Consider the following 68,797-nt stretch of genomic DNA (forward strand, 5'->3'; position numbering starts at 1 on the left):
CCCAAAGTCATAATGGTGGATGAGATATAGGTGGTGAATGAGGGACAGGTGGCAGATGAGAGGGGCAGGTGACACCGAGAGTGACACCTGTGGGAGGCCCTCGTGAGGGCTGGGTCTGCTGGGCTCCCCGAGGGAAGCTGACCACCTCTGTGGACAGGCCATCCTTGGGCCTGTGTCCTTCCTGTGGAGCAGGCCCTGGGCTGTGGGCTTATGGTCTCCAAACCAGTGCAGGAGTAAATGTCTGTTCGTACTTCCCTCCTGTACCTGTACTGCTTTTTTATAGGACACCAGCCCAGTCTGTGGCACACACACTGCCCAGCCACGAGGGTCTCCGAGGCAGGCCCTACACACCTGCATAGCCCCTTTCCCAGCAGTGCCCCAAGCACCCCACCCCAGTAAACAGGCAGTGGGCAGAAAGTTCTCTGAGCACCAATGGGAGGAGGCGTCCTCTCAGAACACATCACAGCTAAATGCTGGCAGTGTCAGGCTCAGAGACAAGGAGCAGGCCCCTGGAGAGCGGGAAAATCAGCTGTGAAATTCGTCATCCTGAACACTTTCTTAGCCAGGGGAAGCCAGCTCCTTGTGTAGGCCCAAGGCCCTGCTGGGGGATAGGGGCCTCCAGAGGGAGTCAGGTGCTGTTATCACCCCAGTCCTGGGGTCTCTGGGAAGCACCCATCAGGACTAGCCCACACACTGGGCAGTGTCTGCAGGAGAACTTCTATGGGGCTGGTTGCCCCACAGGGCAGTCCTCCAAGGCATCTCTGTGAGTTTGGGACCCTAACACAGCTAGAGCATCCACCCCGTCTCCTTGATCCAGGATAGTCCCGGACTTTTCCTCTGCCCCTCAGGGGGACAGTTGGGAGATGGTATCTGAAATTTTTAGCCATGGCCCTAGGCCAGGTATCCTGAGTCCAGCAGCAGCAGGCTTGGATGATGTCCATCTCCAGTTGCTGCACATGTGTCTGAAGGAGCAGACTGGTGACATCTCAGCATCCATGGAGAAGGAACAGGCCCGTGGCCTCTCAGTGTTTGTGGAAAAAAGGGGCAGGCCCGTGGCCTCTGGGCATCCATGGGGAAGGGACAGGCCTGTGGCCTCTCAGCTTCTGTGGAGAAGGGACAGGCCTGTGGCCTCTCAGCTTCTGTGGAGAAGGGGCAGGCTCATGGCCTCTCGGCATCCGTGGAGAATGGTGGTGTCCACAGGTGGCCAGGAAGGAAGTGGCTGGTGCCTGAACCTCTGACTCCAGCCTTAAAGCTTGCTTAGTGAGGATCTGGAGGAACTGGAGGCCACACTGGGTGGGGCAGGGGCACTAAGGCCACTACTGAGGCTGGCCATCTCTGCTCCTGGGCAGGCAGTGGTCCAGCCAGGCTGGGGGTCTGTCTGCTCTTTCAGTAGCATGTGGGCATGAGCTGAGGTCACTGGGAGCAACTTCATGCAGTTCGGTGGGCAACCCTGGGGCCACATTAGCATTGCCCTTGGCTCCTTTTGGATGGGCTGTGGCTCTGCCTGGCCAAACCCTCAAGGGAGTGTCTGATGCTCGAGGTGGCTGTGTCCCTGGGCTCTGTGCCCAGCCTGCCTGTCCTGTGCTCTGGGTGGGGGTGGGGCTGAGGGTGAGGAAGGCCCCTTCTGCCTTATGGCAGGGCTCAGGGTACCTGCCTGCAGCTGGTAGTGAGTGGTCCTTACCCAACTCTGCAGGATCTGGCAGGGACCCAGTATCTATGTAGTGCCTGGGAGGGAGGATATCGGTGTCTGATGCTGGTCGTATTCCTCCAGGGGCAGTGCTGTCCTCCAGGGAAGCTGGATCCCTGAGCAGCCTGCACCCAGTGTCCAAGCCTGGCTTCACAAGTCAAGGCCAGACAAACAGGAAAGGTGTCCAGATGTCCAGGCGGCTGCCTTTCAGGGCAACCCTGGAGCCACATGGCACTGTCCCTATGTCCCTTTGTCTTTGGCAGCAGACACCTGTCCAGCCACTGTCTGGTGAGTCAGCCTGCATTAGTGCCTCATTGAAATGGACCAGCTCTTCCTGGCTGACAGGGAAGCCCAGCAGCCTCCCACACCCGTATGGCCCTGGGCTGTCCCTGAGGCGGCTGGGCACCCCACTGACTGGTGGCAGCTAGGAGGGCTATCATTTCACCCCCGTCCCCGTCCTGTGCCTGCCTGCTTGCCTGCCACAAGCAGGCTCAACTATAAGCAGGTGCTAGCAAGAGCCCTGGCCCCTTCCTGCTGTGTTGTTTGCTTCAGGAACTAGATTGGACCTGTGATGATCACCAGTCAGTGCCAGGGCTTAGAACCTCTCACCCATGGTTGATGTCAGCTTTAGGACGTAAGGGACTGGCCTGCCCGCCCTCCAGGAAGCAGCCCTAGCTACTGAGGCCACCTCTGTGAGGAGGTGGTGAATGGAGGAACACGCAAACCCAGGGGCCTCCACCCCGGAGCTGACATTGCTCTGCCAATGCTCTCTGTGCCTGGGACAGATATCAAGAAACCCAGGCGCCAGGGATGTTAGAGCCGATGGGAAACATCAAAGAATGTCTCAGGTCTGGCCAGACCATGTGATAGTGGGAGCCTGTGCTGAAAATGGTGTGGATCACAGCCATCAGTTCAAAGGCACAGGTGGTAATTTTCTAGTGGGCAAGGACTGGAGGAGGACTGTCAGTCCCCCAGTGGCAGAATGGCCTTGGGACTGGGCATCTTCCTGTCTGGTGAGAGGGACCAGGGTCTAGGGGAGGTGAGTGTTGTGGAGCTTGCTCTGTGTCCCATAAAGTCGCCCATATACCCACCACCCCTGGGGCTGAGCTGTGTTTTGCTGCAGGAGGCTCCTCTCCCAGCCTCATGGTTATTCAGAGGTGATGCTTTCTGGTATACGGGAGTGTCAGGGCATCCTGTTTCCCTTATCGAGGCTCTGGCTGTGCTGCCCATGAGATGCCAAAGCTAAGCACTGGTGGTGCTGAGTGGGCCAGGGGCTCCAGCAGGGCTCCATCGCAGGCTGTGCCACTGGGGCCCAGGGCTAGGGGCTCCATGGCGGCCCAGGCTGCTACTTTTCCAAATTCCATTGTTGGGCTCTGGGTTGTGTGCCACAGAAACATGTAAAAGTTGTTACCCGTGTCTTTATCCCGTTCACATTATAGCCAGCTCCCCAGTAACCCCCATGTTCCCTCTCCAGCAAGGAGCACCATGTACAAAGCAGACATTCCCATCTGCTCCACACTGATTGCTGCTCAGATCTGCATCGCCCTGGTAGGATTTGTGTGCAGGAATCATGCACAGGCCTCTAGGTGATGGTGCCCACTGAGCTTCTGGTTTGCAGTTCGTCCATGTGTGACAAGTTGTAGTGCCCAATGCTTTTTTTTTTAACTAGGTCTTGAACTTGGGGCCTAGGTGCTGTCTCTGAGCATTTTCTGCTCAAAGCAATCACCCTACCAACTTGAGCCATGGCTCCACTTCCAACTTTTTTTGGTGATGAAGTGGAGATAAAAGTATCACAGACTTTCCTGCCTGGGCTGGCTTCAAACCATGATCCTCAGATCTCAGCCTCCTGAGTAGTTAGGACTACAGACAGGTGGAGCCACCAGTGCCTGGCTCCAATTCCTTTTCATGGGCAAGATGTGCTCTGTTGTGTGAGTGGTGGGCTGTGTTGTGTGAGTCTGTGGATGGACATGACATGCAAACTGCAGCCACCTCTGGCACTGAAGGGGCTTCTGTGGATGGCCAGGGTCCTGGGGAGCAGAATGTTCAGTTCATGGAAGAGCAGTGTTTGGCCATCTGAGGGAAAGCTGTGACCACTTAACTCCTGGGCTTCTGCCTCAGGTGCCTAGACACTGTCCTGAGATCGTGGCAGCCACACCGGTGTGTAGGTGGGCCAGCCACTACCCATTGGATCTAGAAGAGGAGTCTTAGTGTGGCCCCTGGGCTCTGGACCTTGGCTGACAGACCATCCTGGCTATCTGCCTCTCTCTGCAGAATCTTGGAACAGGTGGGGTGGGGACAGGTATTGCTGGCAGGCCGTGGTGCCTGGGCCCCGGGTGGGAGTAGCTGGCGCGTGTGTTTGCCTGGCATCCATTCCTCCATCAGTTCTCCGGAGGATTTCAACACCCACACTTGGAATAAAAAAAAAAATATTAATGAGCTTGGTGCGGTTGCCATGGGAACCTGTTGCTAATGAATCTCTGGGGTTTCCTCTTACCTTTGCCGAGCAGGCGCTACGGAAGCGCGTGGAAGGCCGAGCTGTGCTCCCGACCAGCATGTTCTCTAATCGGGTTGCTGTGGCAACGCCTGTCACTAATCCCTGGCCAGCTCCCCATTTACCGGTCTGGCCCCAGGAGCCTGCTGCCCGCTTACATAAAGCCACTTAGTGCAATTCAGGACTGCTCCCAGCCCCACCTACCTGGCCCTTGGGATGTCCCCTTCATCCAAGGCCACATGGGGTCCTCCAGACAGGGAGGACAGATCCAGTGTCCTGGGCTCTGCTAGGGAGACAACTGGGATGAGGAGCAGGCCAGAGGACCCATTCCAAATACCCTTGGAAGCCTACACTGGCATGGTAGGGTAGCATGCTCCATCAACTGGGCAGTGCATGCAGTGGGCCAGGGCTGGGGCAGTACATGCAGTGGGCAAAGCTGGGGCAGTGCACACAGTAGGCCAGAGTTGGGGGGAAGTACAGGTAGCGGGGCAGAGCTGGGGCATTGTGTGCAGTGTGACAGAGTTGGGGCAGTATGGGCAGTGGGGCAAAGCCAGGGCAGTATGTGTAGTGGTCTTGAGCTGGGGCAGTGTGTGCAGTGGGCAGAGTTGGGGCAGTGCACTTGGTGGGCAGAGCTGGGGCAGTGTGCACAGTGGACTGGAGCTGAGGCAGTGTATGCAGTGGGCTGGAGCTGGGGCAGTGTGTGTAGTGGGTAGGGCTGGGGCAGTGGACAGAGCCAGGGCCGAGCCGGGGCAGTGCGTGCAGTGGGCTGGAGCCAGGGAAGTGCGTGTGGTAGGTAGGCCTGGGGCAGTGGGCAGAGCCAGGGCAGAGCCAGGGCAGTGCGTGCAATGGGCAGAGTTGGGGCAGTGTGTACAATGGGCTTGAGCTAGGGCAGTGTGTATAATGGGCTGGAGCTAGGGCAGTGTGTGCAGTGGCTGAAGCCAGGGCAGTTTGTGCGGTAGGTAGGGCTCGGGCAGTGGGCAGAGCCAGGACAGTGGGCAGGAGCTGGAGCAGTGCAAGTGTTAGGCCAGAGCTGGGGCTGCGTGCGTGGTGGGCAGAACTGAGGGCTGGGATTCTGAGGTCCTGTCCAGAGCTAGGGCTTGGAGCAATGCTAAGGGGTCCTGAATGACACATTCCATTGTTCAGCAAGTAGCTTGTCCAGGCAGTGAAGGGGCAGAAGGGTGTGGATTGTTCTGGAGAAAAGAGCAGTTGGCATGTGCCTTCCATCATCTGGTGGTCCTCTTAGGTCAGCAGCTTGTCCTGTCACTATTCACCTATGACCTTGGGTTCTGTAGGAGTCACCCAGGAGCCTCATGGGGAAACATAGGGGTGACCTCCAGGAGACCACATGGAGGTTGCACCTCTGTTTGCTGCTTAGAAGCACTCTGGTAGGAGATCTGGGAGGATCGCAGTTTTGTGGATGCGAAGGGCCAGGCAGCTTTGTTCCAAGCAGCTCCTCACATGCTGTGCCGGGACAGGCCTGGTTCTGGGGGGTTCTAGCCTGTGTCCACACCACTACTTTGCTTGGGGACCACCTGAGCTCCTGTGGGGCTCGTGTCTTGTCACTGTGACAAAGGCTTGAGAAAAGCAATTCAAAGGAGGAAGGGTTTATTTTGGCCCATGTTTGCAAGGTTCAGTGCCTGGCGCTCTGGCCCTGCTGGCCTGGCCTGAGGTGGGGAGCAGAGCATTGTGGTAATGGGGCATGTGAGGGGGCGGCTGCTCACATGGCAGCCTGGGCCAGTGGGCTTCCTTCTTTCTCCACTTGTGTTGTCGGGCCCGAGGCAGTGGGCACTGCTGCCCACCTTCAGGCAGGTCTTCCCTCCTGAAGGGAAGATGGGCTTTAGCCTCCTTGGGGCTTCTTCATCTGGCACGTCCACAGCCACTGCAGCGCTTTGCTCCTTGGAGATAAGCATGTGCACCCTTAGCAGGGCCCAAGCCCTCTGCCCATTTGTGCCAGCTCTGTCCACTTGGACCTAGTAGGAGTGCCAGTTGTCCTCAAGACCCCCTCCTGCGGGGTAGTAACTGGGCCATTCTCAGGCCTGTGAGCCTTGGAGAGCTGGTGGACAGCACAGAGGGCTGGGCCAGCCTGGAGCTGGGTGGCGATCAGTGCCCTTCTTGAGCCAGGTGTTGAGGTTGCCAGGGCCCCCCCAAGGTAGAACGCTGGCCGGGGACCTGCAGGGCCAGCTCCTCTCTGGGCCTCCATTGCCCTGGTCTGTACTAGACAGCCCTGCAGGAGGAGCCCAGCTAGGGATGCTGTAACCCCCGCCTCCTCCGCCCTCCCAGCTGTGTGTACTTGCCCCTGGGGTTTCCTCCCCTTGGTAGCAAGGAGGCTCAGCCTGTGAGTGAGTGACTGGGAAAGTTTGAGGAGGCTGGGAGATGTCCAGGTACCCGGGCAGGCTGACCACTGTGGTTGAGGGTGCTTTGGACAGACCTGCCCAGCCTGTCCTGGTGGGGGGACCTTTATCTGCACCCCAGGCCTGGACCCAGGACAAGCTGGCCATGTCCATGTCTGGCTGCACCCACAGGCAGACGGTACACCACGTTAAACGTTTAGGGCTTATGGCCAGGGTGTTTTCCTGTTCATTTGAAATATGGTCTGCCTGACAGTGGTTGGGATGGGATCGAGGGATGTTTTAATTCCTAATTTAGACTGTTTATGTGCAGAGCTGGAATCCCAGGGGTGGGGGCTGAGCCCCCGCCTGTTCCTCCCAGTGCCTCCCTGCTGCCTGCCCTGTGCTAGCTGCCCAGTGGGTGTGGGGTCTGCCAAGTTTGTGCTGAGTGGGGCCAGGACTCTGAACCCCCCCTGCAGCCATGGCAGGACCCCTTCAGCCCCCCAGGACCACCCTAGGTCAGCTGAGTACTACCTACCTTCATTCAGCTCCCACCACAGAGCCCTCTGTGAGGGCAGCTGCCCCTCCCTGCACATTCCAGGCCTCTCTGGAATAGGGTTCAGAGGTCATGCTATGGCCAGGCGGTCCTGCCAGCCAGGCACCCCCGCAGCCAATGGGATTGGGACTTGGGGAAATCTGGCAAAACTGGATGGGCTCACCGGTCATCTGGGGAGACAAGCAGGGATGGAGGTGGGGGAGCCCCACCCCCTACCCCATGCCCTGAGCCCCTAGGGGCTCTAAGGACTGAGGATTGATGATGACTTTCTAACTGTAATGAGGAACTATTTTGCCAGTTGCCAGTGGCTCATGCCTGTCATCCTAGCTACTCAGGAGGCTGTGATCTGAGACCTGTAGTTTGAAGTCGGTCCAGGTAGACACAGCCTTGAAAATCTAATTAGCCAGAAACAAAAGCAGAAAATGAGGTGTACTTCAAGTGGTAAAGTACCAGCCATAAGAAGAAAAAGCCAATCAAGAGCGAGAGGCTGAGAGTTCAAGTCCCAGCACAGAATTTACAAAAACCCAGTTTCCTCTTCAGGGCCTGGGCTAGTTTCCTGGTTGCCACACCAGCAGAGTCAGCACTCATTCCTCTTGGTCCATCCTTTGTAGTTTGGGGCTTGGGGAGCTGGTTTCTGGTGAAGCCACCTGGGTTATAGGGGCTGTGTGGAGAGAGGGTAGGGGCCATTGTGAGGCAGGACCCTCAGCTTGACCCCCTGGCAGAGGGCTGTGTGCCACTCTTGCATGAATGTGGCGCATTGTTTCACTTGGGGATGGGTCACACCTCCAGGGGCTGGAGGAGGCTTGTAGGAGACTCCAGGATCCTTGTTGGGGGAGCTCATGCTTGCCTCATGTCAGGCACTGCAGCCCTGGTGCCAGAGAGCCTGAGGGTGGGCCCGGAGGCACTGGGAGAGGCCAGGATGGGAGGCTCTCATGTCCAGCCTGGTTCTCCACTCCCAGAGTGTCCATGCCCCCTCCCCCTGAGCTGCACCCTGACTCCCTCCTTCCAGGCCTTCCTCCCACATTTGTGCCCCTTCCCCCACCTGTAAGGCTCTTACAATTGCTCTGGGGAACTCTGCGGCCAACCACCCCCCTCCCCCGACTTGGAGGAGCTGGAGTGGCAGCGGAAGAGGTCTGAGGACTTGGCACACCTGCCAGTCATAGGCTTCAGCCACATCCTTGAAGTGTGGAAATCAAATCTCAAACCTTACTCTGGATGGGGGCTGCAGCACAGAAGTTTCTAGAAATGAAATTTGAATCTGAGGACAGAAACTGGATGGACAGGTTCACTTTTTGGTAGCCGGGGGGTACACCTGCCCCTGTTGTTAGGGAATACCTTTGCCTGCACAGGCTGCCCACCCACTACGAGGCTCGGGTGGGGGGGGGAGCCCTGAGATATAGGAACAACAGGTAACCCTGGAGCTAGAGCTGCACGCTGTGCAGTTCCTAATGGGAGCCCAGGGATTCCCTAATTCCATGACTTATTAAAGCGTCAGCTCCCTCCAAGCAGGATTCCCGTGGTCCCTCAGCCTGAGGCTGGCTCATGTCTTGTGGGGAGGCCAGTGGCTAGCTTGTGGCCTGACATCCCACTTAGAATGTGTTGGCATTCCCAAAGGGAGCACGGTGCCCTTGAGGTCACTGTAGGATCCAGTGCATGCTGGTGCTCTCCTTAGTGCCTGAGGTGAGGCAGGGTCTGGCCTGGCCTGCTCTGGGATGATTCATGGAGCCACAGGCCTGAAGCCATGCCAGGCCAGGCCTCCTGATGGGTGCCTGGGGAGTTTGAGGGCTCAGCCAGGAGCAGGGTGGGGCCCCCGGAAAGAAAGGTGTCCAGGTGGGGCCATCACTGCTCAGACTCTGAGGGCTGTATCTGCACAGGTGCAGTGGCCAGCAGGTGGGGTGGTGTGTTAGAGGCCTGGTAGGCAGCTGGGTGCACAGGAACCTTAGAACAATGCTGCACCCATGCCTGAAGGCACCCCTCCCAAGCAAGGCTGAACCTGCTTGCCAGGCCTTAATCCCAGTGGCTCTCACACGGTCTTTGGACTCTGTCATGTGAGAAGGCCCTGGAGCCAGTGGCTATGAGGAGGTCTTTGACTCCTTTGTGCTTTCAGAACTTAAAACTGGCAGATTTAAAAATCCTTACTAACTCATTCATCTAAAAATATGAGTAATGGCCATCTTAGTATTAACACATTTCTCTCATGAAAAATGTCTGCATTTATCAAATAGGAAGACTCAGCAGGAGGAGGGACACATCTGTTCCTGAGGATCCCAGGGCTGTGGAGTGTGGTGGCAGCCAGGGCAGCAGTTTGTAATATGTGATGGGGAAAATTCCTGGGCTTCTCTGTCACATGCTGCCTTGTGGATGGATGTGACACAGGAGACCACACTTTCCTGGTCATGGGGAATGTGATGTGGGACCACCCACTTTCCTGGTCATGGGGAATGTGACACGTGGGACCACACTTTCCTGGTCATAGGGAATGTGATGTGGGATCCACTTTCCTGGTCATGGGGAATGTGACGTGGGACCCCACTTTCCTAGTCGTGGGGAATGTGATGTGTGGGACCCCACTTTCCTGGCTGTGGGGGACATGATGTGTGGGACACCACTTTCCTGGTCATGGGGAATGTGACATGTAGGAACCCCACTTTCCTGGTCATGAAGAGTGTGCTGTGTAGGAACCCCACTTTCCTGGTCATGGGGAATGTGACGTGTAGGAACTCCACTTTCCTGGTCATGGGAATGTGATGTGAAGGAACCTCACTTTCCAGGTCATGGGGAATGTGATGTGTGGAACCCCACTTTCCTGGTCATGGGAATGTGATGTGAAGGAACCCCACTTTCCTGACTTGGGGATGGGGCTCCAAAGAAGGAGGGAAGCAGCTCTCCTGAGTGCTTGTCCCTACATGAGCCATTGGAATCACCCCAGACCTGGAGGCCACACTGGTCCTAGGCACTGGGCACAGCCCCTTCCCACCCTCATGGGGTGCTGAACCCTAAGACACACCCCTTCCATGAGGAGATGGAGTAACACCAGCAGCCAAGCTTGCTGGGAGGTGGGGTCCACACTGTCCTTGGGGTGGAGGAGGCAGCACTCGAATTTCCCAGTGGGGGCAGCTGGAGCCAGGGCATGGCCAACTCTGGGACCATGGACCAGAGCAGGGACATCAGCTCTGGAGAGGAAGACCTGTCTGCATTAGGCTATCCATGAGCAGAGGCAGCCAGCACCTTCTGGAACATACAGGACCTTCCAGAACACACTCACAACATGTGGAGAGCCTGCTGTATAGGGGAGGGAAGAGATGCCCCATTTTTGCTTTAAAAAAAAAGTGACTCAGACAATTCACAGAGCCTTCCTTTTCCTGCAGGTTTCCAAGAACTTCACTCTGATAAAATGGATCAAGTTGTTAGGGGATCGATTCAGACATGGGCACCTGGCCTAGAGCCAGATGGACAAATTGGTGTGGCTCTGGCTAGGAGACTCCCCTGGGCCCAGGTTTGTGGTCAGTGGGTGGGCAGGTGGCCAGCAAGAGACGCCCACTCTCCTCCTACCAGCCTCACGCTGCCAGGGGACCATGAGGCTGGCTGAGTGGTGGGTCCCTGTGCCCAGGGCCTGCTGTGCACAGCTTGTGTGTGTGTGTACTTATGAGTGTGGCAAGCTCATAATTGCCTCAGGCAAGGCCCTACTGTGTGTAACCCACCAAGACAAAAGCCTGCACTATGCATGCAGTGTGAGGGCCTCCTGAGTGCAGGGTCTGAGTGTCCACCTCCCTCTGGGAGGAAGCAGATGGGCTCTGAGTAGGCCCGTGGCAGCTCCTCACCCCCAGGAGGTCACCCCTGGTTTGTACCATGAGGCCAGTAGTGGTGTCCTCCAGTCCCCCTCTGCTGGCTCTTGTGCCTCACCCTGTGTCTGTCCTCTTCCATTGACTGTGTCGCTTGTCCGCGTCACCATCCTGCCTCAGTGTGATGAGCACCATGCCTGCCACCTGGTTCTCAGGGTCTAGGACCGGCACACACATCTATAATGATGAGGCCCTTTCTTTCTCAAGGAAAATCCCTGGTTGGGTTTGCAGCTGAGGAAGAAGGAAATGCAGAGTTGTGGGCAGCTGGTATGTCCAACTAGCCTTCAAGGTCACAGCCGGAGCCTGCCCAGTGGTCATTGCCAGTGTCAAGTCTACCATGCTCCCCCACCTTCCCACCAGCACCCTCGTGTGTCCACCCTGTGATGCTCTTCCTGACTTGCTCCCGCCTGGGACAGCCCTTTCTATCCACCTGCCTGCTCCCTCTCTAGTCACGGGGACCAGCCACGTAAAGGCTCCACGTGTGCCTCTTTCCACTTTTCTGCAAATTGGCTGGCATAATGGCTCAGCTGGGTTCTAGGCTTAAAGAATTTCAACCCATTAAACACAAATGCTGTGTGGTTTGAAATATTTGTGCTGGAGCTGCCCTGACACCCAGCGTCTCAGAGCCGCCACATGGAGCTCTAATTAGTGCCTGGGGAGCTTCCCTCATATTGGGGTGTGGGCGCTGGACACAACTGTGAAGTCTCTGCACCCCCTGCCACGCCCCACCATGGGTCCTGCTGTGCCTGGTCCAGACAGGCTGGGCTGGGCCAGTGGGGAGGACTCTGCAGAGCAGGTGGGCTGGCTGCGCCGTGTTCTGTTATCTGGCTGTGCTGTAGAGAGGGGAGGGCAGATGGGGTTTCAGACCAGCCAGGCTCAGTTCTCTTCAACATGGCCTCAGTGAGCACTCTAGGAAAAGGGCAGTGCTGGTGTGTGTGTGTGTGTGTGTGTGTGTGTGTGTGTGTCAGGGACCCCACGGCTGGGTGCTGCTGTGGTGCGATGACCTTTCAGTCTTTGTCCAAGATGTCCAGGAAAGGGGTGTGATGTGTGGGGCCTGGTACTGCAGTCCACCCATTCCCGGAAACGGTGCCACTACATTGGTAGTTCCTCCTTGTCTTGAGGTGGCATCTCTCCTGACCTTGTAAGGTCTTCCTCTCCATGTGTCCTTGTCCTGACTGCATGCTTGAGGACCCCTGTTGGACTACAGGCCTTCACTTGGACCTCATTTTACCTTTGTCTCTCCATGGAGACCCTGTGTCCACACAGTCACATTCTGAAATCCAGGGCCTGGGGCTGATTGTGAGTTTGGGGGATACAGCTTGCAGAAGGTCATCAGAGGCCTGGTCCTGGAGGGGCGTTTCACATCATCGGAGGCCTGGCCCTGGAGGGGCATTTCATGTCACAAGCCTGGCCTTGGAGGGGGCGTCTTGCGTCGCCAGAGGCCTAGCCTTGGAGGGGAGGCTTGAGTTGTCAGAGGCCTGGCCTTGGAGGGTTGTAGTCGGAGGCCTGGCCCTGGAGGGGAGGCTCATGTCATCGTCAGAGGCTTTCCTCATCAAAGGCCCAGCCTTGGAGGAGTGTCTCAGGCTGTCAGAGGCCTGGCCTTGGAGGTAGTCTTACTTTGAAATCAGGCTTTCTGAGGGTCTTGGCCATCCTTTCAAAATGTCATTGCTATTAATAACATGCTGCTAGTGAAGGGGGGACAGGGCCAAGGCTGGATGCTGCTTACGTTAAGCCTCCACATCCAGAGAGGTTTTCTGGGTCCAGAGGAAGTACAGAGTGCTGGGTTGGGGGTGCAGTTGAGAGAAGAGGGGGCTGCCCTGTTCCCAGGTGCTGGGGCTCAGGGTGGCACAGTGGGGCCTGCTTAGGAGCAAGAAGGCATCTTGGGCAGATCTCACCCAGCTTTAACTCATGGTCTTCAAGCTGGGTCTTTGTCTACCTGTGCAGTGAACAGTGGGCTGACCTGTGGGCAGCCCAGGCAGTCACTGCTTCTTCAGTGGGCAGGGGTTGTTGTGGCCTGGTCTGTACCCACAGCTGTCGGACACAGACATTGTGTGAGGTGTTCCTGGGGTCGTGTTGGTCAGAAGACCCTGAAGAGGACCTGGCAGCCCCTGGGTCCAGCCACCAGCTGGGTCTGTGGGTTCTCAGGGGGGCAAGGTACCATCATTCCCAGGGCCCCAGGACTTCTTGTGTTCAGCCTCTCCCAGCTGCCAGCTAGGCCTGTGGGTGCTCAGGGGGGTGAGGCGCCATCATTCCCAGGGCCCCAGGACTTGTTTAGACTGCCTACTTGGGCCTCTGCTGAAGCAGTCTCCTTGGGCCTCTCCCTGGGCTGGCCAGACCCTCAGTAAGTAGCTCTTTTTAGACTGGGAGTCTAGTGGTGTCCCCACTGCCACCTGGGGTCTTGTATCAGTAGTGATGGTGGGTGGTCCCTGGAGACTCGAGTCTGGGCAGGGGGAGGAAGGAAAGTGGGCAAGTAGGTGGCTGCCCTTGCTGCTCCTGACCCTACCTGGGAGACAAAATGTCTAAAACGCTTGTCTGACCCCTGGTACCCATGGGGTGCAGGGACCATTGTCCAGCTGTGTAGGAGTGAGGCTGGGCCTGCAGCTTGGTGAGGCAGGAGGGCCTGGAGCGGGCTTCCACAAGCTGGGCGAGCAGGCCTGAGGACGTGCAGAGAGGTCTCCCTCCTTTTTAATAAAATCCTGGTTGCCAAGCAACACTGGTAGGGAGATGGGACTTTGCAGGGGTGGACAGTAGGAAGTAGAGGCCAGGGACATGGACTGCTATTGGGGACCTGGCCTCCTGTGGAGAGGGGACTGTTAGGCCACCAAGCGCCTGAGTAATGGGTGAGCCCAGGCCTCCTGAAGAAGGCCACATGTCAGATGAACTGAGTGGAGAGTGTGGTGTCAGCAGTGGTGAGCAGACATGAGGGCCTGGGCAGTGGGCAAGGCTGCTCAGGCCCACCCTTGGGGGCTCAGGCCTGGGGTGAGCAGTGGAGCTGGGAACACCTCTGCCTCCCAAGGCACAAGCTCTTAGCTCTCCTCAGGGACAAGGCAGCAGTGTGTGGACCAGTGGGGAGGTGTCCCTCTCCTGGGCATGGGGCACAGCCCCTCCTGGGCAAGGATGCACTCTCGCCACTGCAGAGAGGGGAAGAGAGGAATGGGGCTGTAGGACTGAGATGGGGCCCGTGCCAGGGTGAGGTAGACAGGAAGGAGAAGCTGCAGACTAGAGATGGAGGGGAGAGGTAGACTCCTCAGCCTCCTGACCCCAAAGGCAGCCTGTAGCTCCAAAGGCCTACATATGGCCATCCCTAGAAGCCACCCAGGCCAGCCACTTCCATGTGGGGTCTAGCCAGCTGTACCTCCTTCTCTTGCAGTAGCCAGACCTGGGTAGAGCAGGCTTGGGAGGAGCATCCAGTCCCCTGGGGTCACTAATCCGGGCCATGGGCAGCTGTGCAGAGATGCCCAGGCAGTTATTTCTGGCCCAGAGAATTCCAGCAGAGCAGGCCCCAGAGGCCTGTCCCTGTGGGCCAGCCCTCATTTTCCTCCTGGCCCCTCCAGATTTGTTTACTCTGCTCCTGTTGCTCTCCCATGCCTCAGGTGGGTGTTCAAAGCCGCTTGCTGAGACCTTGCTGGGCAGGAGGGTGGCTAAGAAGATGTCACCTGCTGAGGTCAGCTCCTCCTACCTCTTCCCAGAATAAAGCCAGCTGGAGGGAGGAGGCCCCAGCTCCAAAACCAGTGGCAGGCCCCAGGCCAGAGCTGTGACATGGAGATCAGGCAGGACTGTTCCTGGGGGGTGCCCCCCTCCCCATCTGCCAGCCCTGTTGCAGGTTGCCACCATGTGGCTGGTGGGGTCTCCATGAGAACTCAGAGGGCACAGCCTGCCTTTCTGAAGGCTCAGTGACTGGAGGATGGGATCAGGTGCTTTTCTACTCAATTATGCTTTGAAATGATCCTGAATCAAGCTCTTTATTAAGAGCTAAGCAGAGACATTAGCACTCCTCCTAATTAGCATGTTTTTTTTTTAATAGTTGCATGAGTAGAGGAAGCTATTGGCATGTCCTTGATTCCAGTGTGCAAATGGACCTTCCCACTTGTTCCCAAGGAGGGGCTTTGGGGAGGTCAGGTCCAGCCCTGAGTCAAGGCCAGGAGTGTGTGTACACATGTCATGAGGCACATGGAGCAGGCAGTGTGCACATAGGTGCACATGGCTGGTATGGGCCTGGTCGTGCCCCAGCCCAGGCTGCCCGGGACCTCACTTGGCTGCCCACCCTCCTGTGCCCATGACAGATGGTCTGTGTGCCAGCCAGGCCTAGTGCTGTGCTGCTGGCCCTGCTTTATGAAGGAGTTGGGACAGCAGAGCTCCATGGGATGAAGTTTCTAGATGCCACTGGCACCATAAGGAGCTGGGCATGAGAAAGAACCTCCCTGAAGTTGGAGCCCGCCCTTTGCTCACAGGCAGCCCCTCTCCGTGTGATGGGCTGGGGCTGGGCGGGGCTCCCTGCTGGGAGGTCCTCTCCCACAGACCTCCCCGGATGACCCGAGCGGCTGGAGAGCAAACAGCTCCATGTTTGGCCTGCTCACCTCTCTCTCTCCCAGCCCAGCCCAGCAGAGCCAGGCGTGAGTCACTCAGGGCCAGGCCACCAGCTGTCTAGCCATGTTTCCTGGGCCCGTGGGGGGTGAGGTGGGGGTGGGGGTAGGGGGTGGGGGTGGCTAGGGACTCCTCAAGGGTCAGGATCACTAGGGAGCCATAGGTGCCTAAGACCTTGAATCTTGGACAGAGAGGGTGAACTGAGAGAACATCCTTGCCCTGGCTTGCCCTGGCTGCCCCTGACCCTGCTTCTCATGCTGTGAGGAGCTTGCGCCCCTGTCTGTAATAGGCACAGGTGACATTTTCACCGAGCCTAAGCTTGTCCTGTAGAGTAGGACTCAGGCAACTGAGCCTGCCCATCTCCACTTTGGACTTCTGTCCTCAGTGAGGAACCCCTATCCTGCCCTGCCCCCCATGTGACCTCAGTCAGCTGCTGGGGCTCCCAAGAACAGAGCGACTGGGTTGGAGGAACTGCTGGGTCTCATAGCATCCGGGTCTCACCCATGCCATGGTGTGGAGTGCGCCTCTTCCCGGAAGATCTGAGCAGGAAGCACTCTGTCCCTCAGGACGGGACTGACTGGGGCATTTGGCTCCACTGCCCACCCTGGCGCTTCCTGTACAGTAAGATGACCCCCACAGAGGGCCATAGAATCGTGCCTGCTCTGCCAGCCCACCCCTCCTTCCCAAGTACAAACAGGGCCCTCTGCACGTCCTCCTCTCCCTGGAGACCACGGCACGGAGGTGGTGTGGGCCAGCCCAGGGACCTGGCAGCCACGATGGCCTGGCAGGCCCTTATTGGGCCTTCATGTTCCTCCTGGCCTTCTCAGCTGCTGGTCACCATGGTAACAGCCTCAGTGGAAGGAAGAGAAACTTCCTGATCAGCACATCCTAGGAGCTAGTGCCGGACAAGTGCCCACAGGACAACTTTTGGAAACTCCCAGGCACCCTCCTGCCCCCGCAGGCTCCTGGGGCTGAAGGACACAGGCATGGGAGCCTGGATGCCAGCTTTACCCTGAGCCCTGGGTGCCCCAGGGAAGGGAGCAGCGGGTTTACCCGAGCTTGCCTACAGGCCGTCCCTAGGGGTATGGTGGACCTGGCCAAGCCCCCAGGCCCAACTTCCCCCCCCCCGCACCCCGGGTCTGAGACACCGCTCTATTCTGCCTTTCTTGAGGGTACAGGCTGAGGTATGGGTCTCCTAGTCAACCTGTGCAGGAGGAGGAGGGCCTGGGAACACGCCAGCCAGCCCCCCCCATGGCCTCAACCCTTTCCAGGGGGAGGGCCTGGGCAGACCCCAGACACCTATGCCCCCCCATACCCCCTTACTGAGCGCCCCACCTGCTTCACCCTGGCCCTTTCCAGGAGGATGCATACCCATCCCCAGGTGTGACTGTTCCTGTTGGGTGTTCCATCTACAGATACCCTGTCTAAGACTGGCCACTGGCATGTGAGAGGGCAGAAGCCCCACCGACACCAGGACTGTGGTAGTGGCAGCCACATGTCTTCCCTGGACTGGCAGGGGGCGTGGGTGCAGAGCTCTCCTGGTGCTCCAGCCAGCCAGAACCTGGTCCTCTTGTGGTCTCTGAGCCAGGAGCCTGCCCTGACCACACTTGCCTGGCTATAATCAGATATACAGGACCCACCTCCATGATGCAGAAGCCAAAAGCCACAACAGTGGGGCGAGGGAGTAGAGGTACAGCCTTAGCTTTTGGCTCTTTCCACAACCCTCTGTCATGCCCCAACCCATGCCTCACCTTCCCACATATCCTCACAGAGCAGCTTCATACATGTATGAGAACCTGATTGCTCCTCACAAACGATATTTATTGTATTAATATCTATTTTTATTAAGTAGTTGTACCAAAGGGTTATAATTCCATAAGTCAGGTTATGATCACAATGCTTCTTGGACAATGTCACCCCTCCCTTGTCCTCCATTTTACATAGTCTGCTTTTCACGTTGTGTGCATTGAATACAGTGCCTGTACTCATTTCCCTCCCTGCAGTGCCCCCTTCGCTCTTCCCCCAGGACATGCTTCACTTCCTGATGTTGATTTTGCTAAACTGTCCCTTCATTCAGAAAAGTCACATCTGGTCTCCTCTCCTAAGTATACCATCCTTTAGTCGGTGTGTATATGCGTAAACCCTGTACGTGTTACCATGCATGTTTATATTTTATATCTAACTTCCACATAAGTGAGAACATGCTGTCTGTTCCTCTGAGCCCTACTTACTTCACATAACATAATATTTCTGGGTCTATTTACCTGCAAATGACATAATCTTTCTAATAGGTGAGTAAAATTCCCTTGTATATATGTACCATGCTTGGTCCACTCATTCATTGTTGCAGGGCATCTGAGCTGTTTCACAGCTTGGCTCTTGTGGTTAGTGCAGCAGTGAACATGAGTGTGCAAGTGTCTTTATGGTAACCTGGCTTGCAGTGCTCTGGGTAGATGCCCAGGAGTGGAATGCCTGGGAAGTTCTGTGTTTAGTTTTTTGAGGAATCTCCAAATAACCATCTAGAGTGGTTGTAGCATGTTACATTCCCACCAGCAGTGAAGTAGTATTCCTTTTCCCCCACATCCTCTCCAGCATTCATTGTTGTTGAGATTCTCAGTGATAGCCAGTCTTACTGGAGTGAGATGGAGTCTTGCTGTCTTACCTGGGCTCTTTGGGGTTGGGTGCAACACCATCCCACAAAGGCAGCTGCACCCTGAGATGCACCATGCATGGGAGCCTTTGCCCCACTGGGCCATCCTGTTCTCTGTAGGATGGGCTTCCTGCATTAACAAACATGTCTTTCTCCTCTAGCAAATTGGAAGCGAAGGTTAAGTGCCCTGGAGGATGTGGTGGAAGGAGGGGGCAGGCCATGCATGGTCAGCAGGAGGAGGGGCCAGGCTGTAGGAGCATCACTATGCAGAGCAGGCTCAGGAGCAGCCCTGGGCCCCGGGCCCCCATTTGAGAGGGCTTTGCTTAGTGGCTTTCGTGAGGGGCCAGGTGAGGCAGCTGGGGCCTGCAGGGTGGACTCTCAGTCAGATCCTGGCTCCTTAGTCCCAGCATGCCCCTTCTTAATGGTGGCCTCGTCACCTCCCACCCCAGTCATCCCCCTTCCCCAGCTCCTATGAGTCAAGCTGTTCTGGATTTGTTCTTAATGGAGCTTAGCTAGCTGAGCAGATTGCACTAGAGCTGGGGTTGGGATTGGGGCATCTTATCCTTCTAATCCTCCAGCTTCATGACACTGCCCAGAAGGCACCCTGTTGAGCTGGGGGTGTCCTGACCATGGGAGGGCAGGGTAGGGGCTGGTCCTGGCCCCAGCTAGCATGGCTGTGGGTCTGAGGAGGAGCTGTAGCTGTTGTAGGACTCAGATCTTGAGGGCCCCCTGGGTGGGGATGTCAAGCCACTGCTGCCCTGTTGTGCTCCCCAGCCCTCCCCCATCCGCTCTACTCCTCCCTACCCCCCATTGTGGCATACTTAAGGGCCCAGGGACAGAGCCCCTGTCAGAAGTATGAGCCCCTATGGGAGGGACCAGCATCTGAAGGAAAGTATACAAAGGGGAAACCAAGTCTAGAGGGGTTGAGTGGCAGGTGGTGGTGGATTGGGCATACTTGAGCCCCCAGCTCTCTAGCCTGGGTGTGAGTCACTAGACAGGTGGTCTCAGCCCAGCCCCAGAGCCTGTCAGCCTGGGGGCTGGGCCAGGCAGCATGACAGCAAGGATGGAGGTCCAGTGGTCCAGGGCCATGCTTGGCTGCAGTGTGTGGCCCTTTGTAGGAACCTCTGTTGACCCCTTCCAAGGACCACAGGGCCCAGTCACTCAGGGAGCTGATGTGCTTGCATAGGAGATGAGTGGTAGATGAGTGGCAGGCCTGCCAGGCCCAAGTGACCTCAGTGCAGGGGTGACCATGGCCACCCCACCCAGCATGGGCACATGGCCTCACCTGGACCGAGGACAGGGCAAACAGCCACTGCACTCTCTCAAGAATCTCAAGAGAGCAGTGTCCAGTTCTTCCTCCAGGTCCCCTGCGTGGGGAGGGGTAAGTGGGTGGAATGGCCTCAAAGAAGGCAGTCTCACCCTGGGGGTGGGGGTGGGGGCAACAGAGTCCTTCTGCATCCTGTCTCCCAGCCCCTCCCTCCTGTGCTGGACAGGTGTTGGGGCAGGCTGCTTCAGCACCATGGACAGCGGAGGCCACTGGCACTTCCTGTCCCGAGTCACCTCCTCCTGGCTGCCAGGGACATTTATTTGGGATGCATTGGAGCCAAGCCCCTTGGGAAGCACCCCAGCTTTGTCCTAAGAGCACTGTCGTGGGCTTGGGCACTAGCAACTGTGGGCCTAGTCCAAGGGAGAAGAAGGGGACCTTTTTAGGGGTGGCCTGCGCTCTCGGCTCTCAGGGTGGCCTGTGTTCTAGGCTCCCTGGAGGAGTTACAGAAAGATCTCTTCCCAGAAGACCTAGGGGTGGTGTTCTGGAGCCCCCCACCCACCCAGGCTGTTGGGGAGAGTGTGCCAGCCTTGGAAGGGGCTGCAGGAGCTGGAAGGTGGCTTCCAAAATACACAAGCCCCAAGAACTGAAGAGGTTGCAGTTGAGCCGGCTGTGAATTTGGAGCCTGAGGCTGAGACTTATCACAGTGTTTAGAGTGACCACAGGCCTGTTGGCCTGGGCATCTTCCAGGCCTGGACTCCAGCAATGGGTCCAGGGCTCCTTCCTAAGCCCCTCTGTGTTTCTCTGGTTCCTTGCTGCCTGCTGTACCTCAGGGCCTAGTGGAACACAGTCTCTTTCCTGCCTTGGGTCCCCACTGGGTCTGATAGATGCCTGCTGTGTTTTACCCCAACAGCACTACCCCGGCACACCCCAGCCCTCACGTCCTAGGCCCCACAAAGGCGGCTCCACCAGAGGTGCTGGTGGTAGCAGTGAAGGACACAAAGGCACCAGCAGAGATTCTGGAGGCCAGGGAGCCCCAAGGGCCCTGGGGTCCCAGCCTCACATTTCCTCTGCCTGCTGTCCCCCTCCTACCTCATCTGTCCAGGGCTGAGGGCGGCACAGAACAGCCTGCATGGTGTGCCAGGTACTGCTTCGAGCCACAACCTCCCTGAGTGGGGCCCAGCAGTGCTGCCCTAGCGGGAGGCTGATTTCTGTTTTCCGCAGTCCCATTACAGCAGAGGCTCTTGTTACTGCTGAACCCATTAAGTGTAATTATGACGCTCTCGGCGGGAACAGTAATTACATCGGAGGCTCAAAGCCATGGAGCTTGGCGCCACCGTGGGCTGGGGGTCTGGCTGGGGAGGTAGAGGGGTTAGAATTGGGACCCTGGGAGGAGGTCCACAGGGCCCTCCAGCCTGGCCCTGTCCTCAGTTCCAAGCCAGGACCAATGCCAAGGGAAGGGAAGCTCTTGTACAGAGGCATTGGTCTCCCAGGCCCACCCTGCCCCGGTCCTGCTTGTGCCTCTGTGGGGTAGGATCATAGCCCCTGACAGGCCACACAATCCCCTGGCCCCAGTGCCCCTCTGCACAGACTCATCGCAATGGGCACATGCACGTGTTGGCAGGAGCTCTGTGCTGATGCTGCCCGGTTGCCTCCTTGGGCAGTGGGAGGGGAGAGTAGCCTGTTCAAGGTCACTTGTCAGCCTGACCCCATGGAGGGTGGATGCTGCTGTCCCTGTCACTTCTCGGTCTCTACGGTATGAGGAGATGAGGCCCACAGGCAGGGCCTACTCTTCCCACAGCTGACTTTCAAAGGTCAGTGTTGCTCTACAGGTGGGGCGTGTGGGGGTCTTGGCCTCTCTGAACTGCCCCCACCCGGGCCTCATGTGTTGCAGCCCTCTGCAGGGCTCTGGGTCTGAGTGATGCAGGCGAGGCTGCCTGCATCCTTTCTGTGAGACCCTTGGACTCTGGGCCAGCGCAGACCTGTGCTGCCATCTTGTGGCCTCACTCAGAAGGACATGCATTCTTGCTCCGAGGCCCCGTGGCCAGGGTGTTCTGGGGACACAGTCGAACCGCACCTCAGGCTGGGGCAAGGTGCACCCAGATGGCTGGGGTGGCAGCGTGGGGTGTCCTCTCCGAGTGGTCCTTAACCCTTCTCCTGCATGTGGTTCGAGCATATCAGCATGCTGGTCATCATGCTCAACTGTGTGACCCTTGGCATGTTCCGGCCCTGTGAGGACGTGGAGTGCCGCTCGGAGCGCTGTCACATCCTGGAGGTGGGCAACGTGGGCAGGGAGCAGAGGGGCTGGGAGGGCAGTGGGGGCGGGGAGGAGCTCAGGCCCCCCTGTCCTAACTGCCTTTTCTGCCAGGCTTTCGATGACTTCATCTTTGCCTTCTTTGCTGTGGAAATGGTCATCAAGATGGTGGCCTTGGGGCTGTTTGGGCAGAAGTGCTATCTGGGCGACACCTGGAACAGGCTGGACTTCTTCATAGTAATGGCAGGGTAGGTGTCACCCCATCGTGCTAGGACTGGCCCTAGGGTCCTGAGCTCCTAGAGAGCCAGGAGAGGGCAGGTCTGGGATCCAGCAGGGTGGTGCCAAGATGGATGTGTGGCAGGGGGACAGGAGGGACGGGGGCCAAGACAGCGTGCTAGATCCCCATGAGGTGGGAGATGGGGCCAGGATGGGCGTGCTTGGGTCCCTGTGAGGCGAGGGACAGGAGGGACAGGGGCTGTGATTCATCCTGCTTCAGATGGGTGTGGCTCTCCCTGCCGGATATCCCCTCAGCCTCCGCCTCTTCTCCCCAGCATGATGGAGTACTCACTGGATGGACACAACGTGAGCCTCTCGGCCATCCGCACAGTGCGCGTGCTGCGGCCCCTTCGTGCCATCAACCGCGTACCTAGTAAGTGCCTGGCCACCCCAGACCCTACCTGCTTGGAGCACCCACCGCCTTAGGAGATCCGAGCTGAGGCAGTGCTGGGTGACAGCACCGCTTGGAGTGTCAGCTCTTCCTCTGTGCACAGGCTGGTCAGTGGCAGCCTGGCTGTCTCAGTGGGGCTGGGAGGAGAGCTGCCCTCTGCCCAGGACAGGGCCCCAGCCTAGGGGAGAAGAGGAACCAGGCCTGGGCAGCCCAGTAAGAACACCTGTGTGTGCAGCCATCGTCAAACTCAGGGGAGGGCTGGTGCCATGGGGAGCCCTCCAGGGCCCATGACTGCAAGTGGGGCAGAAGGAAGCCCCGTGTTTCTGCCTGCCCCATGTGGCAGGGCCTGCAGGCAGCTGTGGCACATGTGGATGAGCCTCTCCAGATACTGTCCACTGTACACAGTGGATGTGGGTTTTCCTTACATGTTCAGCAGCCAAATTGAGCTGCTTAGTTTTGGGGCAAGGGCACAGTGCCCACAGCACAGTGTGTGTGCACACACATGTGCAGATGTGTCTGGGCAGGCCATGTGAGGGCAACATGCCCACAGAGCTGGGTGATGTGTACGCATGCATGTGCAGGTGTGTCTGGGCATTTGTACCACTATTCCATCTTGGAACCTTGGTCCTGGAGGCGTTGGCACTGAAGGAGCTCTGATCCTTCAGTTGTTACATCCACGGGGGTTAAGAGAGGGAGACAACGCAGGGTAGCACCATGGCACCCTAGTCCAGCCTCCTACCTGCTTCACTGACCTGGCCTCCAGGGGGAAATCTCTGGCCGCCTCTGAGCTCTGGCACCCACTCACAATGCAATACCCTGCCAGACCCAGGACAGTGGCAGGTGCGAGGTGAGGGGTGCAGGTCTGAGGTGAGGGATGCGGGTGTGAGGTGAAGGGTACAGGTGTGAGGTGAGGGGTGCAGGTGTGAGGTGAGGGGATGCAGGTGCTGGGTGAGGGGTGCAGGTGCGAGGTGAGGGGTGTGGGTGCAAAGTGAGAGGATGCTGGTGCTGGGTGAGGGATGCAGGTGTGAGGTGAGGGGAGCGGGTGTGAGGTGAGGGGTGCGGGTGTGAGGTGAAGGGTACAGGTGTGAGGTGAGGGGTGCGGGTGTGAGGTGAGGGGATGCAGGTGCTGGGTGAGGGGTGCGGGTACGAGGTGAGGGGTGTGGGTGCAAAGTGAGGGGATGCTGGTGCTGGGTGAGGGGTGCGGGTGCGAGGTGAGGAGTGTGGGTGTAAAGTGAGGGGATGCAGGTGCTGGGTGAGGGGTGCGAGTGCGAGGTGAGGGGTGCAGGTGTGAGGTGAGAGGTATGGGTGCGAGGTTAGGAGTGCAGATGTGAGGTGAGGGGTGCGGGTGTGAGGTGAGGGGCTCAAATGTGGAGTGAGGGGCCCCCAGGTATTGCTGGCCCCTGGGCTTGCTTCTGGGCTCCCATGTCTGGGTCTACCTGTTGAAGGGCCTACCTCAGCGGTCTGTAGGTGTTTGCTGCCAGGCTCCGGCAGGGTGACCCTCAGGCTACCGCCTCATCTGCCTGGAGCCCATGTGTACCCTGTAGCCTTGCTTCCCGTCTGCTGATGCAGTGTTCTCCAGAGTTCCTCCCTGGGGGCCTGCCCGGCTTCAACTCCCCTCCAGCACACCCCAGGCATTCACAGAGCCCTGGGCTCTGCATGCAGCCTCAGTGGGCCCTGCACAGGTCCTGAGGAGGAGAGCTGCGCCTGCCTGGGCTTTGGGAAGGGCAGGCCCAGGGATAAGCAAGGGATTGTTGGGCCTGTCTGGACCTTTCCTAGATCTGTTCACATTCACACAGCCTGCAACTCCAAGAAGCTTCAAAACCACCAAGTAAGTTGATGGCCCCCAGGCTGCCAGAGCCCAGAGTATGGAGCCCCCAGCACGAGTGCAGCCTCAGACCCAGCTTCCCTCTCCACCCCTCACCCCTCCAGATTGCACAGGCTGAACAGCCTGCACAACTGTGGCCTGAGTCCTCAGGGTCTGCTGTGTGTCTGCTGGCAGAGCGCCAGTCAGGTTGGGGCCTGGCGGCCCACACCAGCATACCAGTGTGCGCCTGTGGGCAGGGCAGACTCGGAGGCGCCCTCCAGGAGAGCCCAGCTGTGCCCACTGTCAGTGCCCAACTTGCCCTCCTCCCACAGGCATGCGGATCCTGGTCACCCTGCTGTTGGACACACTGCCTATGCTGGGCAATGTCCTGCTGCTCTGCTTCTTCGTCTTCTTCATCTTTGGCATCGTTGGTGTCCAGCTCTGGGCCGGCCTCCTGCGGAACCGCTGCTTCCTGGACAGCGCCTTCGTCAGGTGCGTGGGTGCCGCCCCCATGCCCACCCACTTTGCAAGCCATACCCTGGGCTCCTTGCTGAGCCACCCCTTGGCTTCCTTTCCAGTCATCATCAGGCCACACCCCAACGGGCCATCCATCCACCTCAACCCCTCTGGCCTAGGGCTTGTGGCCTGTCAGGGCTGCCCAAGGAGAAGGGCTCCAGCCTCCCCCACATGGACTGGCGGCCCTTGGGCCCAGGCACCATTCCTCTGCTCTGAGATTCTGGCACTTCCCAGGGAGGGGGGCAAGCATTGGGGCTGGGGGATAACAGGCCCCACTCAGGAGGACAGGGCAGGCTGCTGCCCTGGGGGCCCTTAGCTCTTGGCAGGCCAGGTCCAGAGGTCCCCTCAGCTGTGGTACAGGTGGCACCCCCAGCATTGAAGGGAAGGTGGGGAGCTCTGCGCTGTGCTCATCTTCTCCCATGCTCTTTATCTGTGCTGTCCCCCTCCACCTGTGCCTGGGGAGCGAGTGAAGCCTGCAGGGCAGTGACTCTGCGGGCATTGTGGCCAGTGGGGCTCAGGCCAGGCAGGTGTGCGGGCCCCCATGCTCCCCGACCGTGGCCACTGCCTCTTGTCCAGGAACAACAACCTGACATTCCTGCGGCCATACTACCAGACAGAGGAGGGAGAGGAGAACCCCTTCATCTGCTCCTCCCGCCGAGACAACGGTATGCAGAAGTGCTCGCACATCCCCAGCCGCCGCGAGCTGCGTGTGCAGTGCACACTGGGCTGGGAGGCATACGGGCAGCCGCAGGCTGAGGGCACTGGTGCCAGCCGCAATGCCTGCATCAACTGGAACCAGTACTACAACGTGTGCCGCTCGGGGGACTTCAACCCCCACAATGGTGCCATCAACTTTGACAACATTGGCTATGCCTGGATCGCCATATTTCAGGTGAGCACTATGGTGGGATATTGCTGCCACGTCCCCATCACAGTAGGCACCGAGGGTGTGAAATAGGGACCCTTGAAACAGACACTCACACGGAGGGTGTGGGGCCAGTCATTCAGGAGCGGGTAAGGGGCGCAGGCCACCCATGTCTGGGCACTTCCCTCCCCAGGTGATCACGCTGGAGGGCTGGGTGGACATCATGTACTATGTCATGGATGCCCACTCATTCTACAACTTCATCTACTTCATCCTGCTCATCATTGTGAGTGTGGTGTGGTGTGGGGAAGGGGGGACAGCCCTGCCTCTGCCTCACGCTTCCTGGGCCCTGGCTGGGGGCCTGAGGGGTCCCCAGGCCTGGCCCACAATGTATGGACTTCTCACCCAGCCCTCTAGTGGGTGGCCCCAGGACACAGTCATGAACATTGTGCGACCCAGGTGTGGCCCCTTGCTCCTCACTGTGGCCCTGTTCAGGAAGTGGCTGAGGGGAAAGTTGGCCACAGGCAGTGCAGGGTCTGTGGAGGGACGATGCAGCTGCTGTAGATGGTTGTGTCTGGGACAGACTCGAGCAACGGCTCTGTGGGTTGCCATGAGGGGGGCTCTGGTGGCCATGAGGGGGGCTCTAGTGGCCATGAGGGGGGCTCTGGTCCCCATCCTCCACAGACATGAGGCCTCTCCCAACCCCTTGTATCATGGCCATATCCCAACCCCCAGAACGGCCAGACAGGGCTTGGCATGGGCCTGGGCCTGAGGTCACACCTGTGGTCACGCCTGCCCTGCCGCAGGTGGGCTCCTTCTTCATGATCAACCTGTGCCTGGTGGTGATTGCCACGCAGTTCTCGGAGACGAAGCAGCGGGAGAACCAGCTGATGCGGGAGCAGCGTGCCCGCTACTTGTCCAATGACAGCACGCTGGCCAGCTTCTCGGAGCCAGGCAGCTGCTATGAGGAGCTGCTCAAGTACATGGGCCATGTCTTCCGCAAGGTGAAGCGCCGCAGCCTGCGCCTCTATGCCCGCTGGCGGAGCCAGGGCTGCAAGAAGGTAGACCCCAGCAGTGCCCTGCATGGCCGGGGCCCCGGGTCACGGCCGCACCGCGCTGGCAGGAACACTGCCTCGGTGCACCATCTAGTCTACCACCACCATCACCACCACCACCACCACTACCACTTCAGTCATGGCGGTCCACGCAGGCCCAGCCCTGAGCCAGGCACTAGTGAGAACAGGCTGGTCCCTGCTGGGGTGCCACCCTCCTCTCCGCCCTCAGGACACGGGCCGCAGGACTCTGAGTCTGTGCACAGCATCTACCATGCTGACTGCCACGTGGAGGGGCCCCAGGAGAGGGCAAGGGCCGCACAGGCTGCAGCCACCGCAGCTGCCAGCCTCAAGCTGGCCTCAGGGCTGGGTGCCATGAATTACCCCACCATTCTGCCCTCAGGGATGGGCAGCGGCAAAGACAGCATAGGTCCTGGGCCCAAGGGGAAGCAGCCTGCTGGAGTGCCCAGCACTGCAGGATGCAGCCCACTGAGCCCCTACGAGAAAATCCAGCATGCAGTTGGGGAACATGGTAAGGACCAGATGTGGGCACGGGTTGGGGGGTGTGGGTGGGCTGCAGGGCAGTGCAGTCTCCTGGGCCTGTGTCCTCTACTCACCCCTAAGAAGCACTGTTAGGCCGTGGCCCAGCCACGTCCCTGGAGCAGCCCCAGGGGCTGCTGGGGGTGGTGAGGCAGACTGGGGAGAGGGCTGGGGTTTCCACCCTGGCCTTGGGGCTCCTCAGGTGGCCAGGGGGTGGGGGGCACAGATCCCTGAGAGGTCAGATCTGCCAGTCTGGTTTGAGATGGTGGTGGGGACATGCTGGGCCTGCCCTGTGCACCAGGCCCCAGACACATGGGTGCAGAGATCAGGCTGTGAGGAGCAGACAGGTGAGGTACACGGGGCTCCAGTGGGAGTGGGGACCACAAGGTGGTCATGAGAAATTATAGGTCCACTCAGTTTGGGGTGGCGACACCCAGAAACACAGGGAGCCAATTCTATCAGCTTTCCATGGCTGCTGGCCCCCAGCTTCATCTGTCTTCATGGGCATAGAAGCTCTCTGTCCCTCCCAGTGGTCCCCACCTAGGGTGATAGGAGTGCCCAAGTGAGGAATGGGTATAGTGTGCCCAGGTGTGAGTACTGCAGGACATCTGTGTGGCTGCTGTGCAAACACTGGAGACCAGGCCGTGTGGGACATAGACATTCACTGTCTATCCACACTCACATCATAGCACAGTGCAGGGTTTGTCCCCTGGCACCAAGGCATCTCCCGGTGCCAGTGTCCCTGCAGCGTCTCCCCAGGTAACATAGTGTCCTCATGGGGACAGCAGCCAGGCGGCCTCAGTACAGCCCCCATGGCTGTGTGGGTGTGGGTCCCTGGGTGTGACCGCAAAAGCTGAACCCCCAAACCTTTCCCACAGGACTGGGCCAGGCCCCCAGCCATCTGTCAGGCCTGAGCGTGCCCTGCCCCCTGCCCATCCCCCAGGCGGGCACACTGGCTTGCCAGCTGAAGAGCTGCCCATACTGCACCAGTGCCCTGGAGGACCCTGAGCAGGAGCTGAGTGGCTCAGAGAGCGGGGACTCCGACACTCATGGAGTCTATGAGTTCACGCGGGACGTGCAGCACAGTGACCGGCGTGACCCCATGCGGTCCCCAGAAGACTCGGTGGCCCCGGGCAGCCCCCAGCGGCCAGCTCAGCAGCAGGGGGCCTCAGGCCAGCCCAGGGGCCTGGGCCACATGTGGGCTTCCTTCAGCGGCAAGCTGAGCCGCATCGTGGACAGCAAGTACTTCAACCGTGGCATCATGGTGGCCATCCTCATCAACACGCTGAGCATGGGTGTTGAATACCATGAGCAGGTGGGCCAGGGTGCGGGCAGAGTGCGTGTCCACCTCACTCTGCCCTCCCGGGTGCTCAGGGCCAGGGCTTACAGGGGCAGCAGGACTCTGCATCTCTCCAGATGGCTTGCGGGGGGCTGGCCTTAGCAGGGGCTGTTTGTGTGTGTGTGATAAGGGGGTTATCATTCACTCAACAAATGCTCATGGTTCTTTGCGCTGGGTCTCTGTCGAGTAGTGCACACAGCCTGTGGGGCTTCCACTCTGGGCAAGGCAATGGGAAGGCCCGACACCAGCAATGTGTGCCGAGGGGGCCAGGGACCAGCGGCCTAAGAATGTTTACCTAGCTGCCTTGGTCCCTGGAGTCAGACAGGCCCAGGCCCCTTGCTGTGCCTACTGGAGCCCTGTGGGCTGGAAGGGGACAGCAGCCACACGGTGTGGGAGAGAGTGGCCAGGTCCAGCTTGATACATACCCTCTCCTGGGGGACCAATGCACACAGCCCCACTAAGTGTGCTTTGAGTGAGGTGACGGGCTAATCTCTACCCTCCAGACTGTTCTAAGTTGCTTGTTTTTTTTCATCATATGTTCTGGAGAAATCTAACTACTGTCAGCTCCAGCTCCTGGGAGGGCAAGGCAGGGAAGGGCAGGGCAGGCAGGGAAGGGAAGGGAAGGGAAGGGCACAGGGCAGGGCAGGGAGGGCAGGGCAGGGAGGGCAGGGCAAGGAAGGCAGGCAAGGTTGCTATGTGCGTGGGTGCAGATGGGTTTACTTGGGTGGCTCATGCTGGACCCCCGATACCCCCAGCTTCCTCCCATGGCTATAGCTGCAGCTCAGTACTGGGAGGAGTTAGAGCCAGGACAGGACCCCCTGACCGCCCCTCCTGCCCACAGCCCGATGAGCTCACCAATGCCCTGGAGATCAGCAACATCGTCTTCACTAGCATGTTTGCCCTGGAGATGCTGCTGAAGCTGCTGGCCTGTGGCCCGCTGGGCTATATTCGGAACCCCTACAACATCTTCGATGGCATCATTGTGGTCATCAGGTGCGCCCACCCCCACCCAGCACTCTGCCCAGGCAGCCAGGCCTGGGAAGCCAGACCCCGGTAGAAACCCTGCCTGCTTCCTGCATGCAGGGCTGACCAGGGGTCACTCTGGCTCCGGGGCTGGTGACCCTGGTGCCCAGGCCCCACCCTCCTGACCCTCACAGCGGGAACTCTGGCCCACAGCGTCTGGGAGATTGTGGGGCAGGCAGATGGTGGACTGTCGGTGCTGCGCACCTTCCGGCTGCTGCGCGTGCTGAAGCTGGTGCGCTTCCTGCCGGCCCTGCGGCGCCAGCTCGTGGTTCTCATGAAGACCATGGACAACGTGGCCACCTTCTGCATGCTGCTCATGCTCTTCATCTTCATCTTCAGGTGAGTACCACATGCAGCAGGGTCCCGGGGGCAGGGGAGCTAGCAAATGCGGTGGGGCCACAGCCTTCAGCCCTGGCAGCCAGGAGGCAGAGGTGAAGGCGGGAGCAGATCCGGCACTGCCCTGGCCCACTCCCCAGAGCGGTCGCCCACCATGGCTCTGTTGAGCATCCACACACGCAGGTGGCACTGGCTAGACACCTGCTGGGTTCTGAGTGTGTGGCAGGCTCTGCTCCGATGGGTTCACAGAGGCATGGTAGAGATGGGGAGCCCCTCAGACTGACATAGACTGGAGACAGGGACAGGGGAGAGAACACACTGTTCTGGCTGGGCCTGGCAAGGGTGGTAGGAGGGTGTCAAGAGGATGGGCAGGCTGCAGCTTGTTTATGAGCAGAGAGATGGTCTCACAAACCCTGATTGCTGCCTGGGGCCAAGGTGGCACCTGGCTATGCCACCCCTCTGCAGGTGAGAACCTGCAGCCCTGGGATCTGTCTTCACAGAGAACACGGTTGGGTAGGGGGAGACATGTACATCTGGGGCAGGTTGGGGAGGTGCTAGCTTCCTCCCTGCTCAGTGCTGGCCCCCTGCAGCATCCTGGGCATGCACCTCTTTGGCTGCAAATTCAGCCTGAAGACAGACACAGGAGACACCGTCCCTGACAGGAAGAACTTTGACTCCTTGCTGTGGGCCATCGTCACTGTGTTCCAGGTGGGTGGCCAGGATGGCCAGGGCTAGAGCCCTGAGAAGTGGGAGGTAACGGGTCCCCGTGGGCCTGAACCGCCTCGAGCCCTGCATCTGGGGATATGCCGCCCTGGCCCCAGATCCTGACTCAGGAGGACTGGAATGTGGTGCTCTACAACGGCATGGCCTCTACCTCGTCCTGGGCTGCCCTCTACTTCGTGGCGCTCATGACCTTCGGCAACTACGTGCTCTTCAACCTGCTGGTGGCCATCCTGGTGGAGGGCTTCCAGGCAGAGGTGAGGGGCAGAGAGGCGTGGGAGCCTCCACACACCCGCCCCTGCTCTGCCCATGCCAAGCTGGGCAGGGAGGGTCCCACATGGGAGCCTCACGCTGCCTTTGCTGCATGGGTGCAGGGTGACGCCACCAGATCCGACACCGACGAGGACAAGACATCCACCCACTTTGAGGAAGACTTTGACAAGTTTAGAGACCTGTGTGCCACAGGTGTGTGTGGGGGTGATGGGTGGGTGGGGCTTGCAGGCGCACCCCCCCCACTCTCATAGTGTAGTGGCTGATGGGTGAGCAGGGCTTGCAGGTGTACCCCCCCACTCTCTTAGTGGGTGATGGGTGGGCGGGGCTTGCAGGGGAACCCCCCCACTCCCATAGTGGGTTATAGGTGGGTGGGGCTTGCAGAAGCACCCCCCCCACTCCCGTAGTAGGTGATGGGTGGGTGGGGCTTGCAGGGGAACCCCTACTCTCTTAGTGGGTGATGGGTGGGCAGAGCTTGCAGGGGAACCCCCCCCACTCCCATAGTGGGTTATAGGTGGGTGGGGCTTGCAGGAGCACCACCCCCCACTCCCATAGTAGGTGATGGGTGGGTGGGGCTTGCAGGGGAACCCCTACTCTCTTAGTGGGTGATGGGTAGGTGGGGCTTGCAGGAGAACCGCCACTCCTGGAGCCCAGCAGGCTAAGGGCTCACTCCCACCAGAGATGAAGATGTACTCACTGGCAGTGACCCCCAATGGGCACCTGGAGGGTCAAGGCAGCCTGCCCCCACCCCTCATCATGCACACGGCAGCCACACCCATGCCCACCCCCAAGAGCTCCCCACACCTGGACACAGCCCACAGCCTCCTGGACTCCCGGCGTGGCAGCAGCAGCTCCATAGACCCTCAGCTGGGGGACCAGAAGTCTCTGGTAGGCACCATCCCTGGGCCTAAGATGAGGAGGGGCCATGCCCGCTGTGCACCAGCCCTGCCTGACATGGGTCAGTGTTGCATCCTGGAGCTAGAGGCCACGCAGCTACTCGGCTAGCTTTTCCCTCTAGCTAGCCCATCCAGCTCTGGAGACAGAGGACAGGCAGTGCTGTGCCGTGGCTGTGGGCGTGGCCACCTTGGCTTGAGAAAGGCCCAGTGTGGATGGGCGGAGGCAGCAGCTGGACTGCACAGAGGGAAGGCAGGGGCAGCTGCAGGGGTGGGGGGCTGGAGGGGAAGGCCACAGACATATGGAGGAGACACAGAGCCCCCGGGGCACAGGACATCGCACCAGGTGCCAGGGTCTTTCTGGAGGTGGGCAGAGATGGGCCAGGAGTGAGTCTCAGCTACTGTTAGACTCAAGAAGTGAGGATAGAGGGTGAGCAGCAGAGCCCCGGGAGAGGCCCTGGGTCTGGGGCCAGTTTTGTGTCCTAAGATGGCAGCTCACCTCTTTCTGCTAGTCTTTGAGCTAAAAAGAAGTGTTCTTTGCCTGCCCAGGGATGGTCCTGAGCCTTGGATCTGGGCCCTGTCAGGTGCTTGCTAGGTGTGCCTCAGCCGAGTCAGGCAGTAGCTAGCCGACACAGCATTGGTAGTGCCCCTCCCATCCAGTAGGGTGACCACTGGTGACCTGTCCTGGTGGCCAGGACAGTGATGGCCATTGGCATTGAAGCCTTGGTAAAGGCTCCTTGGGCCAGGAAGCAGTGAGGGGGAGCAGGCCTGTGCCAACCCACTTACACTCCCCTGCCTCCCCCACCACCAGGCCAGCCACCGCAGCTCCCCCTGCACCCCTTGGGGCCCTGGCAGTGCCTGGAGCAGCCGGCGCTCGAGCTGGAACAGCCTGGGCCGTGCACCCAGCCTCAAGCGCCATAACCAGAGTGGGGAGCGTGAGTCCCTGCTGTCGGGTGAGGGCAAAGGCAGCACAGATGATGAGACGGAGGACAGCAAGCCTGGAGCAGGGACCCGCCCAGACTCCTCAACAGGGCCCCGCACCACCCCCCTGCGTCGGGCTGAGTCCCTGGGCCACCGAAGCACACTGGACTCCCGGCCCCCGCGGCCAGCCGCCCTCCTGTCTGCCAAAATTCATGACTGCAATGGGCAGATGGTGGCCCTCCCCAGTGAGTTCTTCCTGAGCATTGACAGCCACAAGGAGGATGCGGTGGAGTTTGATGACGACGTGGAGGATGTGAGTGGTGGGCAAGGCGGATCCACAGCCCCCGCCTGGCCTGCCTTAGCATGGCTCTACAAAGCAGAGATTGAACCGGGGTTCAGGGTAAAATTCACAGGGACCCAGGAGAAGGGGAGAGAGCAGACAGGCCAGCTAACCCCAGAGCTGCTCTTGAGGGCCCCGGCATTCGTGTTCTGATCAGTTGCAGGTCAGGAGCTTCCTGTAACTGGAGAAGGAGGGCATGCGCCCTCTGGGATGGGTGTCTCCTGTTGACCAGAGCAGTTCCACAGGGTTGGGCCCCAGTGTTCACTTGCCCCCCTGTGGACTCCCACAAGGCCTCTCCCACTGCTGGGCAGGGCAGGTGAGGCTGGCGGGCAGGGCAGGAGATGGCACGAGGAAGAGGCAGGAGGGTGTAAGACTCAGCAGGGGACATAGGACACAGGCAGAAACCATCTTCCCTTTCTCCAGAGCTGCTGCTTCCGCCTGCACAAGGTGCTGGAGCCCTATACCCCCCAGTGGTGCCGTAGCCGTGAGACCTGGGCCCTGTACCTCTTCTCGCAGCAGAACAGGTGAGGCACTGGCTCCCCAGGGCCCACTGGGAGGAGCAGACATGGCCAGCCTTGCCTGGCCACAGGCAAGAGCCTGGGACCATTCCTAGGGTGGTCCCCACACTCACCCTGCTGCTCTCCCAGGCTGCGAGTCTCCTGCCAGAAGGTCATCGCACACAAGATGTTTGACCACGTGGTCCTTGTCTTCATCTTCCTCAACTGCATCACCATCGCCCTGGAGAGACCTGATATTGACCCCAGCAGCACCGTGAGTCCCCAGCAGGGGCCGTTGGGTAGAGGGGGTGGGGGGTAGGGGGAGGGAGGGGGTGGGAAAGGCAGGAGAGGTAGACAGCCCTCCCCACCACATGACTTCCCTGCAGGAACGGGCCTTCCTCAGTGTCTCCAACTACATCTTCACAGCCATCTTTGTGACAGAGATGATGGTGAAGGTACATTTGTCCCCACAGGGGGCCCCACCACACCCTGACCCCAGGTCTCCACCATGCCTGCTCATGCTCCCCAAGACAGGTCTCCACAGGGACCCCCACCATGCCCTTACCCCAGGTCCCAGCCACACCTGCATGCGCTCCCCAAGATGCATCTCCTTAGGGGCCCCCACCACACTCTGACCCTGGGTCCCACCATGACTGCTTGTACTACCCAGGACAGGTCTCCACAGGGGCTCCTACCATGCCCTGACCTAGGGTCCCCACCATGCCTACTCGTGCCCCCCAAGATGCATCTCCACAGGGGCCCCCACCACACCCCGACCCTGGATCCCACCACACCTGCACACACTCCCTACAGGTGGTGGCCCTGGGCCTGCTATGGGGTGAGCACGCCTACCTGCAAAGCAGCTGGAATGTGCTAGATGGGCTGCTGGTCCTGGTGTCCCTGGTAGACATCATTGTGGCCATGGCCTCTGCGGGTGGCGCGAAGATCCTGGGCATCCTGCGGGTGCTGCGCCTGCTTCGGACACTGCGGCCTCTGAGGTAGGTGCAGGCATCCCTCCCGCCCACCCAGGTGGCTCTCAGGCCACCTGCCCCCTGCCCAGCAGCCACTCCATGGCGTGTACCCAGCATTTCCTCTGCCTGGGTCCAGGGTCATCAGCAGGGCTCCAGGCCTCAAGTTGGTGGTGGAAACGCTGATCTCATCGCTCAGGCCCATCGGCAACATTGTGCTTATTTGCTGCGCTTTCTTCATCATCTTTGGTATCCTGGGGGTGCAGGTGTGTGGCCCCTGCTTGCCTGGCGTCAGCCTCAGCCCTCCCACAGGGTGGTGGGAAGGTGCGTGGGGCAGTCTGCGGCCAGGCCCTAGGTGACAGCCCCACCTTTTAGCTCTTCAAGGGCAAGTTCTACTATTGTGAGGGTGCAGACACCAGAAACATCTCCACCAAGGCCGAGTGCAGGGCGGCCCACTACCGCTGGGTGCGGCGCAAGTACAACTTTGACAACCTGGGACAGGTGAGTGTGAGGGGTGCCGAGGGAGGTCGAGGGCATGTGTAGGCCCCCACCCTGTGGGTGACCAGCCTTGCCCCTACCCACAGGCACTGATGTCTCTGTTCGTGCTGTCCTCCAAGGATGGCTGGGTGAACATCATGTACGATGGGCTGGATGCCGTGGGCGTCGACCAGCAGGTGCACAGGGCTTGGGTGGCCACTCTGGGTGGCGGTGAGCAAAAGGCACGTCCCGGGAATGGATGGGGTACTTTGGGGACCTGCCTCTGGGATCCTGGCTCTGCTTGCCATGAGGACAGCACCCAGGCAGGTGGAGACAGTGCCCAGGCAGGTAGGGACAGTGCCTAGGCAGCCCACCATGAGGACAGTGCCCAGGTGGGTAGGGACAGTGCCCAGGTGAGTTGGGACAGTGCCCAGGAGGCCTGCTGTGAGGACAGTGCCCAGATGGGTGGGGACATTGCCCAGGTGGGTAGGGATAGTGCCCAGGCGGTTGGGGACAGTGCCCAGGCAGGTGGAGACAGTGCCCAAGCAGCCTGCCATGAGGACAGTGCCCAGGCAGGTGGGGACAGTGCCCAGGAGGCCTGCTGTGAGGACAGTGCCCAGGTGGGTGGGGACAGCGCCCAGGTGGGTAGGGATAGTGCCCAGGCGGTTGGGGACAGTGCCCAGGCAGGTGGAGACAGTGCCCAAGCAGCCTGCCATGAGGACAGTGCCCAGGCAGGTGGGGACAGTGACTGGGTGGGTGATGATAGCACTCGGGCAGGTCGGGACCCACTGCCTTGTCACCCAGCCTGTACAGAACCACAACCCCTGGATGCTGCTGTATTTCATCTCCTTCCTGCTCATCGTCAGCTTCTTTGTGCTCAACATGTTCGTGGGTGTAGTGGTAGAGAATTTCCACAAGTGTCGGCAGCACCAGGAGGCAGAGGAGGCACGCAGGAGGGAGGAGAAGCGGCTCCGGCGCCTGGAGCGGAGGCGCAGGAGTAAGGCGCCCAGAGGTGGTGGTGGGTCGGGACCCGCGTAGCCCTAGTGGCGGTGGTGGGCCATGCCCTAAGACACTGTGTGAGTCCAGCTCCCAGGCCTGTGGGTTCTACATGTGGGTCTGGCTCCCTGGTCTGTGGGTCCCACAAGGACACCATGTGGGCCGACTCCCTGGCCTATGAGCCCAAATGGCTCCGCACATGGCTGCCTTGCATGGGGGCCTCGGCAGAGGGGACAGTAGCAGCAGGCAGCCAGGGTGTCCACCATGGCAGGAGGCAGGGTCCCCCCCAAGTGGTCCAGGAGGTGGATTGGATCCCCAGATCTCCTCCTGCGTGTGCAGGATAGGTCCCTGCCCAACTGGGCAAGGGTTGCTGCTTGGGAGCAGGGGGGCTGCCTGCACAGGCCCCAGGGAACTTGGGCGGCCGCTCAGACGTTTCCTTGTCTTTCCAGGCACTTTCCCCAACCCAGGTACCTGCCCCATCCTGCATCGCATGCTCAGCCCGCTTCTGCTGCCACAGGGGAAGGGTGGGCACAGGTGCCAGGGTGGTGGGCATCATGGGCAGGAGGAAGGGCTGTGGCTTGCTGTGTGGTCCCAGCTGCTGCTCTTGCCTGTCCCCCATGCCGGCCTGTGTGCACGCTTTCTGCTGTGCTCAGGGACCGAGGCCGCCTTTTGCTCCTGTGGCCTGTGACTGCCCTGTGTCTGTGGTGACCTCTAGCAGCCCAGCTGACTTGAGCTCTCTAGTGACTGCATGCTGGACTGGGGCGCATGGGGGTGGGGGTTGACTTCTGCACCCCCTGGCCCTGGGCTTTCTGCCCTTTCTCTGCTGAGTGCATGGTTCTGTGGCTGAGGTGGGTCTCAGATGCAGGGTGCTGTGCCCCCCCGCCCCCCCAGGATGCCCTCTATGCACTGTGGGGGCACGGCCACGCAGGCTTAGTGTCTGCTGCTGCTGAGCCCTGCGTATACGCATGCAGGGCAGAGACCCCGCGAGGTTCCCACCTTTCTGCTGCCGTGGCTGCCCTGGCGGGAGGGCTGCAGTCACCATGGCCCCTTGGAGGACAGGGAGGGACTGTCCAGGGGACCCATGTCTGCCCAGCCCCAGCCAAGTGTTTGAACCCTAACACTGGCCCAGGGTGGACGCAGAGGCAAGCCCTCCTGCTGGCTAGCCTCAAGGCCCAGGAAGGTGGGGTCTAAGTGAGGGCTTAGGTGGGGTGGAGAAGCCATGGCTGCTGCCAGACCTTTCTGGAACCCAGGGCCCACAGTCCAGGAGTCTAACCTGGCCCCAGGCAAAGTCACTGGAGAACTCATGGGGACCCTCCTCCTGAGCAGGACAGCCGCTCTCCTGCAGGAACCCCCACCCCAGCCTGGAGCAGCCCCTGAGAGCTGGAGGAGGGGGTCTCTAGGTACCACAGGAGGGGCGCAGGTAGCCCCAGCCATGCTCACCCATCCCCCTCTCCCCACAGAGGCCCAGCGCCGGCCCTACTATGCTGATTACTCCCACACACGCCGCTCCATCCACTCACTGTGCACCAGCCACTACCTGGACCTCTTCATCACCTTCATCATCGGCCTCAATGTCATCACCATGTCCATGGAACACTACAACCAGCCCAAGGTAAGCCCAGGGAGGCTAGGCATAGGCCTGGGCAGGGCCATGCAGCCCAGCGGGGTGGGGGGGGGGAGGGGGGGAGCGGCACAGACCCCACTGGGCCCATGCTAGGAAGTCCCAACAAGGCTTTTGAAGGGGCCTGAAACTCCCCAGCCCAGCAGCTGTGCAGGGTGCTAGCCATCATTGTCTTCAGTGAGGGACCCACTGTGTACCAGAAGTCCCAGCATGGCCCACACTCCTTTTCCTCCCATCCATCTGCCCCTTCATAGCAGGATAGGGGCTGAATGCTGGGGTCAGCACCTTATCCTCTCCCTCCCCTCCTCTGGAGGAAGCCTGGGGCACAGAGAAGAAAAGACTTTTCATGGGGATAAGCTTGGCTTTGGGAAATTGCTAACTTGTGTGAGGCCGGGGAACAGGGAAGGGACAGGAGCCTGGTTCCTGGGTTTCCTGGCATTGGCCTCTGCAGCTGGTCCCCAGGTAATAAGCGGCCCCATGCCGTCTCAGCTCCACATAGCAAGTGCCACTTGTGTACCACACTGGAGACGGACAATCAGTGGGCAGTGGAGCCAGTCTGGGTTGCGCCATGTGGCTGCAGGAGGCCTTGTGTTCGGGGGGAGTGGAAGAAGAAGGGGGCGCCCCTAACCAGCCTGCCCTCTGCCCCAGTCACTGGACGAGGCCCTCAAGTACTGCAACTATGTGTTCACCATCGTCTTTGTCTTTGAGGCCGCGCTCAAGCTGGTGGCCTTCGGCTTCCGGCGGTTCTTCAAGGACAGGTATGTGGGGGCGGGGTGGGAGGACAGGTCAGGGGGGTGGAGTGGAGACTCTGCCTCCACCTCTGGGTGCACTTGGGCAGAGCCCCGGGTGGCAGCACACCGAGCCACACCCCTGCTGGGCAGGTGGAACCAGCTAGACCTGGCCATTGTCCTGTTGTCCATCATGGGCATTGCACTGGAGGAGATCGAGATGAATGCTGCGCTGCCCATCAACCCCACCATCATCCGCATCATGCGGGTGCTTCGCATTGCCCGTGGTAGGAGCTGGTGCCCTGTGGGCCCCAGGCATGGGGAGGTCGTCCAGAACAGGCCCGGGGTGGGCTCCGTCTTGAGAGTGTGTCTGAGGTGTTCCTAGCTGAGGTGGGCGGGGTCCTCCCAGTGGGAAGCAATGGGACAGAGGCGCAGGGGGGACCCAGCCTGCTGGTGGGAAGTGATGCAACAGAGGCACAGGGTCTCTGGGCAGGTGAAAGGTCAGCCTGGCTACACTAACACTCAGCTCCTGGCTCCAGTACTGAAGCTGCTTAAGATGGCCACGGGTATGCGGGCCCTGCTGGACACGGTGGTTCAAGCCCTTCCCCAGGTAGGTTGGGACTTGGCACTGCCAGAGCAGGAGGCCACTGGAGCCCTCCAAGGAGAACGCCTGCAGCATGGGCTGGGCTTGTGTCCTCCCCCTCACTCATGGTCCACGGCCAAGCCAGTGCCCCACATGGCAGCTTGACCTCTGGAGCTCACCCCCAGGAGGAAGCAGAGAAGGCAGGAAGTGCAGGGCTGGTGGAAAGAGTGGACATTGCTTCCAGCCTCAGTCTAGGCTCTGGGCAAGAACAGAGACCTCACCTGACCCAGCCAATGCACTTTGGACACAAAGTGGGTATCAGGCAGAAGCCACAGGAGGCCAAAGTGGGCTTGCCTGTGGGCGAGGACCACCACCTGGACTCAGGCCCTGAACCCCAGCTTCCTGTCCCTTCCACCCTCCTCCAATCTTCGATGTGTTGCATAGTACCAAATCCCTCTGTGCCCACTGCCATGGCCCAGCCAGCTGTCCATCCACCCTGACACCCCTGCACCCTGCCCTCCAGTGGTGGACATGCCCAGTCACCACTCCCTTCTTGTGACCCACCACGGCGGGTCATATGCCCACCCACCAACCCTCAGCCAGTTTACTTACTGACCATCAAGTGATGTCCCTGGTGCTGCTTGTTCTCCGTCCATGCTCAGTCCCGGGGGTGGTGGGAAGCTTGGGGTGGAGCCTGGGCTCGGTGTCCATGAGTACTGGGCCTCAGGGAAGGCCATAGTTTGGGTTAGGTGGTGCTCCTTTCCGCTGAGGGCCTGCCCAGAGGTCTGTCTCATCTTCAGTGTATCCCCTGGAGGGAGCCTCTGAGTCATAGGACTTAAAGGACAAGGCCCGTGTCCTTTCCTGCTCCATGGTGTCTAGGCTGGGTGTTCAGGGGGCCTCCACGTGGGATGTGCTGAGGGTGGGGGCCTCCACGTGGGATGTGCTGAGGGTGGGGTGCTCCGTGTGGGACGTGCTGAGGGTGGGGGTTCCACGTGGGACGTGCTGAGGGTGGGGGCTCCGTGTGGGACATGCTGAGGGTGGGGGTTCCACGTGGGACGTGCTGAGGGTGGGGGTTCCATGTGGGACATGCTGAGGGTGGGGGTTCCACGTGGGATATGCTGAGGGTGGGGGTTACACATGGGACGTGCTGAGGGTGGGCTCTGTGTGACCTGGGATGTGCTGAGTATGGCTGAGAGGGGGCCAAACTCACTGGCTGACCTTGTTCTGCTTCTCTCCTGTGTAGGTAGGGAACCTTGGCCTTCTTTTTATGCTCCTGTTTTTTATCTATGCTGCCCTGGGAGTGGAGCTGTTCGGGAGGCTGGGTGAGTGGCCACCATCTTCCCTGCTAGTTGCTGCAGTGCACTGGCATCAGGCCAGGAAAGCCTCCTGGTGCTCTCTGCCTGCAGGCTCATAGTCACAGACAGCTGCAGGGCACGGCCAGCCTGGGCAGGCCTGGGGTCTGCAGGGGCCTTTCCCAGCCTGCACCTCTGGAAGGCAGTGCCTCACAGGCCCGTGGAGTTGTACCCCCACATCTACGTGATGGCACCTGCGCACATGTCCACACCCAGTAGGCACACTCTGGAGTACAGCCTGCTCCTAGACATGCTCATACACCCTGTACCCTGAGCCCTTACGGTCCTGAGACAGGTGCCAGCAGCAGGTCTTTTAGGATTTTCACTAGAGACACCTGTCCTGTCCTGAGATCTTGTCTTCACTGGTCCTGCCCTGCCCTGACTTGCCTAGTCCTGTCCTATCCTGCCCCATCCTAACCAAGAGCCTGTCCCATTTGAGCAGAGACAGATGCTGTGGCTCCCCTGTGGCAGCCAGGCCCCTGGGGTGTGGTAGGTGCCACATGGCACAGGGCAGATATACCCAGCTCTTCCCCAGTCCCCAGCCAGGTGTGATGACCTGGCCAGGCCCCACATCCAGAGGGCCTCATGTGGGGAGGGGAACTTGTGCCCCAGGGGGTTCTTTTTGAGGGCTGTGGGGGTTTGGAGGTCTTGTAAGGATAAATGAAGGCAAGATGCTCCCCATCCCCGGGCTCCAGGCCACACCCCTGCCAGCCCCACACCCAGCTGTAGATTGCTGGCCTCACAACCATCCCACCCAGGACATCCTCACCCCAGGCATTGCGCAGCCCTTGCAAAGGGGCAAAGACCCGCATGGCTGACCAGGTGGGCCTCTCCTCCCAGAGTGCAGCGAGGACAACCCCTGCGAGGGCCTGAGCAGGCATGCCACTTTCACCAACTTCGGCATGGCCTTCCTCACACTGTTCCGCGTGTCCACAGGGGACAACTGGAACGGGATCATGAAGGTGATGCGGGTACCTATGGAGGCCTTGAGGGGAAGGCAGGGGACCCCAGGGCCCTCTAGGGAGGGAGACCGGAGCACCAGGACCCTAGTGGGGAGGAAGGCTGGAGCCCAGGACCCTAGCAGGGAAGGAAGCAGGAGCTCCAGGACCCTAGTGGAAAGGGAGTGGGGCCCGGGATCCTAGTGGAGAGGGAGTGGGGCCTGGGACACTAGTGGGGAGGAAGTGGGGCCCAGGACACTAGTGGGGAGGAAGGCTGGAGCCCCAGGAGCCTAGCAGGGAGGGAGGCTAGAGCCCTGCACTGCGGCCCTACCCCCAGGACACGCTGCGGGAGTGCTCCAGGGAGGACAAGCACTGCCTCAGCTACCTGCCTGCACTGTCACCTGTCTACTTTGTCACCTTCGTGCTGGTGGCACAATTTGTGCTGGTCAATGTGGTGGTGGCTGTACTCATGAAGCACCTGGAGGAGAACAACAAGGAGGCCCGGGAGGCTGCAGAGGCAGATGCAGAGGCAGACGCGGAGCTGGAGCTGGCCATGGCACAGGGACCCCCTCGCACGGCACAGGTCAGGTGGGGAGCGATCTGGGGGTGGGTCCGAGGGCACCACAGGCACATGTTCAGCCTCCTCCTCCCGATACAGGAGAGCCCAGGCTCCGGGCTCGGCGCTGCAAGCCTGGTTGTACGCAAGGTGTCCGTGTCCAGAATGCTCTCACTGCCCAACGACAGCTACATGTTCCGGCCGGTGGTGCCCGCCACGGGCCCCCAGGTGCACCCACTGCAGGAGGTGGAGGTGGAGGCCTACACGGGCCGCCCGCCCTCAGGTGTGGACTGGCATGGGACCAGGCTTGGGAAGCGGGAGCGAGGGTGGACTGCTACACGCTTCCAATGCATCCTTGCCCCAGGCCAGGTCACCTCCACTCGCTCGCTGGCCCCGGGGTCCTGTGCATCCCTCCAGGCCCCATCGAGCCCACCCTCCCCAGCTAGGAGCGGCGACCCCCTACGTGCCTGCTCCCCACGAGAAGCAGCCCGCTCCCCCAGCCTTGGCCGCATGCTCTGCAGACAGGTAAGGGGGTGGGGGGGGGGGTGGGGGGTGCTTTCTCCATCGGGAGGATGAGCAGGACTGAGGCCTAGGAGAGTGGACATTGCATCCTTAGAGCTCAGAATTTTCCATCTGCCACTGGCAAGTACTCAGGGTACCAAGCTTGGGTGGCTTAGTACAGCATTGAGAAGCCAGTCTATAATGGCAGAGCTGCTCAGAGCTTCGGCCCCCACAGTGGCCAGCACCTGGGCTCCTGGATCTCTGCTATACACAGACCACCTGGCCTGGCCCCCACTCCCGCTGCCCAGTGCAGGGGCCCATCACGGTCCTTGTATGCCAGGCTCAAAGGTGGGAAGATGATGTGTCCTGTGGGTCCCTGGGGGCCTCAATGAGCTCCTCCATCCACCTGGTGACAGGTGCAAGCTTGTTTTCTGAGGCCTTACTGGTCAGTGAGGGAGGCCAGGGCCAGCTCTTTCCAGCCCCACCTCCCCGGCCCTAACCTGGGGGAAGGAGCAGCTGAGTTGGTCTGCTCCCCTCGCCTGCCCAGAATACCAGAGGCCTGTGGCTGCCAGACAGGGCTTTTCTCACTTGACCTTATACCTGCAGGAGGCTGTGCATCCTGAGCTCCTGGATGGACAAGCCAGTGGCTCTGGGGACAGCGTCCCAGCTGTCCCCGACTCCGCAGAGCCTGCAGAGAAGACGCCACTGAAGCAGGTGACCTTGGGGGACCCACTGCAGTCCCCACCCCACTCTCCGCGACCTGCCAGCGTCCGCACCCGCAAGCACACCTTTGGCCAGCGCTGCATCTCCAGCCGGCCACCCACCCCGGGAGGGGAAGAGGCCGAAGTTGCGGACCTGGCTGACGAGGAGGTCAGCCACATCACCAGCTCTGCTCAGCCCTGGCCTGCAGCTGGGCCCCACAGCCCTGCGGCCTCCCCAGTGGCCCATGGGGCAGCAGGCAGTGGGCAGGATCTGCGCCGGTTCTGTAGCATGGATGCCCAGGGCTTCCTGAACAAGCCAGGCCGGGCAGACACACAGAGGTGGCCTTCCATGGAGCTGGGCATTGGGGACAGTCACCTAGACCCTGGGGAGGTGAGGGGCCGGGCTCCAGAGTTGGAGCCAGCCCTGGGGGCACGCAGGAAGAAGAAGATGAGCCCCCCCTGCATCTCGGTGGACCCCCCCACAGAGGACGAGGGCTCTACTCGGCCCCCGGCAGCAGAGGGTGGAAGCACTACCCTGCGACGCAGAACCCCCTCCTGTGAGGCCCACAGGGACTGCCCAGAGCCCGCTGAGGGCCTGGGCACAGGCGGGGACCCGGCAGCCAAGGGGGAGCGGCGGGCCCAAGTGTCCTGCCGGGCCGAGCATCTCACCGTGCCCAGCTTCGCCTTTGAGCCCCTGGATGTGGGGGGCTCTGGGGGAGACCCATTCTTGGACAGTGGCTGCAGTGTGACCCCAGGGCCCAGAGCTTCCTCAGGGCCCCCTGCACCCTTGGAATTCCACGAAGCAGAGCCTCCTGTGACCCCCTGTGGGCCCCTGGAGAAGGGGCGGGGGCTGTACCTCGCCGTTCCCCAGGTCCCGCCTGAGAAACGGCCTCTGCCAACTGCCCCTGCCCCAGCGGACACCCAAGCTGAGCCTGTGTAGCCGGGGCCTGACAAACACAGCTTCACCAAGGTCAGGGAACCCATGGGCTGGTCTCAGGTGAGGCAATGGTGAGCTCCAAGGGCAGAAGGGCCCGGGAGGACGTGGGCCTGGCGGCGGGCACAGTGCCTCCTCTGCCTGGCAGCACAGGTGCAGCCCCTCCGCCCCTCTAGCTTCCATCGCGTGGATTCAGGTTTGGGTTTTCCTAAGTTTTGCTGCCACCATGGGCATTGTGCTGGGGCCAGGCCATCAGCCCAGGACTAGAAAGGACCGGAAATCCCACCACAGCCCAGCCGCCTTCTCAGAGAGCACAGGCCTGTGGGCAGGCGCTGCTCTTGAGGCCGCCAGGCTGAGTCCCCCTTGCTCACAGTATGAGTTCCTCCGTCCCTCACCCTCAGTGTGCCCCTCCATACCAGTCCCCGGGTCTCTCCACTTGAGTATTCCAGAAACATCCCAGTGCATCTGGGAAGGGCCACGTCACCAGGAGGCATAACCCACGCAATAAGACACACACCCTTGGCCTCCCCTCCATCTTCATTGATGTCCCTTTGTTCTGTTTTTATATATATATATAAATATATATATATATATATATATATATATATATATATATAAATTCAGGTTAAATGTTGCAATAATCGGATGCAGAAAACTCAGCTTTTTAAGATCAGGGAAGGGGGGGAGGAAGGAGGCAGAGCAGAATAAATACTTATTTAAGAAAATGCACTGGGGGGTTGGGGATATGGCCTAGTGGCAAGAGTGCTTGCCTCCTATACATGAGGCCCTGGGTTCAATTCCCCAGCACCACATATACAGAAAACAGCCAGAAGTGGCGCTGTGGCTCAAGTGGCAGAGTGCTAACCTTGAGCAAAAAGAAGCCAGGGACAGTGCTCAGGCCCTGAGTCCAAGCCCCAGGACTGGCAAAAAAAAAAAAAAAAAAGCACTGGATTACAGATCAGAGTCAGAGAGGTCCACAGTGGGGTGGGGAGCTGAGCCGGGCTCTGCAGCCAGTGTTCAGTGGCCAGGATGGAAGAAGCAGGAGGAGGAGGCTAGGGAGGCACAGGCCAGGGCTGGAGGCCAGAACTCAGGGTAGCGGGGGGAGGGTGGGTGAGAGAGAGGGGCTTCTGACCCAATGCCCCTGGTTTCTGGATATAGCTGTGGGTCTGGGGCCCAGCCCTTGCTCCAGCTGACTACGCCAGCCTGCAGCCAGGACCTGTCCATCTGACAGCAGAGGTCCTCCAAGAGCCATCCTGTGGGGGCAACACATGATGAGGGAAGGAACATGGACTCAGGGTATTCCCTGGCTCCTGGCTGCCTGGTCTCACTCTGTCTGGCCGACTCACCCGGGAAACAGCCCAGGGTCCCTGCATGCTGCATGTCCAGCAGGATGGTAGGGCCATCTTGGCTGGAGCAGACCTGGTGGAGATTCCCCACAGTGGAGACCTGTACCTACCACATGCTGTGGGGACCACAGAGGCTCAGGGTGACCCAGGCACTGCCCTGCCCTGGCCGTCTCACATGCTCAGACTCCCTGCCACAGCAGCACCCCTAGTAGTCAAACATGGGGACCAGTGTGTAATTGGCCTTCAAGAGCAGTGGCTCGGAGCAAATGGGGGCATCAGGTCCCAGGTGTCCAAAGTGGCTATCCAGTCCCCCTCTTTCCATGAGGGGCTACTGGGAAGGCCGCCTCCCTCCCTCCCCTCCCCCACGTGTAGCCCCAGCCTGTGACCCAGCACTGTGTCCCAGGGTGGGAAGCAGACAGGCAGAATCACCTAGAAAAGGTCAGAGGGCTTGGCTGCACCAGGGCCATGTCTACTCGACCTGGCAGTCCTGGGGCGCTGGCACAAAGGATGGCCTACCTCACAGTGGACAAGTAGGGACCCAGCATCAGCTCTCATGATCAGATGAGCTCAGGGACTTGGGAGGAGGGGTGAGGGCTGCCACCAGTGACCAGCTGCAGAGGTGAGGAGGACACACACCGCCCCCCCTCGCCAGGAACTGACACCTGATGCCCTCGGTACAAAAGAGACTGGGCAGCTAGAGACTGTGGGAACCCCCGAACCCTGCTGCCCTGCTTGGGAGATACCCAGCATGGTGGACAGCTACAGACACTCCCAAGACCCAAACCTAGTCAGGAGGCAAGTCCAGCCATGCGAGCTGTGCAGTTTCCAACCAGCTAGCTGGGCTTAAAAAGTTCTGAGTGGCCAGTGTGTCCTCTGGTTCAAGGTCAGCTGAAGCCCCAGCCCTACACTGGCAGAAGTGGGCCATCCCCTCTCATATAGGCATCTGGTACTATCCTCCTAGCCTGGGTATAAGGGTTTGAACTCAGGGCTTTGCGATGGCTAGGCTGGAACGCTGCAAAGCCAGCCTGGCTCTGCCCGGCCCTGTACTGGGCAACACGGACGGAGCCAACAGTGACTTTTATCGCAGCTGCAGCTGACTTGAACTAAATGGCTGTTCAGGATCTGGGAGCTGATAGGAGGCTCAGACCCTGGACCCCGGATTGCCCCATTTCTCAGCCCTGCTGCCCACTTTTCCTTCCTGCCCCACCCCCACCCAAAGCTGTGCCTCTCGGGGAGCTTGGCCTCTTGTCTCCTGCCCTGCTCAGCCTCCACTGAGAGGCATCTATCTGGAAGGGTTATTGGGGTACAGCAATCATCTAGGTCACCACATCCACAGCAGCCCAGGGGTGGGCTGTGCTCCCCCTGAGAGGGGGGAGGGCAGATCTTCTATCTTTACCTTTTTGATTTTGCAATAGGAACATATGGTTCTCATTGAAAATAAAAACCAAAAGGCATTTGTACCAAAAGGGCCATTCAGACTCTCCTCTGAGAAGAACAGAGGTCACTTCCAGACATCCTACAGATAAAACCTGCGCCTTTGTGTTTGACAACTGGAAAGAAAGAAGGGGACAGCTCCTTAGTTCCATGGGGTAGAGCTGCGCTCTGCGTACAAGCATGATCAAGTTCAGATGTGTGATGCCTACAGGGCTTGGGAGGAAAACCCAGTGTGGACAGGAGCTGGTGGAGTTGTAGCTCGCTGTCTCTCCCAGGGCAGCTCCTGGGTCTGCTCTATCTGTGAGCAACCAGGTGCATATTGCTGTGGCAGGAGGGCCCCTGAGGGGCTGGCAGGACACCATGCCTGCAGGGAGTGTGGGCATCCAAGGGACGAGGGCACGGGACCCATGGCGCGGGGCTTCCAGCCCCCATTCTGAGAATGATCTGCAAACAGCCTGTCCCAGAGAGACATGGGAAGGTGGTGCAGGATCACAGTGTTGGATGTCTACTCAAGGGGTGAGAAGAATAGTGGAGGTCTGGCCCTTGGGGGCCCAGAGAGCAAGGGACAAAGCTCCTCCCAGGGAGGGCCACCCTTACAACTGCCACAGCAGTGCAAATGGGTGCTGCTTACACCAGATGCTGCTTGCCGTATGGGGGGAGGGGGATGGGGAGGGCCAGGACCCACCCACACCCCCACCATGCAGCCCTTTTGGGGCCTGGGTGTGAAAGAGGTATAGTTCTGACAAGTGGAGAATAGACACCCCAAGACCCTAACTGTTCCCTCCATGGTCCGATCCTGTGTGGACAATGCCCCAGGAGAGGAGGTGGACCTGCCTGTGGCCTGGCTGTCCTCTGCACCCATCCTTCCAGCATCCCTGTTGTCCCCTTGTCCTGCCCCAGTGCACTGTGCAGCTGCTGCCACCCCAAAGAAATGAGCTCGTGCAAAGTCAGCCCTGGGGACAAGGCCACGTGCTGAGCCCCAAGAGCTGTGGCCTAGCACCCGGCTTGGCCCCACTGAGTGACACGCACAAACAGAGGCTGCTTCTCATCACTTTAATGAGAATCAGTGCTGGGGAAGGACAGGAGGGGCAGAGGTTTGGGTGCGCTGGGCAGATCTCAGCATGGGGAAGCCCCCCATTCCCCCAGCAGGGAGAGGATGCTGGCTCTCCTCTGGTGGAGTTGTCCTCTGGCTCAGGGGTGCTTGAGGACATGGCGGTGGATCCAGTCTAAGTAGTAGGTGACACGGGTATAGATGCCTGGCCGGTTGGGCTGTGCACAGCCCTCGCCCCAGCTGACCACTCCTGCTTGCAGCCAGGTGCCATTCACCTTGCACGCCAGTGGCCCTCCAGAGTCTCCCTGGGAGGTGGGAGGCAGCTTTCAGTGCAGAGGCCCAAGAGATGGAAGCCAGGGGGACCTGGCAGAGGGGAGACGGGGAGGGGGGCAGTGGGAGGGGGGACCTGGCAAAGGGTGGGGGCTAGGACTCCAGGTCCACCTGGCAGGAGTCCTTCCGGCTGTTTCCAGCACACAGCATATCATCCCGGACAATGTGGACATTATCACCCGTGTAGAGGCCACCATGGTACTTTATGTCGCAGAGATGGTTCTCCACAATGGGGACCTTCACTTGCTTCAAGGGATACGGTGGTGGGGAGTGACTCTGGAGAGATGGGAGGGGCCTCAGGTGAGAGCCTCCTGCCCATCCCTGTGCCTCAGGGACGGGGGTGGTGGGTGGGGGGTGGGGGGAAGCGGGCCCTCCCCTGCCCGGCCGTCCACAGGCTCCCACACACCGCCATTGTCCACGTTGCCCCAGCCGGTCACCCAGCATGGCGTGCCCACAGGGAAGGTCTCCGAGGCAGGGGGCAGGGCGAGGGGCCGCACGTGGTGGGAGATGTTCACAGGCTCCTCCAGCTCCAACAGGGCGATGTCAGCTCCGAACTGGGCAGTGTAATAGTCGGGGTGGGGGACAATGCGGCTGATGGGGAGCAGCCTATCCCGGTAATAGAGGTGCTGCTCGCGGAGCTGCACACGGAAAAACTCAGGGCTGATGATGTGCCTGGGAGGGGAGAGCCCTGCTCGTGAGGACAGTCCATGGAGCACAGCAAGGGTGCCAGCTCTCCGAGCCCCCCAGACCCCCCACCAGGCCTCCACAGACTCACGGTCCCACGCAGTGTGCAGCGGTGAGCACCCACTGAGGGTGGATGAGTGAGCCCCCGCAGATATGAATCCAGTAGGTGAGGTTGACTCTCAGGCTCACCTGCCAGGGCCACCTGTTCCTGGGGGCCTCTTGTCCCCCCACTATGCCCACGCGCTCCATGGCCAGGCCCAGGGCTGTGCAGGGGAAAATCTTACCACCAAGCTCAACCCAAGCCAGACCCCACCTTCCTTGCACCAAGGAAGCCCTTAGTCCCCTGCACCCCAGCCCGTGGGCTCTGGGGGTTGGGAAAAAGGACAGGGTGAGCCTGGAAGAACTCACCAGGGGCGGCCAGGGCTGCACTGGACATGAGGGGCAGTGCCAGCAGCAGCAGGGCGAGCATCTGAAGGGAGCCAGGAAGGGACTGCTGAATGGAGCCAGGGGCCTGGAGGCCCCCGCTGACACTCAGCACTCCCTGCGGGGCAACCCACAGACCTCCAGGACCCCATGAGGGGACTTACCCTGGCCATCCTCACGCCTCTCTGTCTGGGAGCCCGTCCGACTCTATTTATCCCTGCAAACCACCAGGGGGGCAGGGGTAAAGGAAGGGCACCTCCGATCATGACATGGAGGAAGTGATGACTCAGATGCAGGGACCCATGAGACGTCTGCCCCCACCACCCACATGTTCAGCTGGTGCCCAAGAACCACAACACTGGGCCACACAGCCCCCACCACTCGTGTGGGCCCTTTGTGGCCAGCCCCAGGATGACATCTGGGAGACCCGGGGCCCACTATGTCCATCATATTGGGATTCCCAGGTGAGACCCATTGTGGACTGAGCACAGGACATCCGAGGGTCCCTCTCCCAAATGGCAGGTCTCTGGCACTGGGATGACATGAGCTTCCAGCTGCTGGGGTAGGGCTCCAGTCTGCTGCCCCAGTGCCCAGTGGGTCTCCCAAGGAGGTCTCAGACTCAATAGCAGGCAGGCACTGCATGCCACCCCCTCCAGCACATCTCCCCAGGAAAACACAAGGCATGAACTGTGGGCCACCTTCAAAGAATCAGTTTGGGCTGGCAGTGTCATGCACCCTGAGTCCTCAAGCTCCACGTCTTCCCCCACTGGGAGAAGAGCATGTGAGACCCTATCAGAGCCCAAATCTGCCTCTGGAGGAAGCAACACCAGTGCCTGGCCTTTTTTTTCCCAAAGAGGTTCAAGAATAGTTTCTGCTAGACAAGACCCAAGTATCACCCTTCCTGACTTATGAACAGCAAACAGCAGGATGCTTAAGAGATAGCCTTGAGCAAAAAAGCCCTGAGTTCAAGCCCCAGTACCAACACATACACAATTATGTGATGGCACCTCAAAATGGCTGAAAGCCAGTAAGAGAAATAACACAGACATTCTCTAACCAGGAACCAGCAAAGTTTTCCCTGCAGTAAAATGGGAACAAGAGAAATAAGGAGGCAGGAGAGACAAGAAAGAAAGAAAGGGGAAGTGAGAGAAAGTAATAAAAGAAGGAGAGGAAAGAGAAAGAAAGAGGAAGGAAGGAGGGAAAAAGGAAGGGAGGGAAGGAAAGAAGGACGGGAATGAAGGGAAGGGAAGGGAAGGTACTCTGCCACTTGAGCCATAGCTCCACTTCAGGCTTCTTGCAGGTTAATTCAAGGTAAACGTCTCATGGGCATTCTCACCCCAGTTGGTTTTGAACCTTGATCCTCTGTTCTCTACCTTCTGAGTAGCTAGGAGGACAGCGTGAGCCCATGGGGCCCAGCTCTCACATGTTTTTCTTAACTTTGTTCTATTTGGCATTGGGTGGAATGTTTAGATCTGCTGATCTACAGTTTTATCAAATTTTGGAAGTTTTGGCCAGCTACTCCTCACAATTTTTTAACTCCTCTCCTTTCAGCAGCTTTTCTGCCTCACAAGTCCTGGCTGCACAGCCTGTGTAGACTCCAGTGTCATCTCAACTTGGCAAGGTTGGCAGGCTTCGCGTTGCTCTCCCATGCTTTGCCAGTGTTCTGCAATCAGTCAGCTGTGCTGGGCTCTCGTTTGTTTGCACTTTTACTCCCAGACGTTAGGTTTGTCAGTAGTCCTGCCTCAATAAGATGAGGCTCCTATCTTTTCTGGGAAGAGTGGAGGCTGCCTGGCTGTGTCTGCAAGTGTGCTCTACAGTGCCTGAGTCCTGTGGAGGACATCCAGTCTTCCTAAGACTAGTTCTGAATGGTAGTTCTCCTTAAGGGTCTGCCTGCTTGGAAGGATGCGTGGGTCTTAATGTAGCAGAAACTGTTCTTGAACCTCTTGGGTCTCAAGAAATGAAGACTTCATTTTTCCCAGACACAGCTTGACCCAGTGTCAGCTAGTGACAGTCACTGATCCTCACAGCCACTGACTGGCCCATTTTCAGCCACTCAGAGCAATCACATCCTCACAGCTTCTGATTGGCCCAGTTTTAGCCAATCACAGCAATCACATCCTCACAACTGCTGAATGGCTCAGCTTCAGCCAATCAGAGCAATCACATCTTCGAAGCTGCTGATTGGCCCACCTCCCAGGCCTGAATCTGGGACATTCCTTGGAAGACCAGAGCCAGACCCCTGACTCAATGGCACCTTCTAGCTGTAGTCCCTCCAGGTTTCCCAGCACTGGAGTCCTTTATTTATCTCTACCCCGCACTCTTGCCCACCTGTGGATTCCTGCAAGTCCTTTCTTGTCCGCCTTGGGCTTGAGAGAGCTCAGGGCAAGTTGTTAAAGAATGAATGAGGACAAGGATTGTTGTGCTGGACACCTCTGTGTGTGCCCTGCTATCCCAAGTAAGACTACAGATGTGCCCCTGGAACAAGAGAGAGAGGGCAGGGATTCAGTCTCTGTCTTGGATAGCAGGAGAGGCGCTGGGAGTGGTAGCCAGGTGTCCACACAGGAGCAGGGATTGAGACTGCAAGGTGAAGAGGGGCTGGGGACCCTGAGGACAGCAGGCCCAGGGCAAGCCAGAAAGGGGATGGATGGATGGGCAGAACAGTGGTTAGCCCAGGGTATGGAGGTGACACTGGGGGAAGAGTGCCCAAGGGAGGCTGGCAACGGCCTCTTGTGCTATATGGCCCTGACCTCCAGCACTTCCTCTCTGCTAGTGAGTTCAGATGTCAGAGATAGCTAGTACCCTCTGGTCAGCAGAGCGACGCCAGGGGATTTATCTGCTCAAGACAGCAGGCCTGGACAGGCACTTGGTGGTGCTTCCTCCAGAGGCCGATTTTGGCCCTGATAAGGGTCTCACATGCTCTTCCCCCAGTGGGGGGAAGACATGGAGCTTGAGGACTCAGGGTGCATGACACTGCCAGCCCAAACTGCTTCTTTGAAGGTGGCCCACAGTTCATGCCTTGTGTTTTCCTGGGGAGATGTGCTGGAGGGGGTGGCACACAATGCCTGCCTGCTATTGAATCTGAGACCTCCTTGGGAGACCCACTGGGCACTGGGGCAGTGGACAGGAGCCCTACCCCAGCAGATGGAAACCCGTGTCATCCCAGTGCCAGAGACCTGCCATTTGGGAGAGGGACCCTCGGATGTCCTGTGCTCAGTCCACAATGGGTCTCACCTGGAATCCCAATATGATGGACATGGTGGGCCCTGGGTCTCCCGGAGGTCATCCTGGGGCTGAACCCAGCCTTCCTGGCCACAAAGGGCCCGCATGAGTGGTGGGGGCTGTGTGGCCCAGTGTTGCAGTCCGTGGGCACCAGCCTGGCATGTGGGTGGTAGGGGCAGATGTCTCATGGGTCCCTGCATCTGAGTCATCACTTCCTCCGTGTCATGATTGTGGGTGCCCGTCCTTTACCTCTGCCTCCTGGGTGGTTTGCAGGGATAAATAGGATGGGATGGATTCCCAGACAGAGAGGCATGAGGATGGCCAAGGTAAGTCCCCTCGAGGGATCCTGGAGGTCTGTGGGTTGCTCTGCAAGGGGTGCTGTGTGCCAGCCAGGAGCCTCCAGGCCCCTGGCTCCATTCAGCCACCCAAGCCTTGTCACTAGCCCTTTTCAAATAGAGTTCCAAGCTTATACCTTGGCTGTTCTGACTACATTCCTGCTTATGCTTTCCACGTAAGTGAGATGACAGATGAACCACCACACCCAGCTCTAATGGCTAAGATGGGGTCTCATGAACTTTCTTCTCCCTAGCTGCACATGAGCCACAGCTCTACTTCCAGTTTCTGGTGGTTAATTGGAGGTAAGAGTCTCACAGACTTTCCTGCCTGGGCTGACTTTGATCCTCAATCCTCAGATCTCAGACTGAGTAGCTATGATTACAGCCACCTGCACCCAGATTGAGTTTGTTCTTTTTTTTTTTTTAACTAAGTGGATGCATTGATACTTGGTCTTTAGCATCAGGGTCCCATCCTACCCTTCTGTTGCTGAGCTGTTCTCTTGTTTGTGACCTACCGTGTCCATGTGAACACAGAGGTGTCCACCCCTCTCTGCAAAGGGGACAGACGGGGCCATCAGGGGACCGTGCTTTCTCCTCCCTCCTGTCCTGACAGCACCTGCAGCTGACCCCACTCCACCCCATTTAAATGTTTATAGTACCTTGTTTGGAAGTCTTTATTATATAAAAATTAGGAAACATTTAAAAGAAAAAATCATCTACACATGCACCAAAGAAGATATATAAATAGGCGATGTAAGCTCATGATAAAATGCACATTAGTCATGACAAAAATGCAATTTATTTATTATTTTGTGCCAGTCCTGTGCCTTGAACTCAGGCTCCTAAGCTTTTGTGATCAAAGCTAGTGTTCTACTACTTGAGCCACAGCTTTTTACTAGTTAATTGGAGGTAAGAGTCTCTTGGACTGTACCTGCCTGGGCTGGCTTTGAAGTGCCATGAGATTTCAGCCTTCTGAGCAGCTAGGATTAGAGGCATGAGCCACAGGTGCCTAGCTAAAAATGAAGCTTACACATAGTCACTGACTTACATGCAGTTCATGGACAGTGCTGAGGCCCTGAGTTCAAGCCCCAGGGCTGGCCAAAAGAAAATTAAAAGCCACAATCACAACCCTGCATGCCCCACCTGCTGACTGGGTGCAATGGCTGCCCCCATCTGGGGAGCTATCTGAAGGCTCCTCATACATCAGACCTCCGTACAACTCCATAGTGCCACTCAGTGCCCACGTGAGAGAAATAAAAACATACATTCACACGAAAATGTTTACAGCAACTTTATTCATAAGAACCCAAACTGGAAACACCCCAGATGTCTATTACTGTGTGCCTGGATCAGCACTGCGGGGTCCTGTCATCAGAGTCCTGTCAGAACAGCACTCAGCCCTGGCAGAGCCCAACCGCTCCGTGATGCTGTGAGCTCAGAGGTTGCATGAGGAAGGAAGTGGTGACAATGTGACAGAAGGCAGACCAGAAGTCCCAGGGCACCCTGCCCTCCCAAGAGCCTCCCCTCCCATCACCCTGCTTCCCCACGGACCTTTGCTCCTGCCTACACTGGACCACAGGCAGCCACTGGCTTTCCCAAGCTTTTACACTTTGCCAGGCAGTTGCTGGAGCCCCACTTCACTTCCACTCTAGCTCTTGCCTTCCACAGGGGCCAGCAAACTTAACTTCAGCCAGTCTCACTCTTCAGTCACCTACACCAGCTGATGGCTGACCTGCCACAGCCACCAACCCTGGGGCGCTGGCACCCCCCATGATGCCCACCAGCTCATTCTTTTTTTTTTAATTTTACTGTCAAGGTGATGTACATAGGAGTTACAGTTACATAAGGTAGTGAGTACATTTCTTGTCATATTTGTTATACCCCCCCCCATTTTTCTTTCCCTTCCCTAGCTCAGATAAACATATATACAATATCCAGTGTACCAAAATCATATACAGTGACCACAGTGGGTACACCACAGGTGCCGGGCTGTTGGGACCTGAGGGATTCCTTCTCCTCACTTCTCTGGAGGAGATGCCCAAATGTTGGAGTCTCTAGGACCCCCTTCCCCCTATCTCCCGGGGGAATGCCTGAACCCAAATTATGAAAGAAACTCCGCCCTACCCCTCATACTGGCAGAAGGAGTAAGGTGTGTCCTTACCAGACTGCTCTAAGCTGAAGTGGGATGCCAAAATCCCTTCCTCGGCCCCCCATAATGTGTCCGGAGCTGCAGGACAAAGATGTCAGGGAGACGGTTGGATGTTTGAATGGGTCTCAAAGGATTTAATTGGGAGGGGGGTTTATATAGCGGTAATGGCGGGAAAGGAGGGGGACTGGCCAAAGGGCCACTCATAGGCTAAAGACCGTGTCCATCAGGTGATGTCATGAAACTTCCTTTGTGGGCTGGACAACCCCCATCATGGTGGCACGCACGTGTCTGCCTCCCCCAGGGGTGGGGTCTTCTCTTTCAGTTGATGCCGGAAGGTGGGAGTGGCTAGCCCCAACACTGTCCCAGGGTTGGGGGAAGGGCAGCATCTCGGGAGCTCTTGTTGCCCTTGCCCCACCAAGGCCAAACCTGAGTCCCCAACATCTCCCCCTTTTTTGTTTTTAAAATGAGCAGGGGATGCTGTAAATACATGGCATATGTGGGCATAAGGCAAATGCTGACATAAGATCTGTGGGGACCCTTCCACAAAAAGGGTGAGTAGTAGGTAAGGGGCCATCTGTCTGGCTTTGTCCAGAGAAGTCGGAATCCTCAGCTGGTTTCTGCCAAGTGCAGGAAGGTGCAGACATCAGCCCTCTTTTGGTGGTGAGGTAGAAGTAGGCTGGAGCTCTGGCATCCCTGGTAGTTCACAGTAGCTGATAACTTAAACATAAATGATTAGTAAAACATTTCTTTTTCTTTATAAACATTGAAGCGAAGGTGCTAAACCTTTGCGCTTACTTTTTCAAACATTTCTATCATAAAACATTGGGGTTGAATGTCAAAACCCTCAGTTCCTATTTTCTTTCCAACGGGACTCCCCAAGTCTAGCAGCAGGGGGAGAGGAAAGAAAGAAACACGGTGCAAAATTTCTTTCGTTTTTTTTTGTGTGTGTGTGACGCTGTGGGCAGTATCACCACGGCAAAACATTGTGCCATGAGATGCTCAAGAAAGAATCTAGAAAGCAAACAAGGAAAGGAAGCTTGGTTGCCTCCTACCAGCCTCCTGCCGTATGCAGTCAGGCTTTCCATATTTCCCTGGAAGAGCAGAAGTCTAACATGGTCCTCATTTTCCTGGAGAGAATAAAAAGAAAACATTTCTCCAGAGTGGGTGCTCTGGGTTTAATTTTTCAATCTGGAAAAACACATATACAGTACTCCATCCCACACTGATTTGGGATGATTTAAATTTTCTTGATAATTAACATAAGTGTAACTATCCTTAATTAGTCCTGGGGGCTACCCCCCCTTTTGTTTTTTTTAAAATTATGACACTGACACTTCCAGGAAGACAGCGGAGGAGCTGCAGTGCACTAGCTGAGCTCCCTCTGACATCACAGTTTTCTCACCCCATAGAAACTTTTACTACTAGAAAGACAGCCAGAGTAAGTTGTAACAGTACAGGGATTCTGGCCAGGAAGGAAAAATCGAATTTGCTCGTCTGAGAACACAGATTCGAGCTCTGGGCGGCATCCCACCGCCGCGCCAGTGCTAGCGCCGGCACAGCACCCAGCACAGCAACCTGCACTCCACGCAGCTAAAGCACACAGCGGAGACCAGGGAGAAATACTCCAGACGGCGGCTGAGCACGGACGACCTGAAATCGCAGAGAAAGCGTGAGTACCCCACGAAAGATATTCTCACTCGTGCCCACAGAGCAGCTTCTGGAAGGCAGCCCTTCCCCCACTGCCAGAGCAAAGCACCATCTTTGCCACTGACATAGGGTCAGACCAGATTGGAACTAAAGCGGGCCTGGGGAAAGTGAGGTCAAAGGAGCCATCTTTGAAAAGGGCAAGAGGGACCAACCAGTAAGAGCCAGCTCCACCCAGGAGAACGCCCCCTGCCCAGGCGGGAGACATGTCCTGAGCCTCAGCTTAGCCAGAGGTGCCCCGCCTTGCCTGCCGGAATTCCTAAATTTAAAGCAAAAGCAGCGAGCAGCTCCCAGCGGCACGGAAACACCAGACGGGGGAACGAATAGGTCCTGAGACAGCTAAACGGTCCCATCACAGAGGAAGCCCAATTCCCAGCCCGAAACGGAGCTACATTCCATAGCCACCTCCGCCAAGGAGGCCACCCTGCCCAAGAGGGAGAAGCCTCACCCAGGCAAGCAACTCTCAGCCGGGTAAAACAGGCCAGAGGCGCCCCGCCCTTCTGAGTCCACAGCCTATTCAAAGCCAGGCATTAAAGGCCGAGGCCCCACAGCAGACAGAGGAGCAAACTGAAATCAAGCCAAACCCAGCCAATCAGGAATATAGACTGCAGACCATCACAAGGAAACCAGAGACTGGGGAAAGACCACCCAAACAAGTAGGACTCCATTGTTTTTCTTTTCAACATTTTTTAAACTTTTTTTTTTTTTTTGGCCAGTCCTGGGCCTTGGACTCAGGGCCTGAGCACTGTCCCTGGCTTCTTCTCGCTCAAGGCTAGCACTCTACCACCTGAGCCACAGCGCCCCTTCTGGCCGTTTTCTGTATATGTGGTGCTGGGGAATCGAACCTAGGGCCTCGTGTATCTGAGGCAGGCACTCTTGCCACTAGGCCATATTCCCAGCCCCATTTTTTAAACTTTAAAAAAAAATTTTTTTTCACTTCGGAAACATCATTTTTTTTTTTTTATGTTTTCTATTTTTACCTGTTTGCTTTATCAAGTTTTTTTCTTTTCTGTTTGTTTGGGTTGTTCCTTTTCTGATTTTTTTTTTCCTTTTTATTTTTTTAAAAATAATTTTTTCTCTGTTTTGTGCATCTGTCTTCCACTATTTTTATTTTATTTCTCTCTTTGCGTTCTCTTTCTTTAAAAATTACTTTCCTATGAATAACACCTCCACTCTTTTCTGCTAACTCTCCATTATCTATCATTTTAACCTTGTTCTTTCTACTGATTCTACTCTTCTCCACATTTCCACATCACTGAAACTAAACCAAAATCACCACCCCCCTCCCCAATACATTTTACTCTATTCTCTTTACTACCTCCAACTTACCCTCCTGACTTACTGCCTGGACCTCCAGTTTCCATTGACTCCTGGTTATTGGATAGAGGGTATCCCAGCTTAATCTGAGTGAATCAAAGGGGTTCATAGAGAAAGCCAGTCCTAAAAGAACTTAATATAAAAACAAGAATTGCTTATAGGGTTGTAACAGTAAATAAGTAACTACTGAATACAGGACCCAGGATCGGTTGTTATATTGAAATTGTATTCTTTAGGAACACCAAGTCTAATTTTATAGACAGGTATACAGGGTATCTGTATATAATTGTGAACTTGTAACATTTACACAACAGTGCTTGGTAAGGGCTGCTTTAGGTCTTAAACGGTGCTCACAGGTGCTGGTAGACTGGCATTCCCAATTCAAATGGGCAGAAGGAACACAAGAAAGATGGCAAACAATGAAGTCTTATCCCCCACTCAAAGCAAGCAGGAAGCAGAGCAGTCAATCAAAGACATAGAAGAGAACCCCCAAAATGCTCTACAAAGTCTACTGATAAACATGATAAATGAAAAGTTTGAATCTCTTCAGGCAATTATTCTAGAGTGTGAGGAGGCAAAGCAAAAATTAATGGAGAATTTCATGACATCCACAAATAGAAAGATAAATGAACTTCAAGAGTCAAATGAAAAGATAGCTACCCAGCTTAAAGATTTGAGAGATAAGACTCAAAACCAAAGTAATGAAGTTAATGAAGTAAAGACGTCCATACAAGACCTAAGAAATGACATGGAAATCATCAGGAAAGACCAGTCAGAAGGAAAAGAGATTCGAAATCAAGTAGCTAGCCTACAGTCCCGACTAACTGAAGCAGAGGATAGAATTTCAGGAGCTGAAGATTCCTTAGATTCTATGGAGAAAGATCAAAAATCAATACAAATCCAGTCCAATCAACAAAACAGATCGCTACAGGAGATTCAAGACACGATCAGGAAGCCCAATTTAAGGATAATAGGTATTGAGGAAAACTTGGAGAAAGAGGTTAATGGGATAGGCAACCTATTTAACAGAATATTAGCTGAGAACTTCCCAAATATCCAGAAGGAAAGGCCTATACAGATACAAGAAGCATTTAACAAAGACCCAGAAAGGCTACAAATCAAAGAAAGGTTGGACAAATGGGACTGCATCAAACTGCAGAGCTTCTGCACTGCAAAGGACATAGCTCGCAAGATAAACAGAAAGCCCACAGACTGGGAGAAGATCTTTACCGGCCATTCAACGGACAAAGGCCTCATATCTAAAATATATGCAGAACTAAAAAAATTACCTTCTTCCAAAACAAAACCGCAAAGAACCAATAGCCCCCTCATCAAGTGGGCTAAAGACTTACAAAGAGACTTCTCTGATGAGGAATTGAAAATGGCCAAGAGACATATGAAAAAATGCTCTACATCACTGGCCATAAAAGAAATGCAAATCAAAACAACATTGAGATTCCATCTCACCCCAGTAAGAATGTCCTATATCAAGAAAACTAACAATTGTTGGAGAGGATGTGGCCAAAAGGGAACCCTACTTCATTGTTGGTGGGAATGTAAACTGGTTCAGCCACTATGGCAAGCAGTATGGAGATTCCTCAGAAGGCTAAATATAGAACTCCCCTATGACCCAGCAGCCCCACTTTTGGGTATTTATCCAAAAGACCACAAACAAAATCACAGTAATGCCACCAGCACAACAATGTTCATCGCAGCACAATTTGTCATAGCGAGAATCTGGAACCAACCCAGATGCCCCTCAGTAGACGAATGGATCAGGAAAATGTGGTACATATACACAATAGAATTTTATGCCTCTATCAGAAAGAATGACAGACATTGTCTCATTTGTAAGGAAATGGAAGGACTTGGAAAAAAATTGTACTAAGTGAAGTGAGCCAGACCCAAAGAAACATTGACTCTATGGTCTCCCTTATTGGGAATAATTAGTACAGGTTTAGGCAAGTCATAGCAGAGCATCACTAGTCCCAATAGCTATACCCTTATGAACACATAAGATGATGCTAAGTGAAATGAACTCCATGTTATGGAGACAATTGTTATATCACAGTTGTAACTACTTTCAATGTCCCATGTGTATCTGTAGCTTCTATTATTAATGATGTTCTTGTATCACCTTCCTGTGGTTGTACCTACACTATCTCTGTAATCTTATCTGAGTATATTGGAAACTGTGTATACTGGTATTGGAACTAGGAAATTGAAAGGGAATACCAAAATTGAGAGACACAGGGTTAAAAAAAGACAAACAACAACAAAAGCAATACTTGCAAAACTGTTTGGTGTAAGTGAACTGAACACCTCAGGGGGGCAAAAGGAAAGGGGGAGGGGAGATGGGGGGTATGAGGGACAAGGTAACAAACAGTACAAGTAATGTATCCAATGCCTAACGTATGAAACTGTAACCTCTCTGTACATCAGTTTGATAATAAAAATTTGAAAATAAAATAAAATAAAATTATGACACCAGCGGGCGGGCACCAGGCAGGGAATATGGGTGGAGGTCTCTTCTTCTGTAGCTACTTCCTGCTGTCAAGGGGGCAACGTAATCAAGGGCCTGGCACCGTCCAGTGTGGCTGGCAAAGGTTCCCATCATTACCACGAGAATGGTCACTGGTGCCAGAGAGTGCTATGGTTTCCTCTGGCCCCTCCTGCATCTTGGGCATACTCGGAAGTTTCCAGGGCTGGGGCCTCCAGGGTTCAGGTCTGTGTTAGGGTGACGGCTATGAACGGCAAATTCCCAGGTGGTGATCTCAGCAAGAGATTTGATTCTGTTAAGAGAAGCTTTTGAAAAGGTCAGGCAAAGTATTGACAAGTTCTCAGAGCTGGTTGGTATGAATGACATAAAGTATATCCTGGGCATAAGCCAGGAAAAGTTCCTTTTTGAGCATAAACCCAATTGTAAAGTGAACAGGTAAGGAGAAATGACTGAAAGAAGTGTTTAGTGATAGAAAACCGATTTGGCGTAGCCAGTCAGAGGCAGAAAAATAAATACATACATACATACATACATACACACACACACACACACACACACACACACACACACACACACAACTGGCAGAAAAAGGAAAATGGACAGGTATTACCTCTCTCGATTTCCTGGCTCTGATCCGTTTTGAAAGGGCGAGACAAGGCAGCTCCCTTTAGGATATGACACCATTCTCCTCTCACTCCACTCCACATTCCCGTCTCCTGGACTGGCTAAGTCCCAGGACTTCCAGCGCTTGTTGCTGGAATGGCATTTTTCCATCCATATTTATGAGTTTTGAACTCGGGGCCTGAGCACTGTCCCTGAGCACTTCTGTTCGAGGCTAGTGCTCTACCACCTGAGTCACGGTGCCACTTTCAGCATTTTGCTGGTTCTCTGGAGCTAAGCTCTCAATCTGGCTCTTTGCTGGTTAACTGGGAGGTGGAATTTTAAAGAGATTTTTCTTTTGCCTGGGCTGGCTTTGAACTGTATCCAGGGAGTCTTAGTCATACAAGCCCTTTTTTATCTCCAATTGAGCAACAAGGAAACCAACAGAGACAGTTCATTTGTAACTCGTTGAGAACTGACCAAAAACTGCTTGTTAAGATTTTGCTGTAACACAGATCTGGGCCAGGCTGAAGTGGCATCTCTGGATAGACTGTCACATCTCGTTTTGGGTTACCTGCAAAATTTCTATACAGACTGGTTGATATTTAACGCCCCCCCCCCCCAGCATTCCTGGCTCTGGCAGGCTGATACCCTTCTGGTTTAAGCATGGTGAAAAGATTTTCTTAATCACAAAATCCACATGGTTATCTCTGTGGCCACCAACATAACTATGGTGATTTAACCTGGAGTAATGTTAGGATAAGACTATTTATGAACCCAACTCTAATCTTGGGAGAAGATTGTTAGTAGTGAAATCAGGCAGTTTGGGAACAGACTGTTGTGGCTCTGTCACAGTCCATGCAGCTAATACACACACGTTGGACCTGTATCCTAGGAAGCAAAATGTTAATTTTTGGGGTCAGGAAAATTTAGGTTAATAGTCATATTTGTATGGAACGATTCCAATTTCTTTATCTTGAGAGTTTATGAGAACACAGGGGAGAAAAATGGGAAGGAAAAATCTTAATTTATGCCAAAGAATTCACAGGACTAGATGCACACTTAACTTTTAACATACTGAATATAAAAATAACACACTGGTTTTACATCACTGTACTTATACCACATGCTGCATATTTGAACCCTTTTGGAGTTTCTCTTAGGCACATTTGTTTGCCTCCAAACATGATCAGTTTGGGTTTAAAACCTGTTTTTTGTTTTGTTTTTAAGTTTGACCAACACATCGACATAGACAGAAAGACATACACATACAGACAATGTGCACAAGCTTTGGGGTGTGCTTAAAATTGTTCTTTAATTGGCCGTGTAAGTTTTCTGGAATTCCAGTGGCAAATAATATTACTTTGCCTATATTCTAAAACCATGTGGTTAGATAGTAAACAAAAAAAAAAAAAACTTTTCAGCAAACCAAAATTTTGCACGTTATCTGAGAAGCCACATTTTGAGAAACCAGTTTAGCTCCCGTGGGGAGCTTAAGAGTGACAGGACATGAACACAGACAGCAAGCTCACAGAAAGACACTTTAATCTTTCAGCATCTGAATTGCAAGGCACCTTTAAAATGCAAGGCAAAAGTTACAGAGTTCAGAGTGGGGGTAGGGTTACCAGGAATCTATTGCCCTCCACATGTATTGACCAGCTAGAGAAAACAGGATTTAACCAACAACAGGCAGAACTTAACCGAATCTCCAAGCTTAACAAACATCAACAACCCTTTTGTTTCCTTTTTTCTTTTTTTTTTTCTTTTTTTTGGTTTAACTCCGTCAGCAGCTGTAAGTTTGCAAATGACAGGCAGAGGCAGCAGGGGTCCTTTCACAGACCGCTCTGGGGCTGCAGGCAGGCTGCTGACCCCACCCAGCTGCTGTGAGAACCGCAGCTTGGCCCAAAAGCAGTTTTCCCACCGCTCGGGAACCCCAACGGGGGCGCTGGCCCAGGTGGCTGCACGGGCCAGGAGCGCCACTGCCACCCGAGGCCACGTGAGCCCCAAATCATCCTCCACACCCTTCCCGCGACCCTTTCGCAGATCGGGACCTAGAAACGCCAGGTGGGCGGGGGCTCCTGGGCGAGATGGCGACATACACTCCGGGTTCCCCAGCAGCCCATCCCTAGCACTCCCGCTTCCGCTGCCCGCTATTTCTGAAACACCAGTGAGGAACCCAAACCGTCTGCCCCGGGCCCCAAGCGGCGGAAGCCCACGGCGCGCCCATGGTGCACCCATGACGCCACCCCTAGTGAACCCCAATGGGGGCATCCGGCCCAGGGCACGCGGAGCAGGACCAACACCAGCCCGAGGCTGCCACCCTCATGTTCCCGCTGGCCCGCCGCTTCACTGCCGCATCTCCGCGGGACGCGCGCCCACTCTCTCCCCCGCCTGGCACCAAATTGCTGAGGTGGGGCAACTCCCTCCTGTGCGTCCCGGGACTCGCGGAGACCCACGAGCCCACCTGCTCTTTATGCGTTTGCCCCCCCATTTGGAGGACACGTCCCACTCCTGAAAACCATGTACTTAGAGCAGCCTGTGGGGGTCGCTGAACCCCGAAATTCCTGGCCGTGCATTCAAGCCCCGCGTGGGCGCCATATGTTGGGACCTAAGGGATCCCTTCTCCTCACTTCTCTGGAGGAGATGCCCAAATGTTGGAATCTCTAGGACCCCTTTTCCCCTATCTCCCGGGGTAATGCCTGAACCCAAATTATGAAAGAAACTCCGCCCTACCCCTCATACCGGCAGAAGGAGTAAGGCATGTCCTTACCAGCCCCCCATAATGTGTCAGGAGCCGCAGGACAAAGATGTCGGGGAGACAGTTGGATGTTTGAATGGGTCTCAAAGGATTTAATTGGGGTTGGGGATATGGCCTAGTGGCAAGAGTGCCTGCCTCGGATACACGAGGCCCTAGGTTCGATTCCCCAGCACCACATATACAGAAAACGGCCAGAAGCGGTGCTGTGGCTCAAGCGGCAGAGTGCTAGCCTTGAGCGGGAAGAAGCCAGGGACAGTGCTCAGGCCCTGAGACCAAGGCCCAGGACTGGCAAAAAAAAAAAAAAAAAAAAAAGGATTTAATTGGGAGGGGGGTTTATATAGCAGTAATGGCGGGAAAGGAGGGGGACTGGCCAAAGGGCCACTCATAGGCTAAAGACCGTGTCCATCAGGTGATGTCATGAAACTTCCTTTGTGGGCTGGACAACCCCCATCATGGTGGCACGCACGTGTCTGCCTCCCCCAGGGTTGGGGTCTTCTCTTCCGGTTGAGGCTGGAAGGTGGGAGTGGCTAGCCCCAACACTGTCCCAGGGCTGGGGGAAGGGCAGCATCCCGGGAGCTCTTGTTGCCCTTCCCCTACCAAGACCAAAACTGAGTCCCCAACACCGGGCTAGATTCACCTCCCCTGGTGCGGGGATGCTAAGCTTACTCCCTTATCAGTGCTCCCCTTTTCACCCTCTCCCCTGGGCGCCCGACCCGCGGGCGGCCAAGGTGGAACAAAGGGACATGGGCACGTGTCCCTAAGGTGCACGTGGCTGAACGAGATCCCCTTTTCCTCCCTCCTTACCCACCAAGGAAGCCAGGCGCACACGGATCTCGGAGACGCTTCGGAGAGCAATCTGGTTTATTCAGGAGGGGCTTACAGTAATATAGTGATTGAGCAGGAGCCGGCGATAGTCTGGCGAGCTTGTCCGTCCAAGAGCAGCTCCCAAGGACCTCCCTCATGGGCTAACATCACTTTCCATAGTACCGCCCTCTGGGCAAAGCCTGCGAAAAGGGAGCACACGTGCTCGCTGGCACAAGGTGGAGGATGGTCTCAAAGCTACCACTTCTGGTTCTGGACCCAGAAGGAGATAGGGGTGGCTTACTTCCACACTGCCCCAGGGCTGGGAGAAGGGCAGTGTCTCAGGAGCGCTCTCATCGGCCTTTCCCCCTCAAGGCCAAGCTCAATCCCCAACAACAGGAAATTTACTTATTACATTAAACATAATGACAACAATACAGTCATCCTGTTCCCATCTCTTGGAATTCATTTTGCTTAGCTTCATCTTAAATAATCATATATATATAGCTGTTGAACGATTGTGATCCTCTGATAGGTCTAGCCTAGACATTTTTTTTGTTTATTTAGTAATTGTTTGGCTTTAGAGACATGATGTAAAGTCACTTGCAGGGCTAGATTTACCTCCCCTGGTGTGGGGATGCTAAGCTTTACTCCCTTATCAGTGCTCCCCTTTTCACCCTCTCCCCTGGGCACCCGACCCGTGGGTGGCCAAGGTGGAGCAAAGGGACACGGGCAAGCCTAAAGTGCACGTGGCTGAACGAGATCCCCTTTTCCTCCCTCCCCAACAGTCACTGACCTAAACACGTGGAAATACAGTTTGAAAAGAAGTTTGTTATTTTGCAGACCTGGTCTTTACTGTCCCGTCTTCCACCCCCCACCCCAACAGTCATATCAGGGAGACCATGCGCCTTTTTTCTCTGTGTTCTAGGCTTGTCTCACTCAACATTATTTGTTCAAGATCTGACCATTTCCCTGTGAATGCCATTATTTTATCATTTCTAATCGCTGTGTAGAATTCTATTGTGTAGTAGGGCATCTGGGTTGTTTCCATATTTTGGCTATTGTGAATCGAGCAACAACAAACATGGATGTGCACCACCAGCTCATTCTTGGTGACAGGTGCTGGAAGCAATAGCAGGAGTCAGGGGACTGGGGCCCGGCCTGCTGCCTGGGTCCGCCAGGGCAAGGCATGCACCCCAGGACCCCAAGGACCCCCAGGAACACAAGAACCTCCTCTAGGACCTCAAGGACCCCAAGGATCCCCCAGGACCCTGAGAAACTCCTGGGACCTTAAGGAGCCCCCAGGGTCCTGAGGACCAGCTGTGGGGGAGTCTCAGGGACAACAGGCCCAGCAGTGATCCCACCAGGAAGAAGAGAATTGGGCCCAGCAGGCTCAGCATCTGCATCTGCATCTGCACCTACAAGGACACAGCATGGAGGGCCTGTCCTGGGAGGCCCAGCCACCCTCAGGAGGCCAGGGGGCTCCACACTTGCCTTACCAGGTCACCACAGGCCTGTCCTCCCTGGACCTCACAGCCCCTTTACCCTGCAGCCACTGGAAGTGGGCAAGGGGCTTGGCCAGGACTCTGGGCAGGAAGGCTGGGAGGAAGGGGTTTGGCCTCAGCCAAGTGGGGTGAGGGCTGACTGACTTGTGGATCCAGGGCTTCCCTGGGGTTCCTGATCCCCAATGCATGACAATTGGCATCCTCTGCTTGAAGGAGCTACAGAGGGAAGGTTCTAGAGAGAAGAGGGCTGTGGCACAGGGGAGCTCACAGAGTGGTGGACCGGCTGGGCAGGTTCCCTCATCCCTCTGTGACAACAGCATGTGAAAGCCACATGCTGGCCAGCTCTGGCACAGAGCATGGGCTTCTGCCCTTCTATCCCAGTCTCTGCTGCTTCCCTGAAGCTCTGCCTGACCCGCATGTGCCAAGTGTGGCTCTCCATTGAGTCAGCCTCGGGAATAAGTCCTCATTCCCGCATGGATTGTGGAGGGGACTGCAGCACAACCCAAGGCCGAGAAACCTGCACTGCCCACCTCACCCTCGCTGCCTTGTGGAGCACAGCAACCCTTTTAGCTGGGGCAAGCCACCATACTGCTTCTCCCCCACGTGGTAACAGCAGGTGGGCCTGGCGCACACAGTATCCCTGGCCAGGCACTTTATCTGTGGCCAGTGCATACTGATCCTGTGTGGCATTAGCTGATTTGTGACTGGTGTAGGGCCAACACAAACCCCTGAGGGACATTCCCCACACTTGAGACCAGCCCTAAGTTCCTCCAGCACATTCTATCTGTGCCTCTCTGAACCCACAGAGCATTTCCCTGGTAATCCAAGCCAGCACTTGCCCTCGGCTGCCCAAACCTCCTTTCAGCTGCTAAGACCCTGCTCTTGGATGCCCAGCTCTAACCTTCCAGTTTCTCCCTGCTGTTAGGAGCAAGCCCCCGTGGCTCTCTGTGCACAGTGACCCTTGGCTCCAGGTGTTGAGCAGCCTCTTCTGGTGGCTGTTGATGTGGCCCAGAGATGGTGACTCTGAATGGCCCAGAAAGGAGGGGTCAGGGAGGTGCACCCAGGACCAAGACCTCACTCCAGTGGGAGGGCAGAGCCTGAGGTTCTGAGCCAGGGCACGGGATACCTGGGCACAGGGCACGCCCATGGACAGATGTGGGAAGGTATGGTCAGGGTGGTGGAGGCCTTGGCTTGTGGAGGCCATTCTAGCTTCAGCAGCATCTGGACCATGAGAGGGCCCTGCAGAGTCTCAGCACCCGGCAGGGGCAAGGAGGGGAGGCTTCCAGGAGAGGGAGGAGGGGAAGCCTGGAAGTCAGAGCCTAAGACAGGAGCTGCCCGGGGAAGGCAGTGGGTGGCCAGGACCTTACCCTTCTTGCTGACTGAGGAGGGTGGGATGGGCTCCACACCTAGGCAGCCTCCACCCTCAGGGCCTAGGGACAAGAGGCTTGGCTGTCCATACAGGGAGGACTGCCCACCAGGAGAACCTCCCCAATAGGATCAGAACAAAGGCCAGAGCCATAGGGGCACAGGGCCAGCGTTGGCCATGGAGAGTGTGTCCAGGCCTGTGGCTCAGGGATGCCCTTAGATATGAACTGGCTGCGCTGGTGTTGCAAGAGGGCTGGATTGGGCAACACTTGGTCGAGAGTCAGCACAGGGACACCCACATTTCATCATAGAGCCAACAGGAGCAAGCCCGAGGTTCCTGGACCCTGGGAGGGAGGGGACCATACCAGGTTTCTCCCATGTCCCCAGTGGTTGCCCAGCTTTGTGTGACAGTGTGGCACAAATTCGTGACAGACCCAGCCTCTCTCTCATTCCCACAGGGCCCAGAAAATCCTCCACAGCTTGGGAAGGATGGCTTGTGCAGGAACTGGCTCAGCCTGTGGGGTGCTGCTGCCACTCTTCCTTCACTCTTGCCTCACCTCTGCCAGCTCATCATCACCCCTGCTGGCCCATCCTCACACCTATCAACCTGCCCGCACCCCACAGGCAGCTGTACTGCCTGTGATCAGCAATGGTGTCCCAAAAGCATTTTGATGGAGATTTTGTGTTTGGGTTAGATAAAAGCAACTATTTTGTCAAGAGCATTAAATCCTCTTTTATGTGGCTTGAAACCCAGAACCTTGAAACTTATTACATTTTTTTTGGGCCAGTCTTGGATGCTGAGCAGGCCTGAACACTGTTCCTGGCTTCTTTTTGCTCAAGGTTAGCACTCCAGCACTTGAGCCACAGCACCCCTTCCAGCTTTTTCTGTTTATGTGGTGTTGAGGAATCAAACCCAGGGCTTCATGTATGCAAGGCAAACACTTTACCACTAAGCCATATTCCCACCCTCATGTACCTTATTTCAATATGAAGAAAGTTTTTGTGCCAGTCCTGGGGCTTAAACACAGAGTCTGGTGCTGTCCATTAATTTTATTGTTTATTTAATTGTTTGTTTGTTTGTTTTTGCTCAAGGCTAGCACTCTACCACTTGGACAACAGTGTTACTTCTGGCTTTTTGGTGATTGATTGGAAATGAATGTCACACAGAGGCCGGTGCTCATGGATCATGCCTATAATCCTAGCTACTCACGAGGCTGAGAGATGAGGAACATAGTTCAAAGCCAGCCAAGGGCAGGAAAGTTTGTGAAACTCTTATCTCCAATAAACTGCTCAGAAAATGCTGGACGTGGTGCTGTGGCTAAAAGTGATAGAGTGCTAGCCTTAAGCACAGAGAGGCTCAGGGACAGCGCCTAGATGCCGGCAGCCAAATGGCTGTCATATTGTAACATGAAAAATCTATAGGGCTTATCTGAAAAGAATGTTTGGTTCCTGTGATATCTCATCCATGCAGGTTGGTCAGTCT

At 57.0% G+C, this 68,797-nt stretch overlaps 2 protein-coding genes across 4 annotated transcripts; one reads left to right on the top strand and one right to left on the bottom strand.

Moving 5' to 3' along the window:
- Positions 1-21,607: 21,607 nt before the first annotated feature.
- On the top strand, positions 21,608-43,924 carry Cacna1h (calcium voltage-gated channel subunit alpha1 H). Of its 3 annotated transcripts, XM_048332625.1 has the most exons (34): positions 21,608-21,676; positions 21,770-21,903; positions 22,207-22,304; positions 24,459-24,618; positions 25,219-25,534; positions 25,701-25,793; positions 26,314-27,091; positions 27,978-28,414; positions 29,280-29,431; positions 29,615-29,800; positions 30,388-30,505; positions 30,619-30,774; positions 30,892-30,982; positions 31,467-31,675; positions 32,492-32,914; positions 33,365-33,465; positions 33,589-33,712; positions 33,825-33,893; positions 34,252-34,436; positions 34,546-34,672; positions 34,782-34,907; positions 34,991-35,080; positions 35,688-35,880; positions 36,329-36,346; positions 37,340-37,491; positions 38,149-38,258; positions 38,382-38,515; positions 38,768-38,838; positions 40,055-40,133; positions 41,004-41,125; positions 41,439-41,684; positions 41,760-41,940; positions 42,022-42,182; positions 42,765-43,924. In XM_048332625.1, the coding sequence occupies exons 1-34, from the start codon at positions 21,620-21,622 to the stop codon at positions 43,797-43,799; spliced, it is 6,732 nt and encodes a 2,243-aa protein (XP_048188582.1). In that variant the 5' UTR covers positions 21,608-21,619; the 3' UTR covers positions 43,800-43,924. The 3 variants fall into 3 exon arrangements, with proteins under 3 accessions (XP_048188582.1, XP_048188578.1, XP_048188579.1); XM_048332621.1 differs by having other exon boundaries at positions 41,439-41,940; XM_048332622.1 differs by lacking the exon at positions 36,329-36,346 and having other exon boundaries at positions 41,439-41,940.
- A 3,770-nt stretch (positions 43,925-47,694) lies between these two features.
- On the bottom strand, positions 47,695-49,234 carry LOC125340749 (tryptase beta-2-like). Its single transcript, XM_048332557.1, has 6 exons — positions 49,226-49,234; positions 49,047-49,107; positions 48,730-48,901; positions 48,359-48,626; positions 48,066-48,230; positions 47,695-47,929 (listed from the first exon to the last, which is right to left on the bottom strand). Exons 1-6 carry the CDS (start codon positions 49,232-49,234, stop codon positions 47,765-47,767), a joined length of 840 nt encoding a protein of 279 aa, XP_048188514.1. The 3' UTR covers positions 47,695-47,764.
- Positions 49,235-68,797: the final 19,563 nt, after the last annotated feature.

The sequence above is a fragment of the Perognathus longimembris genome, chromosome 23 (assembly GCF_023159225.1).
Source record: "Perognathus longimembris pacificus isolate PPM17 chromosome 23, ASM2315922v1, whole genome shotgun sequence".
NCBI classification, from domain to species: Eukaryota; Metazoa; Chordata; class Mammalia; order Rodentia; family Heteromyidae; genus Perognathus; species Perognathus longimembris.

What these genes read in the sequence shown, in the direction of transcription:
- Cacna1h (XM_048332621.1), top strand. Translation starts at nt 21,620, where the DNA reads ATGTTCCGGCCCTGTGAGGACGTGGAGTGCCGCTCGGAGCGCTGTCAC. An exon ending in TTCTTCATAGTAATGGCAGG is followed by an intron (nt 21,904 to 22,206) that starts GTAGGTGTCACC and finishes TCTTCTCCCCAG; the next exon opens with CATGATGGAGTACTCACTGG. An exon ending in AACACTACAACCAGCCCAAG is followed by an intron (nt 37,492 to 38,148) that starts GTAAGCCCAGGG and finishes CCTCTGCCCCAG; the next exon opens with TCACTGGACGAGGCCCTCAA.
- LOC125340749 (XM_048332557.1), bottom strand. An exon ending in TGCAGCCCTGGCCGCCCCTG is followed by an intron (nt 48,902 to 49,046) that starts GTGAGTTCTTCC and finishes TCCCCTGCACAG; the next exon opens with CCCTGGGCCTGGCCATGGAG. An exon ending in GCCGGAAGGACTCCTGCCAG is followed by an intron (nt 47,930 to 48,065) that starts GTGGACCTGGAG and finishes CCCACCTCCCAG; the next exon opens with GGAGACTCTGGAGGGCCACT.